At 37.3% G+C, this 72,089-nt stretch overlaps 1 protein-coding gene across 1 annotated transcript; it reads left to right on the forward strand.

Annotated features, from left to right (window-relative positions):
- The first annotated feature begins 12,406 nt into the window (after positions 1 to 12,406).
- Positions 12,407 to 51,031, forward strand: LOC149200143 (uncharacterized). The gene is made up of 4 exons (XM_089400865.1): positions 12,407 to 13,721; positions 14,228 to 15,477; positions 15,568 to 17,307; positions 50,918 to 51,031. The coding sequence occupies exons 1-4, from the start codon at positions 12,407 to 12,409 to the stop codon at positions 51,029 to 51,031; spliced, it is 4,419 nt and encodes a 1,472-aa protein (XP_089256991.1).
- Positions 51,032 to 72,089: the final 21,058 nt, after the last annotated feature.

Below are 72,089 nucleotides of genomic sequence, written 5' to 3' on the forward strand. Positions count from 1 at the left end.
TTGAAGAAAAGTTTGATGTCCATCTTGGGAAATCGGTGGAAGCCCTTATATAGCGAGGATTGAGAAGGATCCTTAACCCCTTGATGTTAATGAGAGAGGGTTTTTCTTCATGTTTGATCGACATAACCCTCAGTGTACATTTGATGATGATAGCCAAGAGAAGGAGGTATGTGATGAAGCTCAGCGCCCTAGTTTGAAGGAGGGGTTAACTTCCCCACCTGAAGACAGGGGAATGTGGTTTTTCCCAAAGTATGATGATACCATGCCTTGCTTTTTCAATGATGATCATGATGACAATGTAGTTGAGTCACCCTTAGGCCCTCCTTTTATTGTTACCCATTGGAATAATCTTGAGAATGATAAGCATATGGCTGTGAGCCCTTTCCAATTTGACTCTTGCATTAAGCAATCTTGTTATTACGATTCTCCATATTAGTTTTTATAGCACGAGACAGGTGTTTCAGTATTGACTTTCCTTAGGGAGGCTAAGAAACAATAGAAAATGTTATGAAACCAACTCACAAAAAGATGGAAAAGAGAGATCCACGCCTTAGAATTCAGCCTCTTCGAGGGAGCAACCTCCTTTACATTACATAAATGAACAATTCTTGGATGATACAAATGAAAATACCTCCTTTCTATATATAGGAGTCTAAGTGGTCCCAATACAATCAAAGCCTACATAACAATAATATTGTAGGGCACAACAATAACAATGGTGGGCTTCTATGTGGCATAATAGTAACAATATGGGCACTACATGGGTACATCAATATAATAAGTGGGTTATACTAATAACAATAAGGGGTTACACTAGTAGTATAGGGGCCTAACATGCCCCTCTGCTTCAAAAAGCGTTGTCCTCAACGCTTGAGTAGTTCTTGATGCTTCTATATAAAATTCTTGTCCTCCCATGTGGAATATTCAGCGGGTAAGTTCTTCCACTTGATGAGATACTCTGAAATTGATCGATTTCGTAGCTGTCGGGTTCTTGTTTCTGTGACTGCTCCAGGTTCCAATGTGATTTTTCCTTCCTCTTCAATTTCTGGCAATATTGCTTGAATTGGGATCTTTTGCAACTTTTCAATAAGTGGCCATACTTCTTCGTTCTTCTTCCATTCATCCGTTGCTTCGTTTATCCAATTTGGTTGGATAATATAAATAGCACAAAACAATGCTTCCACATCCTCATCCTTGAAGCATCTTCCCATTCGGTAAGGTCGCCATTTTTTAAGTGCATGTAGTATTGCCAACATTTCCTTCTCATAAATAGCTTGCTTGAGATGTAGCAGTAGAAATACCCAATCACTCACATCAAAACATTTTTCACTACGACGTTGATCTACCTGTTGTTTCATTTGATTTGCACCGAAGTGGCGTTATCCTTTAAAAGTTGGAGAACTTGTTGTTGATGCTCGATATGATCTTTCTCTACTTGAACCTTTTTCTTCTTGATATGTCCTTCTATCTTTTGAGGAGTGGTAATTTCTTCCATTCCTTTACAAGATATGGTCGGATTCATTTCTTGATGCTCGATGTGATCTTTCACTTCTTGAACATTTTTCTTCTTGATGTGTCCTTCTATCTTGATAGTTTGAGGAGTGGTAATTTCATCCATTGAATTACAAGATATGGTTGGATTCATTTCTTCTTTCTCGATGTGATCTTTCACTTCTTGCACCTTTTTCTTCTTGATATGTCCTTCTATCTTGAGAGTTTGAGGAGTGGTAATTCTTTCCAATGCTTTACAAGATATGGTCTGATTCATTTCTTCTTTCTCTCAGGTGGTGTCCTGACATATATCCTCTTCTTTTGATGTTTCTTGATCCTTTTCTTCCTCCTCTCCATATTCTATGTAAAATAATTTCTTCTCAGCACACCTATGACCTTTAGTGCATTTGCTATCACAATTGTAACAAAGCCCTTTTTCTCTTTTTTCTTCCAATTGTTGTGGTGTAACCCTTGTAGGTTGTGGAAGGCTGGGAGAAACAACACTTCCATCTTTATAGTTGTGAGGGGTATGCTTCCTGGCTTCCATAATTTTGCTTTCCATTATGTCACAAAGCCCTTTTACTCTTTCCAATTGTTGTGGTGTTTCTCTAAAGAAGGTGTTGCTCTTTATATCCTCATAATGTGCTACCATTTCCTCCGTGAAAATTGACCACGTAACAAGTTTTTTACGAGAACAAAGCCCTTTGTACCATAAAAATTGATCTGGTTCTAAATATGAAGATGCAATACATACCTTTTGTAACAGTTGTACACCATGTATATCAAAATATTGCTCCATCTGAAGTATCCAATTTACCGGATCCTTGCCATCAAACTTCCTCATCTTGCTTTTTCTTGATTTTAGGAGCTCTACCTTGAAAGGACTGTAACTCTGTAGTTTCGAATATTTAAGTTCTGAACTTGTGACTTGTAGTAGCCCTCTGTGTCCTCTTTCCAATGCCACAAGTTTGATCCAAATTGGATTCTCCAAGAAAAAGTTATGCACAATCTCCCGCAGTGACCTGATTATAGACTAGTTCCGTAGAGCGAACTTGTACGAAGTGCCACGTGTCACTGTTTCAACCTTTGACTCTGAAAAATATACAAACAGAAACTACAGTCCGTCCTCTTTCTGTAACTTCTTTTGAAATTTCAATCTGATGCTCAGAAAGAAATTTATGACGATTTTCCCGAGGTCACCTGTTTTGAGTGTAATTCAGGAGTCTGCAAAAAGACTAACTTCTGCAGATCATATCTCCGAAAATATCACGCGAAAAGATCTGAAATTCGGACCCAAGGTTCAGCGCCAATTCTTCTCAAATGGGTTTTTTTGCGACTTCTGAAACGTCACATAAACAAAGTTATAGCGAACATGCCACGATGACTTGTTTGGAGCAGCGAAACCCTAGAATCCAAAGCTCTGATACCAAATGTTATGAAACCAACTCACAAAAAGATAGAAAAGAGAGATCCACGCCTTAGAATTTAGCCTCTTCGAGGGGGCAACCTCCTTTACATTACATAAATGAACAATTCTTGGACGATACAAATGAAAATACCTCCTTTCTATATATAGGAGTCTAAGTGGTCCCAATACAATCAAAGCCTACATAACAATAATATTGTAGGGCACAACAATAACAATTGTGGGCTTCTGTGTGGCATAATAGTAACAATATGGGCACTACATGCTACATCAATATAATAAGTGGGTTATACTAATAACAATAAGGGGTTACACTAGTAGTATAGGGGCCTAACAAGAACCCAAAAAGCGTTTCAAGAGAAAACACCTATGGATGGCTCAATTAAGTTAATTAGTCAATAATTAAATATTTCCTAAGTATAACTTAGGAAAAGTTATTAATTAACAAGAATTAATTTAGAAAGGTGAGATTTCTCTAGAAACTCATGTGGATCAAGTCAGTGATGATCTTAGTCATTGATGAGAATTTAATCATGGCTATTGGTGAACCAAAGAGAGATTATAAGAGGAGGTCGATGGGGTTAGAAGACACACTTGAGAGATCGATTTCCTTGGTAGATTGAGTTATCCAGCAGCAGCAATTGAGCAGGGAAGAGGAGTTCAAGCTAGAGGGGATGCAGAGTTAGTGAGGTGTAGAGACAGTGATTCTGCGGGAAATTTCAGTTCCGAAGAGGCACTAGCAAGTGACAAAAGTATTCCACGGAGAAGTTGCACAAGGGCTTCACAATAACTTTAGTGAGAAATTTGATTCAACTAAGAGGAGTCTTAATTCAGCTTCCAGAGCTCTAGACAGTCACTTCCAGCAACAGAAACAGGTAGGAAAGACTGATCAGAGGATGAATAGAGACACACATGCAAGGGCTAGCACAGGGATTGCCTAAGGGTTTGGATGGACAGTTTTCATGAGGTAGCGAGTGTTGGGATTGCTTGTGGAGAGAGAAATTTTTCTCTCTAGTATTTTTATCAGATATTTGTTGACTTGATAGGCAACTAGGCATCCATAGATTGTACTCAAATTATTTCATTGTTGCATAATTATAAAACCCTCATCTATTGTACTAGTTTTCTTGCATTGGGTTTTTCCAGAGACATTTTTTCAAAAATAATTGTGTCCAAATTTTGTCTGTGTGCTCTATGTTTCTCAGTTCCAACATTTTTATTTTCTGCAACATTTTGTGGTGAAAATTGTAGTTGTGATTTTATCCATGGGTTTTCATAGTGAATAAACTGCACTTAATTTTTAATTAGCTAGAAGGATAATTTCGAGTTGCTACAATAGATTAGAAATTTCACATGGTATTAGAGCAAATTTGACAAATAAAAAACAGAGAGGAGAACTTTCACAGTTCAAAGGGAGTTTGAGCGAATTTCCTCTGGGTCTACACAAAGGCTGGCCAAGCAGTTTGAATTGCTAGACAGGGTTCAATTTGTTTAGAAGCAGTTCCAACAGGAAATGGTGTAGCTGGGAAGCATTTCTGGTGAGCAGAACAAATAATTTGTTGAGCAGATCTAGGCGCAGTAATTTTGTAGTAGTGATTGCAGAAGCAGAATCAACGCCAAGAGGAAGAGAAATAACACATAGAGAGATTTTTCTCAGAGGGTTTCTAGATTCAGTTTTATGGAGGAAATCCTTGATTTCTAGTTGCAAGGGGCATTAGCAGCTAACAAAACTGCACATTCCAAGAGTGAGTGTGTGTATCTGAGCAAGTAGCTGATTAGGAAATGAGGAGATTCCTGTGTATTTTCCGAGTTGTGAGTTTTGCAAAAAATGGCCTCAACAGGACTTTGAGATCAAGATAGGCTAGATGGAGCCTCAAATTGTTGTATCTAGAAAGCTAGGATGACTTTCTTGCTAGATGAAATGGTCTGAAGCAGAGAGAGTTGTAGCCCTACCCACAGAGCCGTAACAACTAGAGAATTACAATAAGGAGATGGCCAAGGCAAAGCGGTTTATCCTTGATGGCATTCGAGGTCATAAAGTCTCACACTTAGTGGCCAAGAATACGCCCAAATAAATGTGGGATGCTCTCACATCACTCTACCAGAATCCTTTTGAGAATCAAAAGATGTTCCTGAAGGAGAAGCTGAGAACCACTAAGATGCAGAAGGGAGGAGTTACTCCCTACCTCACAAGTATTCAGGATGTCCAGAATGAGCTTGTCGTAGTTGGAGCTATCATCGGTTTCATCGAGGAATGGGCTACTTTCGTCCAAGATATCACTCGACGAGATCAACTAACAAGTTGGGATAGATTGTGGGTAGATTTCACACAGGAGGAGATGAGACTTTTTGTAGTCAAGACTAGTCTCAGTGGTAGCAACAAAGGATCAAAGAGTGTGAAGGAGGAGGAGAATGTAGCCCTTGCATCGAAGGGAAAGCAAAAGAAAGTTCCTATTCTGGGGCAAGGCTCAGAGGGAGGAGAGAAGAAAAATTATCTCTCAAAGATCAAGTGCTTCAAATGTGTTGAATTTGGTCACTATAGTACCTAGTGCCCAAAAACAAAGAAAGACAAGAAGGAGAAGCATAAGAAGGCAACATGAATTCTCATTTATTTTTTCAAAATTTGAATATTTATGTATTTATTGGTTGATCAGCTTTTTGATCCCTAAAATTTGGGGGTGTTGCTTCCACATATCCCCCATATGCGTCTTCTTGTTCATGTGCCCCCTATCATGGAAACTTGGCAGAAAATTGGGGTTTACCCTTGGAGGTTTGAGATAAGGGTATTTTAATAAAACGGTAGGGTAGCTTTGGTGGAGAAGAAGAGTAAATAATGCATCGTCTTGGAGGATTGTTGGAGTGATTATTGCATGTGGAGCTCCTTGGTTGAGATCGGATTTTCATTGTTTTCCCTAGCTAGGGTCTTGGAGCACTAGTGGCTTATACTAGCATTGAGAGAAGGCTATGGAGCCTTTATCTTAAACATATTAATGAAGCTTCCAACTATCTGAAACTTGTGCAATTTCCATATTTGATTTTCAGCCATATACATTCTTCGTGTATCTTTATTAACAACTATATATGTCTTGATGATTTGACATAAGTAAAAGGACAATTTGTTGAATGATTTGACATAATCATTGAATAACTTAAGGGGTTTTTTGTTGTTGTAATATCTATTGTTTTACCACTGTTATAACTACTGCCAAAGTGAATTTTCAGATATGCTTTATGTGTGATAATTTTCTCTAGAGGAATGAAACTTATCTAGACAGTATGGTATCTTCTCTCCTTGAATTACCTAGAAAATTGTGTTTTTTGAGAATGAAATATTGTGTATTCTAAGGCTGAAAATTAGATGTGAGAAACCTTTAGTCAAAGAGATGAACTTTTATGTTCTGTGCTAAAACTCCAATTTGGAAAATTTCTATAGTAGATGGATTGGTAAGTTCAATTTGAGGCTCAAGCTATGTGAGGAGGTTGAAACTAATAAGACTTAATTAGTCCTTGAGTTTGTATTAAAGTTAGTTAGACTATGTATTTTAATTGTATTTTACACATTACACTTTATTATTCTCTTATCTCATTGTTAAATGTGATTACTCACCTTTTATTGTATTTTATTAAAAACTTTGTCAAACTTCATCACTCTCTTATAATGTTGTACTCCCATATTGAGATAATACAAATGAGTGTACAACAAAGTGTACAATGCAATAATATCCTTTCTACTTGCATGCTTATTCTCTCTCTTGGGATTTTTCTCTTGTATGTGAATATCCAATAGTTGTCACGTGCCCATATCAAACACCCAAGGAGATAGCTTGGGTACATCCTTGGACAGGGTATATTAATGGCCTTTGAGGGTGTAGGTGGATTGGAAAACTAGGTTTGATGTCCAAGCTATGTGACTAGTTATCAAATCAATCAACTCCAAAAACCAGAACCAAACAAATGCTAGAAAATAAATAAATATATATTGAACTACAAAAACAGTCAATCAAAAACTACATAAAATATTCAAATTTTAAAACAAGAAATATTTTCATAACATCCATGTGAATCCAAACCATTATACTTTGCATATAATTTATATATGCAAAGTTTCTAGTGTAGCTATGCATACAACCAAAACAACATTGAGTGCAATCCATTTATGAACAAAATACATCAACAAAAAAGTTCTAAATGGCCTCTAAAGTCCAAAAATAAGCATAGTAAGCATAGACACTAGACTATACAATCTAATCATACCAGAGATGCCTCAAAATGACTAAAATCAAAAATTAGGATTCTAACTTGATTCCCCTAGCCTTAAAGGTACTCATCCAACTCTCCAAATCAATCCTTCACTCAAGCTCCTCAAATCAACCCAACAAATTCTTCAAATCAACCCTTCAATCATCTCTCCAAATCAACCCAAGAAACTCAACTCAAAAATTCCAAATTGCTCAAATGAATTGTGTGAGTGAAATGGAAAGTGGGGAGCTCTTCAAGATAGCATTGAAGGGGGTATAGGTTTAGGTTTAATGTTTCACCTTTTTATTTAATTGATTTTACAAAAAAATGAGTTGAAGTGGTTCCCATCATTGTTTGTACAAAACCAGTTGGTTTTGGCATGCTCAATATGAAATCAGTTGGTTTGGTACAAAACCAACCATCACCATTTTGAACCTTCAACCAAATTGATATAACCTTAGAATTGGTCCAACCTACCAATTTTGACAAAATCAACCCAATTATGATAAGATTGGTCCCTAGAATGGTATCAAAAGTTAATAACATAAGTTAGGTGTCTCCTCAAGAGTTTTAGTACCCAAGAGCGTAAGGTGGGTGGGTCCATGCAAAGGGGTCTCAAGTGCCAAATTTGGTAAATCGGGGCCAATATGTTCATTGGGCTAGGGAAGTTGGAGAGATTTTAATAATAATTACCAAGGTTCAAACCGAGTGGGCTTGTTTTCCCATGATAACACCATGGTTTTCTAAACCAACAAAGTATTAGAAACTAGTTTCAAGTTTTTGGTGATTTTGATCCATAATGATTTTGACAAAATAGATAACCCTTAATGATGACTCCTAGCTAAAAGTAGTGAATATCACAGAGTGATTTTGACAAAATATATAACCCTTATTGATGACTCTTAGTTAAAAGTAGTGAATATGTCTGAAATAAATTTAGGTAAAAGTAGTGAATATGTCTGAAATAAATCTTGCATGGAGTGAGAAAAAAGCTCACAGCTAAAAGTAGTGGATATGTATGAAGTAGATCTTAGATGGAGTGAGAAAAGCTCACCCTAATATAACAAGTAGTGGATATGTATGAAGTAACAAGTAGTGGATATGTATGAAGTAGATCTTAGATGGAGTGAGAAAAGCTCACCCTAATATAACTTAGAAACTTATGTTACTTTGATGCAACAAAAAAAACAAACTATTTAACATAAAATTTTGGCAATGTAAAGATGTGGAGTAGCATGTCATGTGCATTGTTAAGAGGGGATCTGTAAATCCCATGCACCTCCAAACAGAAACACAATGATATACTACAATAAATTCATACAACACCAACCAAACAGTCAGCATTACCATTAGCGATCTCCAATGGAAATATGTACGGAAAATATTGATGCGCTCAGGATATTCTCGCTTTTGTTTCAAATCGAGAAAGTGAACGCAAACACTTATGCTCAATTAACAAACCTATCCTTAGAAATCCATTATTTTTATGAAAAACACTTTCAAAAGATAAAACCACCGTTATGAACAAAAGGAACAGGAAATATACAAATATCATAAATGCCCATAAACTACAAAATAGTTTAAACCATTTTGTAAATCCACAGAAAATGCTCCTGCGTCCATCATATGTCAATACTCTAATAAACACTCATAGCACCTTAGATCCAGATGATGAGGATCTGGGAGTTTAAAATCTGGGAGTTTAAAATCGGTTACGGAGTAAACAACGACGAAGGAGCGGCTGGTTTGGGGATAGAAAACAAGATATATGAAGGAGCGGCTGGTTTGAGGGTAGAAAACAACGACGAAGGAGCGGCTGGTTTGATGGACGATTGATGGATCGCAACAACAGAAAATACAAACACGAGCTTTAGACTAACTTCGCTGCTGCGTCCATCATATGTCAATACTCAGATCCAGACGACGAGGATCTAAGCACAATACCTGAATATGATAGTAAGTGACGGAGTAAACAAGATATATGAAGTGTAGACGATTGATGGACCATTATACTTTGCATATACTTGTATATATGCAAAGTTTCTCCTGTATCTATGCACACAACCAAAACCAAAACATCATTAAGTGCAATTCATATATGAACAAAATACATCAACAAAAAAGTTCTAAATGCCTCTAAAGTCCAAAAATAAGCATAGTACTAATTAAGAATTGTAGTATAGAAACTAGACTATATAATCTAATCATACCAGAGATACCTCAAAATGACTAAATTCAAAAATAGGATTCTAACTTGATTACCCTAGCCTTAAAGGCACCCATCCAGCTTTCCAAATCAATCCTTCAATCAAGCTCCTCAAATCAGCCCAAGAAATTCTTCAAATCAACCCTTCAATCATCTCTCCAAATCAACCCAGAAAGTCAACTCAAAGATTCCAAATTGCTCAAATGAATTGATGAATTGTGTGAGTGAAATGGAAAGTGGGGAGCTCTTTAAGATAGCATTGAAGGAGGTATAGTTTTAGGTTTAATGTTTCACCTTTTTATTTAATTGATTTTACAAAAAACTGAGTTGAAGTGGTTCCCATCATTGGTTGTACAAAACCAGCTAGTTTTGGCATTTATGGCCAACTCAATATGAAATCAGTTGGTTTGCTACAAAACCAGCCATCACCATTTTGAACCTCAACCAGATCAATATAACCCTAGAACTGGTCCAACCTACCAATTTTGACAAAATAGATCCAATTAGGATAACATTGGTCCCTAAAATGCTATCAAAACCTAATAGCATAAGTCAGGTGTCTCTTCAAGGGTTTCAATACCCAAGAGTGTAGGGTGGGTGTGTCCATGCAAGGGGGTCTCATGTGCCAACCCAACTTTGGTACAATGAATAGGGCATGACCAAAAGAGTTGTCTTTACAAGCTACACTTAAGTAAAAATGAGTTTACCATCAATAAAAAAGAGTTTAGCCACCAATATGTCCACTGGGCTAGGGCAAGTTGGAGAGCTTTTAACCAAGTGGGCTTGTTTTCCCATAATAACACCATAGTTTTCTAGAACAACAATGTACTTCACCAGTTTTGGGTGATTTTGACAAAATAATATATAACCCTTAGTGAGGGCTAGTAGCTAAAGGTAGTCAATGTGTATGAAGTAGATCTTGCATGGAGTTCGGTAACGAGAAAAGAGAAAAGCTCACCCACGTATAACTTAAACACTTATATTCCTTTGATGCTAACTTTAAAAAACAAACTATGTTGCATAGAATTTTGGCAATGTAAAGATGTGGAGTAGCATATCATGTGCATTGTTAAGAGGAGATCTGTAACTCATAAATTCATACAACACCAACCAAACAGTATGTATTACCATTAGCGATCTCTAATAGAAGTCTGTACAAAAAAACATTGATGTCCAGGATATCCTCGCTTTTGTTTCAAATCGAGACAGCGAAAGCTAACACTTACACTCAATTAACAAACCTATCCTTAGAAATCCAGTATATTTATGAAAAAACACTTTCGAAAGATAAAACCACCGTTGTGAACAAAAGGAACGCGGAATATACAAATATCATAAATGCCCATAAACACTCATAGCACCTTAAATCCAGACGATGAGGATCTAACTTCTAAGGTGCTATGAGTGAACAACGACGAAGGAGCGGCTGTTTTGAAGGTAGAAAACAAGAACAAACAACGACGAAGGAGCGGCTGGTTTGAGAGTAGAAAACACCGACGATAGATGGACAGAAAATGCAAACAATCGCTTTGCAACAGAATCTTAGCGTTCTTTTCTCCGACTCGCCGCTGCGATGGTGAGGGCGGTGAATGGATGTGAATGAAGCGGTGAATGGATCAGCGGCTGGTTTGAGGATTGATGGACCAGAAGCTGACCTGCCTGTTATATGTAGCCGCTCGCCACAGTAATGTTAGCGTTCTTTTATCTGACTTCGCCGCTGCGATGGTGAGGGTGAATATTGCAGAATAACGCACAACAAATGAAGCAGTGAAACATATTTATAGATCGGGGAGTCCAAAGTTAGGTCCTCCACCACCACAACCACCTTTTAGATTTAATAAAAAAAAATCATTTGATTTCACTTTTATTATTTTATAGGTAAAAAAACCCTAAATTATTTCATAAGTCAAAGAAACCCTAAATATAAATAGATATATTTATATTATGTTTTTAAATTTAATAAAAAAATTATTTTATGTCGCTTTTATTTCATATTTGGAAAAAAAACACTTAAATATAAATAGATATCTTTATATTACTTTTTAAATTTAATAAGAATGTTGCATTGCAAAACATTAATAACATAAAAAAAATGTGGTATGAGAAAGATTTAACACGTAAAAGAAAATTAATATAGCCAAGATTAGAACGAACACTCATGAACTAACACTCATGAGCTCCATAGTGAAACGGGTCGTTGGGCAGTTCCTAAAACACCATGGATGGAAAGAATCTGCCATCTGTGTGAGAATATGAACATCGAGGATGAAAATCACTTCCTCTTAGAGTCCGTGGCGTACAACCACCTACATTCCATAATCTTTGTTGCAATACTGACCTTTTAAGATGTCAAAATTATAGTGAGCCCAGGAGGCTTCTCTCCAAGCTTTTTGAGCATAAGAATAAAATCTTAAATCAAATTAAATAATTAATTTTTTTTAAGTCCAATAGTGGATGTCCACCACCATCATCATATTATGTTTTTAAATTTAATAAAAAAAATTATTTGATTTCACTTTTACCTATTTGATAGGTCAAAAAAACCTAAATTATTTCATAAGTCAAAGAAACCCTAAATATAAATAGATATATTTATATTATGTTTTTAGATTTAATAAAAAAAATTATTTGATTTCACTTTTATTTCATACTTGAAATAAAAAACCTAAATATAAATAGATATATTTATATTACTTTTTAAATTTAATAAATTTTAAAAACTATTAATATTTAAACCACTTTCACAATCTGTGCATCATTTATGATAATGAAATATAAGGTTCACTAGAATATAATTTTCATTTATATATATATATATATATATATATATAACAATTTAATTTTAGAGGCTGCACGGATGGATCGCACGCGCAAAGGTTTGGGCTAGGGTTACCTTTCGCGCATCTACTGCAGACCATCGAACTAGGGCACGATAACCTCTTAGCCTAGCTCCCTACCGCTGCGGTCACGATCCTGGAACCTACAGCTGCAGCATTCCCGTTGTTATCCCTACAGTCTTTTTCGGTGCGGTCATCGTGTCAGACATGGATGTCTCGGAGCTGGAATCGGTGGACTATTCGGCGGATCCATCGCCGGATAAGGTTATATTTGGGCGGCCCTGTTTCGGACCCCGTTCGCAGTTCATGCCCTCCTCATCGTCATCGGTTCCTGGGCTCCCACCTTACCATACCTCCGATGCGCCCATTGTTTATCGCAACAACCCTTCAACTGCTGGAGCTTTTACATCTGAGTCGCTGCCCTTCGAGGTACCTCCTCTCTCGCCAGGTTCTTTACAGTTTCTGGCCTCTCATACCCCTCCATCGCCCTCTTTCGACCCACAGGCTCCGCCTCTTCTATCGGTACCTATCCCTCCGCCGATCGTAAACCCTGCATCTCACCCATCTGCATCTGGATTACGCCCTTCTGGTTGTTTTGAAACCCCTGCGGTCACTACCCGGCCTGCTCCGCCCCCACCCAGGGAAGGTATCACCAATCCTCTGGTTGATCACCCATCGGCCCCTCGATCCGGCAAAAAGAAGGTTCACTGTGTGAGAGCTACATCGAGGGATATATCCATTAAATTCGACGAATCGAAGCCGCTCGGGGAATATATGGACATCGCTAACACAGTTCTGGTAGGGCACGTCAGGGGCCGAACATACTCGAGACAGAGACTTATTCTATGGGTCAAGGAGATTTGGGGCGGAGTATTATTTGATCTACCTGAGGTTCACGTTCTTCCCAGAGGCTGGTTCTCACTCAAATTCTCCAAGGAAAGTCAGACCGATCTGGTACTGGGGCGTTACTGGCATATTGAAATGGCCCCGGTACTCCTTAAGCGCTGGAGCCCCCTTTTTGAACCAGAGCGGGAACAACTTGGTGCAGGGCCGATCTGGGTTCGCCTCCCGGGTCTTCCATTACCATTCTGGGCCGAAGAAGTGTTTATTCAGGTCGGCAATGCCCTCGGGACCTACTTGGACTTCGATCGCACATTTGTGGAATCAGGGAGCCGAACACTTGCTCGGATTTTGGTACATCTGGACACCCGGGAAGGGCTTGAGGAGCAAGTCACACTTCAATGGGGCAGATGCATCAGGGTTCAGCTCTTGGACTACGAAGGAGTCCCCTTCCGCTGCAGACGATGTCATAAAGTTGGACATCTCGCTAAAGATTGCCCTCTCAACAAGAAAGCGGAAGACACTCCGAAGCACACCCCGACCTCCTCCAGGATGGCATCTCCAAATACTTCTCGGCCACCTTCTGCTGGCCCATCCCCTTCGGCTCCAGCATCCATGGACGTGTCTGGACTCCGGCGTCCCTCGCCTCCTATCACTAGGGCACGCTCGGCGGCTGAAGCGGGTATGTTCTCTGATCCCCCATTCTCTCATGTTCATTCATCGGTTGATGTCATTGATTCTGCATCTCCTTCTTCTATGGTTCATTTCCCTCTCAGCTCTGCTCCCTCCACTTGCGCGGATCCTATCATATCCTCTTCCCCCCATAAGGATTGCTCCATCCCGCAACCGTCCTCCCCTCCTCACCCATATTTTCTTAGATCTCGAAACCCTACCAAGGAAACCCCTATTAAGCATTCCAGGCTGGGAATTGTTGTTTCTGAAGGGGGGGTATCGAGTACCAGAGGGAGAAAATCACACCTCTCTAAAGCCATTAAGATTGCTGGGGCAGAGGTGGTCTCTGGAAGGCAATCGACCATTGACGGGGTCCTTAGAGCAGGGCACACCCCGAGAGGTGTTCCCCCATGAAGAGTCTTTCATTTAATTGTAGAGGGCTGGCTAGTTCCTCCAAGAAACTAGCCTTGAAGCGGCTCATTGAATCTGAGCCCTGTGATATTATCATGTTACAAGAAACTCTCTGCACAGCTGATCAGTGTTCACATGTCCTGCTCTCCTTGGTACCTGGTTGGATTATCTCTGCAAATGATGCTGTTGGTCGATCCGGGGGGCTAGCCATTGGGATAAACCCCCGTACCATTAAACTGAATGCCAGTTGGGGGGGGGGGGCTGGATTTATTGGATTGGATATTTTCTCTGCCGACCTCGGCATGGATCTTAGAATTGTCAATATTTATGCTCCTTGCTCCCAGCGAGAAGCTTTCTGGCAGAACATCCTTCATCTCCCTCTACTGAATGAAGATCATGTCATTATCGGAGGTGACCTAAACTTCTCGCTGGGTTTCAGGGAATCCTGGGGCTCGGATGCTCAAATTGACCCCATTACCGACTTCATGCTCAACCTGCTAGAGCAATCTAACTTTATAGATATCCCTATGCAGCGTCCCCTTCCTACCTGGAGGAATAGAAGGGTTGGGGAAGCTGCCCTGGCTCGCAGACTTGACAGATTCCTACTTAAAGGGCCTCTCCTCCAGCGTGTGCATCTGTATCGTCAATGGGTTGGCTCGGGGGGGCAATCGGACCATAACCCTATTTATCTTGAGATTCAGGGACCTACCAAGAAACCCAAAGCTCCCTTCAAATTCAACCACACCTGGCTGAAGGATCCCTCATACATCAAGTTGGTTCAGGATTACTGGACAGCTCATCCTATCAATGACATTGAATCATATGCTAAGAGTTTCTGTAGGAACCTTGCAGAACTAAAGCATATTTCCATTCAGTGGGCCAAGGCAAAATTGGAGAGGGAAACAGCACAGCTCACTCAAATTGAGGCTGATATTTGCACCCTTACAGACGATCGGGGCTTGGGATTCATCTCCGTGGCTGACAAGAGCAGGCTAATTGAATTGGAAAGTCAAAAAGCCAGGATCCTCAAAGAGAGGGAGGAATCTATCCGATTAAGAAGCAGAGCATTATGGATACAAGCTGGGGACGACAACACAAAGTTTTTCCATAGCTATGCTAAGAGCAGGAAGGTATCTAATACAATCTGGAAGCTCCCCTCTCCGGATGGTGAGTTTGCAGACAATTTTCAAAAACTTGCACACCTGGGTACCACCCACATCAGGAATTTGTACAAGAGTCCCCGGGAAGTCAGCCTTCTGGACATCATCAATGTGGCAAATCACTTCCCAAGATTCGTGGAGGATGATGATGTGGCGGATCTCACCGGCCCTGTTACAGCTGAAGAACTTGAAGGGGTATTGAAGTGGTTCAAGAAAGACAAAAGCCCCGGCCCAGATGGATGGACCATTGAATTCTATCTTGCCTTTTATGAGGTCCTGGGGCAGGATCTGCTGAGGGTGGTGGAGGAGAGCCGCACTACTGGATCTATTTATCATGCTATCAACTCCACTTTCATTGCCCTCATCCCCAAATCTGATACTCCGGAATCCTTTGATGAATATCGTCCCATATCTCTGTGCAACTGCTTGTACAAGATCATCTCCAAGACCATTGCAAATCGACTCAGACCTATCCTCTCCAGGTCCATTGCTCCACAGCAATTTGCTTTCCTAGACTCTAGACAGATTCATGAGGCCATAGGGCTTGCTCAAGAGGCCCTACACTCCATCTGGTCCAAAAATCTGAAAGCCATCCTCCTCAAAATAGATCTCTCCAAAGCCTTCGATCGTGTCAGCTGGCTTTATCTTAAGATGATTCTAATTCATCTGGGGTTCCCACACTCCTATATCACCTGGATAATGGCTTGTATCACCTCCCCCTCGTTCAGTGTCCTCATCAATGGCTCGGCATCTACATTTTTTCACTCAGAAAGAGGTCTGCGACAGGGATGCCCTCTATCACCTCTCCTATTTCTCTTGGTCATGGAAGGTCTCAGTCGACTCATGGAAGCTGCAAAGAGGGATGGTGATATTGGTGGGCTTGGCATATCTGATTTGTGCTACCTTACACATCTACTATTTGTAGATGATGTACTTATTCTACTTGATGGCAGTGTCAGAGACTCCCGGAATTTCTTGAAAATCCTGCAAAGATTTTCTGCAGCTACAGGTATGCTGCCAAACCAGACGAAATCCACCATCACCTGTGCTCGCACTACTGTACAGGAGACCCGGACTGCCCTACAGGCTTTTCCTTATTCGGTGCACTCACTGGATAGAGGCCTTAAATACCTGGGATTCAATCTGAAGCCTACCTGCCAAAGGATTGCTGATTGGGTCTGGTTGGTTGCCAAACTGGAAAAGAGGCTTTTGGGTTGGAGCCACAGATACCTATCTAGGGCTGGCAGACTGGTGCTCATCAAATCCGTGCTAGAAGCTACTCCGGTCTTCTGGATGGCACTAGCTTGGATACCAAGGAACATCCTGGGGAGGATGCAGCAGCTTTGCAACCGCTACCTATGGAATGGGAGTCAGGAGAAACGAATATTTGCTTGGATTAGCTGGAAGAAAATCTCACTACCTAAGAAATGGGGAGGATGGGGTGTAAAAGACCTCCCAGATTTTGCCAAAGCATTAGCCGCCAAGATGGGATGGACCGTGCTCACTAGGCAAATTCTGTGGACACATGTTACTTATCACAAATACATTTGGCCGCGAAATATTATGGATTGGGCCCGACTTCCATCCTGGTCTTTGAAAGGAGGCTCCTCTGTTTGGAAGGCCTTGATTGATTCCCTTCCCCTCATTCGGGACAACTTGGCTTGGCGAATCAATGATGGTATGACAGGCAAGATTGGCATGGACCCTTGGAGTAATAGTGGGGGCAGACATATATTAAATCAGGAGATTATCAATTATCTACAAGACCGGGGGATTCGGAATTTTGCACAGATTGCCGATCCGCTTCACACAGATATCTTCTCTCAAGCGTGGAAATCTGCCCAATCTTTGAATCTCCCTATACATTGGCACCAGGAATGGGATCAATATATCATGGCATTATCTGAATCCCACATGCGCATCAAGCAAGGGCCCGATGAACTTATTTGGTGCCCAGCTGACCATGGTATATATGTCCCAAAGCACGGTTACAGGGCTCTTATTACACACAGATCTCCGGAACAGGTCCACCCATGGTGGCATACCATATGGAAGATAAAAGCCTCTCCCCGATCCAAACTATTTTTCTGGTGTGCGGTCCATGGTATCGTTCCCACGGGAGAACAGCTGACACGCAGAGCCATACACGGCCCCTCTTGGTGCACCTTTTGTAAATCTGCGTCTGAATTCTCAGATCACATATTCCTTCTCTGTCCGACCATCCAAAACATATGGAGGAATATTTGTCAGCAACTGGGAATTTCGGGACAATGGAGCGGTTCTGACTTACAGGACGCATGGAGTAGCTGGTCTCATACGCACCCGGAATCCAAACTAATCAATCTCCCTCCTGTGGCCACTTGGTATATATGGCTAGCTCGGAATAGGGCCATTTTTTAGGATAAACCAATTTCGGGATGCCGGATAGAAATCGCTATTATAGCAGCTTATCAGGAGTTACCAGACCCGACTCCTTCCAGACCCAGAGCCATTCAGCCCATGCCTGAGATTGACAGATCCATCCCTTGGGCATTTTTCGATGGAGCATCGAATCAAACCGGGTGTGGTGGAGGTTTTGTCCTTCACATTAACGATCAACATAGATATCTTGCTAAATTGGGTTTCGGAATTGGATCTAACAATTTTGCTGAGCTCTCTGCATTACATAATCTTCTTCACTTTGCTTTATCTCATCAGATCTCACAGATCAATATATTTGGGGACTCAATGGTGGTTGTAAATTGGATCAATAATGTGACTAATTGCCATGTACACACTCTCAGTAATTTATTACACAATACTCTCACTCTCAAAGCAGCATTTGATCATTTCACTTGTGTGCATATTTACAGAGAACACAATAGCGAGGCTGACAAACTATCCAAAGAGGCCTCGTCACTTCCCCGAGGCAATGGACAAATAGTGGAGCAGAACGGGTCAGATGAACATCAGTTTTACCACCGACCATATATAGATCAGAGGCATCAGAGGGACAACAGTCCCAACAGCTGACAGAGAATGGAGACTAATATGAAAAACTGCTGATATATTTATAAATAGAATCATTTTGTACTAGCAAATAGGCTGTAAAGCCAGAACAATGGAATGTAACTAGAAACTATTTTGTTTATGCCACTCAAAAACACCTGAAAAGGTGAATTTTGTATGAACAATGACAGTAATGCCACGGCATCTGCTTATGTAATTTTCAAATATTAATGAAAGTTACTGATTTTCCCAGGGGAAAAAACAATTTAATTTTAGAAATCAAATTAGTATAAATGAACATTTCTACGTAGTCATTATGAATGACTTGAGAAATATAATATTTTGAATTTTATTTAAAATTTTGGTCAATGATTTCAAAGGATTTCATTTTATATGGCTATCCAAATTTGAAACTCAGAGGAGAGACATTTAGAATTCAACATGTTAAGTGTTAATGTGATATAAGGTAGATATTATACTATCCCCCAAATGTTTTTGATGCCTTAGATACTACTATGTAGTGACTTCTTATACCATAAGGTTAGTTTAAAAAAAATAAAGATTAATTTTTGTGGTTGGGGGTGGCAGGAGAGGGGTACTTTATGGGCAAAGTGTTCACATACTCATGGGGTATAGGTCATATGGCAAATAATAAAGCACATATATATGGTCTCTACTAGAAACTTTTGTTAGCCACAAAACATAGAGTGGACACACTTTTGGTTATGGGAAATTGTCTCATCCAGTGAAAGGCTCTCTCCCAAGGAGTACCAGAAGATATCCTATCCAAATCCAAATTTAAAGCATATTTCCATATTCTAAGAGACTTCAATTGAGAAGCAAACAATTATGCTAAAAAGGGGTGTAAATTGAAGATAGGTGAATTAAAGATTAATGGCCAAATCAGGCTTGTTGTAATTCTTTAATCGCAACCCCTCTTTTTGTTTCTCAATATATATTTTCTTTAGGAACATCTTATATTCTTATGGGAAAGGAGAAAACAACTCGAAAATTTTAATTAATTAACTATGTAATGCTTAATGTTATTTGGTGCAAACCATGCGCAAAATTATATAATACATATACTCTTTCTAGTTTATATATATACAATGATGATACCTTACTTCTAAATTATAGGTTTTCACAGTTCATCATTCATAATTTATTTTCAAAAAAATTGACCACATTATTACTTCTTATTTTAAAATATTTATTATAATATAAATTTTCTTTATTCTTTAACTCCTGAGAATTATAGTAATTTTACATTTTCTAAGGTTTTTTAAATATAAAATAATTCTTTTAAATAAATCAATAATTTTATAAGGTGTAGTTTATATAAATTATAATTAATTTTATTTATTTATCTAAAATAATGATTTATATGACAATGATTAATGTTTTTTAAGATATATATGGTTTATTGAACATTAGAAAGATCAGAAATTAATAAGAATTAATTTTATTTTTCAAAAAAATTGTGAGAAATGTCTTCCTAGATCAGTATAGATTTGTTAATGTGAAAAATCAAAAAGGTTGGTAGTATGACCAATATTTTGAAAATAGAATCTAAATTGAGTATAAGATAGACAATTTAAGACAAAGTGCTTTTCATCTTCAACCATATTTCACAGTTGAGAAACTCTTTCATCCCAAAGCCTTTTGAGAATTAACCAATGCTAGATCTCACTATGTAGCTTATGAAACTTAGTTTTATCTTCATAGGTTCATTTTCTTTTTAATATTAGTCAAAGCTTTTATTTAGCCATTAAATAAAATAATGACTTATAGTGTTAAGATGACATATAATTTTATAGCCTCAAGGGATAGTTGAGTTGAGTTGGTCGAGTTCTTGTTGCTGAGTACCTCACTTATTCGGAGGCCTTGCTAGTTTAGCCAGTGAGTATATCGGATATCCCTTCGTTCAGGTACTTGCATTTTCCAGCCACTGAGTATCTATGAATCACCCTTTAAAAAATGATACATAATTTTATTTATTTTTATTTAATATATATTAGAAATTTATTTTAATTTTAGTATAAAATTTTAAATTTATTATAATTATTATAATTTTGAATTTATCACAATTATTTCAAAAAATATATTTAGAAATAATAAATTTAAAATTCAAATGAATTATAATTTTAAATTAATATTTATTATAAATGTAGTTTGAATTTAAATTTTCAATATAGAAATAATAAATTTAAAATTAAAATAAATTGAATTTTTAAATTAATATTGTCATAAATGTAGGAATATAATTATATGAATAGGTGTGTTTATTTTGGAATGGGGTTTTTAACAATTTAATTTAATTATTAATAATTATTAAGTAGATGGTAGGTATTTAACCTAGTAAAATATTTTTTTATGATAATCACAAAAGTCATAGCTCAAATATTGAGATTTATCTTCAAATTAATTAAGTCATTTTTACCATTTTAATTAAATTGATTAATTAAAACTAATGTCATATAAACATGTTATATTTGTTTGGCATGTGGTATTAGTAAATCATGGTATCGGCCCATGGTATGGTAGGAAATATTATTTATAAGTTAATAATCTCCATAGTTAAGAATATTGTTACATGTGTTTTTAAATGTATATAGTTTTAATTCATACCTTAAATTTTTAATAATAATAATAAGATCTAGCGTTTTTTAAAAGATGCAGAGACTTTTCCATTATCCTGGTCTTTGCCCATATTAATCATCGCCTCCACGCTCCACATAACCATTGGGTTTTCCTTAAGGCCAGTTTAGCATTATTAAGATCTGAAATCAGTAAGGTCAGACGAGACCTGAGTCTGCTCTCTCATAGTCTTCTGAGGTTGCACTTGGAACTTTTGAACTTGATTTCTGCCTCCCTTTGGGCCAGAATAGATGCATGTTCTGCATTGAAATCCATGCATTTGGAAGATATCAGGAGACAAAAACAAGCTTCGAAATTTCAGAAATTGGCTCAGAAATCTGCGGGGTTCATTAACTCTTTCAAATCCGTGGAAGGTATTTCCCATAGCCAACTTTCAGCTGATAAAAAATCAGCCCTCCAGTCTTGGTTATCTTCAGTCTCTTCCAGTTTTTCTAACTCCTCCTCCCCCGCTAGTGATTCAAGAGAACTCTGTGAAATCGCAAGCAGAAGCCAGCTCCTCTGGCCACCTCATTCCACTCCAGACTTCATCGATTTCTGGTTCTTTCGTTCAAGAAGCGCGTTCTTGCTTGGCTATGAACCCTGATCAATCTGGTCTCACCTCGTTGGACAGTTGAGAGGTTTGTATCGCACTGCACTCCTCAGATCCTTCACATGTTGTTCTGCTCCATTCCAATTAGCCTGCTCCAAGGGGTGATTTACGCTTTTCTTCATCTCGCAGAGGTATGCCAACAATTCTATCTATGTCAAGTGCGAGTGCAGCAACCCCAACGCCGTTTTTCACTGTAAGACACCAGATCTAAGCACATCTAGCAGCCTATCATCTCCCGCGTTCACCTGATCAGCGAGTCAACTAGCCAAAGCTGAATCGATCCGTTGTTCATGTCACAGGTGCAGCAAGCCCGATCTGTCGTGGCGGTGAGGGAAAAATTCTTTACCTCTGCAGTCATCATAATAATCATAGTTTCTTATGTTGTAATAATAATAATAATAATAATAATAATAATAATAATAATAATAATAATAATAATAATAATAATAATAATAGTAGTTGTTATTATTATTTATCCCTTAATTATAACAATAAAATTAATAATAATAGTGAGTTATCTATTATTAACAATTGTAATAATTTAAAATATATAAGTAAATTTGACAAAAGCAATAATGTTATGAATTATAATAATAATAATATTAATCTTCCCCCTCCCTCTCATAATAATAAAGTTGTCAATTTATCTAGTTTCTCCTTTCCCCCTTTTGTTTTTAAGCTTTTGGGTAAAGGTTTAAATTTTTCCCTAGCCCCTAAGAAGATCCCAGTTGCAACGTGGAATTCAGGATTAGAGGTTTACCTGATAATATTAAGGATACTATTAGACCGGATTATGTCGGGCATCCTTAGAAAGGCTAAGCCCCCTTAGAGAAACCTCAGCAATGAAGAATTCGTTGCCCTCTAATCCTTAAACCAAAACAAAGATATCGTTGTTCTGAAGGCCGACAAAGGAGGGGTTGTTGTCATCCTTGATAAAGATGATTACCGCAAGAAGATGTTAGATCATCTTTATAATAGTGGTAGCTATAAAAAGCTTCCCAAGAACCCTCTAAAGAAGATTTCTAGGACTGTGGCTCTTGCCATCAAATCCAGTAACTCAGTGAGTTCCCTGTGCCATAAACTCATTGAGAGCAGTCCCATTACTCCAAGGATCTATGGGCTTCCAAAGATTCACAAGGAGGGGGCTCCCCTAAGGCCCATTGTCAACACCATTGGTGGTCCTACCTACCTTCTAGCTAAATTCCTTGCCTTAAAGCTTAAACCCTTAGTTGGCCATACAGAGTCCTTCGTCAAAGACTTTGCATCCTTTGTTGAAGAGCTAAAGGACATAAAGCTTGACTCTGGGGACATTCTTGTTAGTTTTGATGTAGTCTCCCTTTACACTTGTATCCCTATAAAGGAGGCCTTGGAAGTGATCTATCGCCTAACGAATCCCGATACCGCTCGATTAGTTGAGATCTGTCTCACTTCCACTTTTTTCTATTTTGAGGGCGAGTTCTTTGAATAGACCCGTGGCGTTGCCATGGGCTCACCCCTATCCCCTATTGTTTCTCATCTTTTTATGGAAGATTTTGAATCCAAGGCTTTAGCCTCGGCCCGTTTCCTACCCAAGTTGTGGAAAATATATGTATATGACACTAATGTCATCTGGTCCCATCGCCAAGAGGATTTAGATCTCTTCTTCAATCATCTCAACTGTCAATCCTCTGCCATTAAGTTCACCATGGAGCCGGAAGTCGATGTTTGCCTCCCTTTCCTTGAGATTCTTATTTCAAAGAATATTGACGGTTCCCTCTCCCACCAAGTGTTTCAAAAGAAAACACATACGGAGCAATATCTTCATGCCAGTTCCCATCATTTCCCGGCTTAAAAGTTGGACGTTCTTAACACCCTCGCTACTCGTGCCCTAAGGAATTCTGATGATAAGAGCTTCGATAAAGAGAAATCCCATCTCCTTAATGTCTTTGTTGAGAACGGTTATAGTAGACACCTTGGTCAGAAGGCTTTCCTTAAAGCCTCCAAAAATTCGGTAATTAAAAAAGAACCTAAAGAACGAGTCCCAGGTGTCCATCTACCTTTTGTCCAAGGAACCACTGATAAGATTGCTCGGATTCTTAAGAAGCATAATTTTCCCTCAACCTTTAGACCCCTCAACACCATTCGTAAATCCCTCTGATCGGTGAAGGATCCTATCGACCCTAAGGACATGAAGGGTGTCTATATTATTCCTTGTTTTTGTAGGATCCCCTATATTGGTGAGATAGGACGCTCTATTAATCAAAGGATTAATGAGCACATAGCTAACCTAAAACATAGGAGAACCAAGTCTTCCGCACTAGCGGAGGATGCGGAGAAGACCAAGCATCATGTTTGTATTGAGGAGGCCAAGGTTATTGCTAAGGTTGCACGGTTCCATCACCAAAAATTTAGGGAAGAAATTGAGATTGAAAGAAGGCCAAGCAATCTCAATAGAGATGACGACTGGAAGATCAGTAGTTGTTGGATCCCTGCCCTCTCTTCCTAGTCGTGTCTTCCCCTTCTTCCCCTCCCTCTATTGTTGACTTATTCTAGATTTCTATGTTTCCCCTTGTTATCCCTTATCCTGCTTTATTTAGCCGTAATTCTTTAATCCTCTTGGGAAATCTCCCTTGGTTTATTTTATTTAAGTAATAGTCCTTTTCATGACTATCTTAAATAACAAGATGTTAGTCTTTCTAATATATTTATATTAATTAATTACACAAACCTTTAATAATAATACTATTATTATAACACTATTATATTAATATAATCAATCCTTACATGTACTAACATCCCTAGATCTATTAATATATGTTCCCATTGGATAACTTTACTAATAAATTGATATTAATTAGTTACCCTAACCATCAATAATAAGAATAATACTTTTATCATAACAAAAGTACAATAATAACTAATATTATTTTTAATATTAAATCCATACTGTTACTAATTATACATGATTGATATTATTATAAAATATTTCCCCTTTTCATGTCTAATCTGAATAATCTAGTACAAATAATATAACAAGAATTAATATTATTCTAATTATTATTAATATCCCTAGATCTATTAACACTTATCCCCATTTGATAAACTTTACTATTAAAAAAATTTAATTAGTTATACAAGCCATTAATAAGAAGATTAATATTGTAACGTTATTATAATAATAATATAATATTATTTATTCTATATTAATTCCCTTCTATTACTAATAGTTATTATTTGGTAAATATTCCCTAAATGTAGTCTGATTAACTTTTTACTTAAAATAACACATGATAAATATTATAATAATATTAATTTTAACATATTAATATAGTTAAACAATTTGAATAGTCAAATCTAGCCGTTTCTTGGTCAATTATAGCCATTTGTCCAATCTGACCTAATATAGCTGTTTCTTTAGTCAAACGTAGCTGTTGGAAGATCTGCTCTCCCTATTTAATATGTACCCATGATCTGACTCTTCAACTTGTTCGAAATGCTTCCACAAATGTATTTTCATGTGATTTACCTTGAAAAACTTTTTCCCATAAAATAATAATAATTTAAAATAAATTATAATTTAGATTTTTTTTTTTTTTTAAATATGAATAGCTCATTAGATACATATTATTATTGGCACTTAACGAATTAAAATGATTTTTGATCTAATGTTTATAAATTGATTTATATTTATATTTATATAGACAAATCATATTCTATATTTAATTACATTTAACATATTTTTAATATAATAAATATCTTTTTTATAAAAGTAATTAGTTATAATATAACGGTAAGATTTGACTAAATAACTAATATTTTAATATAAGTTTCCTTAATTCAATATAAATTGTTATATTGAATTAAGGAAACTTTATATTAAAATATTGTTTATTAATAATACTATTTATTTGTCAAATCTAATATATATATATATATATATATATATATATATATATATATATATATATATATATATATATATATAACTTGAAGATTTTGTTCACACTAATTGTGTAAACTCTGATAATATGATTTTTACCAAAACGTTTCTTACTTTTCATAATATAAATTACAAAAACCTAAATTCAATTTTCATTATAATTATTTTAAATATAACTAGTTTATTAAAAAATATTATTGTAATATATTATATTAAATAATAATAATTATTTATATTTAATATAAATATTTATTAAATAATATTAAATAATTTTAAAAAATAAAAAATGATAAACATTATAATATTAATATCTTTTATATGAATTGAATATTTGAATATTTAAAGGTCTCTCTCAACCCTAAGACAAGAGAGAAATAGCTCCTACCTTGTCAATCTATGATATATACTCACTTTACTTCAAAGTGTAACATAATATTCTATTCTATTCTAAACTTAAATATGTCAACTTAGAACATTTCAAGGTAAGGAAGATCATAACATTTTGAAGTAGACTAAATTCAATTGAGATATTGAATATATATCAATAAAAACTAAAAAAATAAAATTAAAATTAATGTAATGGAAATTAAAAATATAATTAAACAATACAAATTTAAAAAGATTTATATTTTCAAAAAAATAATAAATTTTAGAGTTTTCTAAATCAAGGTCACAAATTTGTTTTAAAAAGATTTATATTTTCAAAAAAATAATAAATTCTAGAGTTTTCTAAATCAAGGTCACAAATTTGTTTGGAAAGTTATTTTATTTTTTCATAAAATCTGATCATAGGAATGTTTGAATCTTTTTTCTCTCATCTAATTTGTAACCTATTTAAACTACTTTATTAAAATATTACCTAACAATTTCTCACAACAAACTCTATCCACTTTTATCCACAAACTCTGTCCACTTCTATCCCCCTGTGAAAGAGTCGTAAATGTGGTGATTGGATCAAGTTCCAATAGCATCCACGGGGTGGATAGAGCTCACCCTTTCTGTCTACATGGATATCGTCACAAGCTAGTTGTAAATAACAATATCAAAGCTAAAAGAAGAAGATAGATCCGACAAGAAAGTGGCTGAATCAAACTTTTTGTTAATGGAAAGACATAATTAAATATCGATTTGATGATGGTGATATGATTTTATGCTTAAAGTGGAGTTGACAATAGTTTTTTTAATTTCATTCTTTGAATTAGTTGTTAATATTACAATTCATAATAATTATGTGGTAAAAATATTTCACTTTTACTCTTGGAATTATATGTATAAAAGATGACCATAGTAAAACATTCCAATGCTCAAAAGGAAGAAGTATTCAATTGTTAATATAAAATATAGACAATAGTAAAATTTTCAAAAATACAACTTAAAGAATGAATATATATATATATATATATATATATATATATATATATATATATATATATATATATATATATATATATATATATATATATATATATATATATATATATATATATATATATATATAATTGTTTTTTCTTGGTTAAGAGCTCGTCTCCTACTTAAGGAAATTGACCACCAACTGCTAATTACATGTGAAGTGGTTTTCCTTGAAGAACAATGATGAGTCAACTTGCATTTGTTGAGAGAGAGGGGGTTGATCCATCTTAATCACAAATTTACCAAGCACTAAAAGGGATTAAATCTCTTGCCATGTAAACCCTTTTTCAAGTTTTTCATTCTAAAACGAGATTTCCATATCAAGAGATCACCTCCCTCTAAACATTTGGTAGATCCGTGGTTAAGATGGATCCATGCTAGTTTATGAGAGTTTCTCACATATCATGTTGTTCAAAAGTTCATTAAGGCAAAGCTCTTTCACTTAACTCTTCCACTCAATGTTTTTGAGCAGAATAGGTCTATCTTTTCTCGTTTGTCCAAAGAGGTGGGGGTTTTTTATTTCAAGACAACATTGCCATCTAGAGTTGACACCATAGCAAAAAAATTATTTTAAGTCAAACTAGCATTTGCTTTGACTCTTGGCTAGGAAGAGGGTTGGGGGTAGTTTTTTTTTTTATCTTTAAGGGCTTGGGGAATTTATAAAATTCTTCTTATTTGTTAGTGAAAGAGATTTTTTTACTTTTTGAATAGTTTTTATTGAAGTAGCCATACTGGTGGCAATCATTGTAACTAAAAGGAACTTGTTCATACTCCAACTACTTGTATAGATTTAGTTATCCATCCATCTAGGCTGTCTAAAGCCTAAAGGAGGCCTTCTTGTAGGTTTACCTCTACTCATATTTGAGCATAGGAGAGCATACTCCAACCTCGCTCACTTGTTTTCTAGAAATTTCCTTAGATTAGTATTAATTTCTTTGAAGATTTCATTGTCCTAGATATTTAGAGGTAGAGGGGAGAGCAAGACCCAACTTACACTTTGACCCCTAGAGATTATAATGACAGTTGTATAACTACACCGGTATCATAAGTTGGAAACTGATCTAATTAGGCTAGTCGTGGAAAGAATATAACACAACCCAACATTCTCTCACTTGTTGTTTTCTTTCCACAAGAGAGCTTAGTCATTTATCCAGCCCTGAAACGCCCATTGTTTCTCTACACTAAGAGAACTTCTCAAAGCTCCCATATTTTTTCAATGCATCTGCAATATTCTTCAAAGTGTCCACCTTTACCAGCGACACCTTTTTGTCTTCTATCATATCCCTCACAAAGTGATACTGAACATCAATGTGCTTTGTTTTTTAATGATAAGCAGGGTTCTTTGCCAAGAAATTGCACTTTGGTTGGCACAGTCTATCCTTATAGCTCCCTGTACTAGCCCCATTTAAACACAATCTCTGCAACCAAATTGCTTCCTTGCTTGCATGAGTGGCTTCCATGTATTCTGCCTCTGTAGTTGATAATGCCACTATAGATTGTTTCTTACTCATCCAGCTGACTGTGCCTCCAAATAGGTTAAACACATACCCACTTGCAGATCTTCTCTGATCCAGATCTCTAGCCCAGTCTGCATCAACAAAGCCACGGACATCCAAAACTCTGTTCAATCCTGGTCTTCCTTGGTAGCACAAACCATAATCACTAGTGCCATGAAAATACCTGAAAACCCACTTCACTGTTGTCCAATGCTCCTTTCCTGGTTTTGGCATAAACCTGCTCAATACTTCCACTGCATGTGCAATGTCTGGTCTAGTACAGACCATTGCATACATCAGGCTACCAACTGCACTTGCATATGGAACACGAGACATGTCATGTTCCTCTTCTTGTGTCTTGGGACATTGTTCAACAGATAACTTCACACCTACAGGAATAGGAACCTTCATCAGTTTACTATCTTGCATATTAAACCTTTGCAGTATTGTCTCGACATACTTCCTCTGGTTTAACCAGAGCTTCCTCTTTGCCCGACCTCTTTTAATTTCCATGCCCAAAATATAGTTTGCAGCACCAAGATCTTTCATGTTGAATTTGGAGGACAATTGGGTCTTCAAATTCTGGATAATTTCTTTGTCATTTCCAACCAACAATATATCATCCACATACAAGACCAGATAAATAACACGGTCACCAATTAATTTAAAATACACACATTGATCTGCTTTGCTTCTGGTGAAGCCAAGTCCCCATATAAATGTATCAAATTTATGATACCACATCCTTGGTGACTGTTTTAACCCAGACAGAGACTTCTTTAACTTGCATACCTATTCCTTCTTACCCTTCACCGCAAAACCTTCAGGTTGCTTCATGTAGATCTCCTCTTCCAAATCCCCGTGAAGAAATGATGCCTTCACATCCATCTGTTCTACCTCAAAATCAAAAGCAGGAGCAACAGATAAAAGTAATCTAATAGAAGCTACCTTGGCAACAGGAGAAAAAATATCACCAAAATCAATTCCCGACACCTAGGAACAACCTTTTGCTACCAAATGAGCTTTGTACTTCTCCACCTTTCCTTCTGCATTTTTCTTCTTCTTGAACACCCATTTGCTGCCAATGGGTTTCCTTCTAGCCGCAACACCACTAGATCCCAAGCTTCATTTTTGTGCAAAGATGCCATTTCATCAACCATGGCCTCTTTCCAGAGTTTTCCATCCTCTAAATCTACTACTTCCTTCACATTTTTGGGATCATCATCAGTAATAGATAAAACAATATTTGAACAAAAAGCAGATGAACTATACCTTTCTTGTTGCCTTCTTTCTTGAATTGATCTTCTCACACCCAGAGTTTTTGGCTCTTCATCTTCTGATATCTCCTCTGCTGTAGAGTCTGATTCTTCCTCCTTTAGCTCAAACTCTATCTTCTCAGGTTCCTTTGATGGGACTTCATGTTTAATAACATCTTTCACCTCTTTGAACACCACATCTTAGTTGTACACAACCTTCCTTGTTACTGGGTTCCAAAGCTTATAACCCTTTAAACCATCCTTGTACCCAATAAAGATGCACTTTTCAGATTTACTATCCAACTTGGTTTTTTTCTCCTTTGGAACATGTACATATGCATCACATCCAAATATCCTCAGATGTGAAAGAGAGGGTTTCTTACCAGTCCATACCTCTTGTGGAGTTTTATCCTCCAACACTGATGAAGGTGATCTATTGACCAGGTAACATGTTGTCTCCACTGCCTCTGCCCAGAATTCCTGTCCTAACCTAGCACCACTGAGCATGCTTCTTGCCCTTTCCATCAACGTCTTGTTCATTCTTTCTGCAACTCCATTTTTCTCAGGTGTGTATGGAGTATTCTTTTGTCGTGCTATACCACACTTCTTACAGAATTCTTCAAATTCCTTGTTGCAAAAATCTCCACCGTTATCTGACCTCAACACCTTTTTCTTCTTCTCTCTCTGGTTTTCCACCAGAGCCTTAAATTCTTTAAACCTGTCAAAGACTTAAGATTTCTCCTTAAGGAAATATATCCATGTATTCCTTGAGAAGTCATCTATAAATGATACATAGTACATAGACTTACCCAGTGATGGAACCTTCACAGGTTCAAACACATAACTGTGCAAAAGCTCTAATATTTGTTTCACCCTCTTACCACCAGAGCGGAAACTCACCCGATTTTGCTTCCCATATACACAATTTTCACAGAAATCAAAATCTAGAGAGCTATTAATCATACCTTCTACCATACCTTTACCATGAAGTATTTGAAGGCCCTTCACTCAAATATTTCCAAGCCTTTGATGCCACAACATGGTCTTCTCTCCAGATACCACTAGATTTTTTGCTTCACTTTCAGGAACCACAGAACTGTTGCACCCATCAACAACAGTGCTACCTTGCAACTTGTACAGAGTTCCAATTTGAACTCCACGCATCAATACCAGTGCTTCCTGAACCATCTTGCAGGAATCCTTCTCAAACATTGTTTTTACACCTGCATCATCCAGTTTGCTTAGAGAAATCAGATTTCTGGCCAATTCAAGAATATGCAAAACACCTAGAAGTGTTCTAACCCTTCCACCTTGCAACTTCAACTTTACTTTTCCACGACCAATGATTATAGCCTTCCTATCATCCCCTAAGAAGGCATCACCACCATCATATATCTCATACTCGTAGAACCACTCTCTATGGGGAGTGAAGTGAAAGAATACACCTAAGTCAATCAACCATGCCTCATGATCTACATGTGTACTTGAAGAAGCCAAGCACACATACCCACCTTCATCTGAAGTGGTTTTTGCCTCTACAGAAGGAGCATCACTAGATCCCTTTCCTTTGTCAGGAGCTTTAGATTTACAGTCCCTTTTGTAGTGCCCTTCCTTTCTGCATTTTCAGCAAACCACCTTTACAGGTTTTCCTGGAGATTTAGATCTCCCTCTAGATTTAGATCTCCCACTCGATGACTTATTTTTGTTTCTATTCTGGGACCGTCCTCGTACACACAAGGCATCACCATTCTGGCTCTTCATATTTTTCCGTCTCATCTCCTCCGTTAGTAAGGATGAGACTATTTCATCAAACTGCAAGGCAGTTGCATTTCTACCTATCGCAATAACCAAACTATCCCACGAATCTAGTAGAGAACACAACAAATTAATGCACTTATCTTCATCTGAATTTTTAATATCAACAGATAATAACTGACTTACCACAGTATTAAATGCATTCAGATGCTCTGTCACTGAGTCTCCATCTTTCATCCTCAGGTTATACAATTTTTTCTGTAGGAACAGTTTATTCGCTAGAGACTTAGATTGGTACAAAGTCCCTAACTTGTCCCACAAAGCCTTTTCCATAGCTTCCCCTAATACATTCAACAATACTGAATCTGAGACACATAATCACATTTTGCTCTTTGCCTTCTGATCCAACTTCTTCCATTCTTCATTAGACACTCCCGTTGGTTTAGTACCTGGATTTGCCACAATCCATTAATCTTTATCCACTAACGGATCCTCCATCTTGATTTTCCATAACTCAAAACTCTAACCATTAAATTTCTCGATCTCTATCTTTCCACTGCTCGCCATCTTCTTTCACCACCAGAATTGATCCTACAAATCTACTACTGGATAGAGTCTACCACAGGGCCGAGCGAAACCCCTCAAGAACAAAGGTGTCCCCTTGAAGCCAAAACATCTCTGATACCAAATGTAGGTTTTAACCCCATACAGAAATTACCTGCATATGAATTCTAAAACACAAAAAATAAACAATGTGAGAGCATAACACATAAAACACATATACATAGAGATTTCCCCTGGATCCCAAAACCAGGACTACCAGCTTGATTTTTCATTATGTTCCTTTCAATGTTACAATACATATTTATACATGTTGAAGCATCCAATACCATGGACTGAAAACCATCACGTCCAAAACCATGGATCGAAAACCATCGCATCCAAAACCATGTGTGAAAACCATGCACAAAACCATAAGTAGGTCCACCCAACCTAATATAGGGTTCAAAAAAAATTTCCTTGGGGCGCTGCCCCGGACCCCGTAGAGGGGGGCTAACCGCCCCTCTCAAACCCCCCTTGTGACTCCCCTACTGCACAGTCAGCATAACGAAGGGGGGGCTCTGCCCCCCTCTAACCCCACCGTAAACTACGTAGGCTAGTCATGGAAATAATATAACACAACCCAACATTTCTTAAGGCCTGTAACATAGAGGACATCTCTTAAATGAAAAGAATTACCTGAATCCCTCTAAAAACTAATAGTACCAACTCGTCTAGTTGCATACATGCCATCATCTTCTTGCTCGATCTAAAAATACATGTCCTTCTCCTTTAGGTGTTTGAAATACTTCTTGTTCTAAGTCATGTGGAAGGATGCTCCTGAATCAATAAATAACATGTTTTTTTCTATTGATCTTTCCATGCAAGCAATCAATGAGAAATCTTTCTAGAACTAGGCAAAAACGCATCTTCCTTTGCTAATGAAGCTACATGATCCTTTCTAGACTCCTTCTTCCAGTTGGGACACTTAATAGCATAGTGCCCAAACTCATGGTAATGGAAGCACTTGATCTTTCTTAGAAACTTCTTATTCTTCTCGCCCTTCGTACTAGACTCGACCTCTCATTGGCCCTTCTTTCCCTTGGCTTTACCTGCCAAGGCAAAGTTATACTCGTCCTCTATCTTTGTTGATCTACCATATTTGGTCCCTCTCTGGATTTCTTCTTGAATGCAATCACTCCATAACCTTTCCCAACTAGTAAAATTCTCTCTGTCACTAACTACATCTTGGAATTATACCAAGACTTATGAAGTCCTAGTAATGCAAGGCTCACAAGGTCACTTTCTAGTACAATCACACCCGCACCACCTAGCTCATCTCGAACTTGAGTGAACTTTGAAAGATATGTGGTGATGGCCTCATCTCTTCTCATCCAAATATTTCTTAGCTTCTCTTTGAGATCAAGCTTCTTGGCATCACTGGAACCCTGATACATATCTAAGAAGGCTTTAAACATCTCATGTGTTGTCTTATTCTCATGGATATGAAGAATAATATGGTCTTTGACCCCCTCTAGAATGATCCTCTTCACCTTGGTGTCATTCTTAGTATGTTGGGCCAATTATTGAGTAACTTGAGGTGGTGTTATCACTTTCTTGATAAACTCTCCCACCCCATTATCTTCCAACACTATTGTGATTCACTCCTTCCATGCACATAAATTTCTCAACAATAGATAAGCATTTGAATAAAAAGCAAAGATAAAGAACACAATCACACAAAAGACACAATTTTTTTTTTGGGAAACCCACTTCTTGTTGTAGAATTTTATCAATAGAGTTTTGAGCAATTAGATCAAATGCAAGGAAAATTGTTTCACTTTAAAAAGCACTTGTTCTCACTACTAAACTAGCTAGAAACACCTTGCAAAACCTTGACCTCTGCTCCTGCTTCCTTGCAGCCTTTCTAGGTTGATTTCCCTATGTTCATCTCTTCATATTTGCTAATGCAATCTTACCTATTTAGGACAAACCTCCTAAATCATAGCACAAGAATTCCCTATTTTGTAGAGTTAATCTCCACAAGAAAGTCACTCTATCCATTGTTGCGTATAAGATCCTCCTAGATACTCTCTCACGACAAGGCTCTCACACACACAAACTCGTGCATACAAGAATGAATAAATATGTGCATTCGTCCTTTTATAGATTCGATCCATGCTAAATTGGGCTAGTTCAAATTTAGAACTCGAGATTTGAGGGTGAGTTAAATGAGATTTTTACTCTCTCTCCTTCCAATCATCGCTGGAGTTGTTAACTCATGCTCTCTACAATCAACTTTGGAGATCTAACTCACTCTTCCTTAAATCAAGAATTAAAAGCCAACTGATTTTAACTGAACTCGATCTACCAGCTAATCTTATAGTAAAAATGATGAAAAATTCCACTTAATTGAAGCTCCAGCTCGACACATGAACTCATGATGATTATTCTGCTAAACTGGAAATTAACTCACCAAAACTGAAGTTTATCTCCTGATGACAACTCAAGGTCTTCACTAGCTAAGGCATAAGCCAAAAGACCTTCCTTGCTACATTTTAAACAAGGTATATAATGCAAACATTCCTTAATTCATCCAATATATCAAAATCAGATGGTATTAATTGTTTTTCTACATCTAATTGTTTCTCAACATGCAATCTTTTTGGAAAAGGAGTATCTTTAGATGATCAGGAGCTCAAAATTTGCAAAAAATCAAAGTTTTCAGAATGGTTTGGAACCTAAACGATCACGTAGATCTCGTCACCTTGATTATGGCGCAACTCGTTTCACGTGAAACAGACATTGTATGCTCCCAGAAATGTGATTTGTTCACTTTGTCAAACACGTAAAAAAATTGCAGGTGGCTGACACGGATGTTGACTAGGCATCCGTACTACCTAGGTGGCAAGGGGAATATTCCTGGAATATTCCTAGAATTTTCTCATAATATTTTGTTTCAATGGCTTCATTTTATTGTTCCACGTGTTTTTGTTCAGAACAATGAGGAGGTGACACGTGGCTAAGCCTGGCTGCCACGTGTCCTCCTAATGACATATTAAAATTGTTATGGCAGATAGGGTGAAATCTAGGCTCAACCCTGTGACCTCCCATTCAACAATGCAATGACTTACCAATGCACCCACAGTTTGTTACTTAACAGGTAAGGGAGGCATGTTTTTTTTAATGTTTATTTTCGCATAGTATGGGGGGCGGGCGGACTTAACCGCCCCCCATGTGAACACCATAACTACCATTGCTAACCGCTAAAAGTAATCGCCAAGCACTCCACCAGCGAAGACCACGAGCAGTCACTGTCACTAGATCCACATGTGAACACTCCTACACAAACCACTAACATTTTATGTAATCGTCGGAGGGAGGGGGCCAGCTCTCGAGGCTAGCCCCTGGGCACATGGCCCCCCATATGACCGATCTTTTGGTTTTTAGTCCTTGGCAGAAAAATTAATTGTCCTACAAATCCACCTGATTTTTTAAGAAAATGTCACTTAATTAGAACGCTTAGTGGGTGAAATTGTAGGATGATGTCAGATTTTGTGCAATTTGTAGAGCGAATAGTGGAGAAACTAGGAGAGGTCATAACTTCTCTAGTTTTCGACCAAATTGGGTGAAAAAAGAGGCTAGGTAGCCATTTCTAGACATTTTGGGCTCATTGGAGTAGGTCTTAGAATCAAAGGAGCACCTCTAGATATGACTTTTTTAGATTGAATTCTATGGGTTCCATGGTCAACCGGAGTGTTGGTTCCATTTATGGAGGAGCTTGAAGATGGAGATAAACTTGCAAGGGTTTTCCAGCCTCCATGTGCTATCTGCAATAGCTATTACATTAGTGTTGTAGATTTTATTCCTACTTTTCTCTATATGTGTTTTGGAGAATAGACTTGTTTATGTACTTCAAGTGGATTGTGGTATTGTTGATGCTCTTTGAATTTGGAGTATGGGGTCTTGGTGGAAGATGCATTTGTTTCCTGAAAGTTTACATGTTTGACTATAGGTTAACATATGTATGGAGTGATAACTCTTACAAAAGTTGTTTCTTTGAAGGAGAAACTAGCCATTCTATTTAAACACTTTATGTACTCTTCTTTTTCTAAACATTGAGCATAATTAGAAGGGGTCATGCCATTAGATCTGATTCAAGGAGATGTAGCCCAGGAGCGGTGAACTCCTTTAAAAATGGTTGGTGTATTAATGATTGATGCATGCTTCCATTCAGTGTTTTGATTTCATGTTTAAATTTTTTCATGAAATTAACCTTAAAAAAAGAACACATAAAAACTCATGTTTTTACTTGCTATTTTGAAGTACAACCTCAAGCACATTTTTGTATTATGATGAGGATCTTAATATAGAAATTTAATATTCCTCATTCATGTCGAGTTGGTATCAAAGCACTGGTTTTCTTTGTGCAAGGAGGAATTGATTGTTGTTTTCAAGTGAATTTCTTTTGAAGCTCAATTGAGGGGAAGGTTTTGGAAAGGAGAGCAAGATTGTTACAATCTCTACCACCAGTCCTACATTAAGTTGCAGTAAAAGCTTCAAGGAAAGCATGTCCCGAGGAGGAGAGCCTACAAGAATGTCAGAGGAAGTGAAGGATTTTAGAAAGGCTTTGTTAGACATGGCATAAATGGTGAAATTCCTCTATGAAGAGAGGAATACCAAATTGCAAGTTGAAATCTCTAGACCTCCAAGAGGAGAATGTTCTCTAAAGGAAAAAGGTAACAAGAATGGTGATAAACCACTTTTATATAACTCTTATGCAAGATGCTAGCGTATAAAGTCCCTCGGAGAATGTAGATGGACAAGTTTGTACCTTTTGTCCACATGATGTGGAAGATGAGGTTTATCAGCACCCAAATTCAAGGAGTTGAAAGAAGAGAGCCAAAGAGTTCAAGAGGACACATCCAGAATCAAAAGAGAGTTTGAAAAATCCTCTGTATGTCAACCAAAATATGAGGCAAATGGTAATAATTTACATGTTTCTTGTTTACATGAAACTGTTGATGTAAATTCATTTGCAGCCTTTGAAAAACATAGTAAAGGCATTTGATCCAAGCTCTTGACCAGGATGGGTTACAAGGGAGGAGGCCTTGGAGTAAACCATCAAGACTTTAAAAATCAAATTGAGGCCAAGGAGAGGCCTAAATATGAAGGGTTAGGCTATGTTTCAAAAGAAGAATGGTCTTCTAGCGACAACTCTTGGGTATCGTGTTCCTTTTTCCATAAAAGTAGACATGAGGAGGCAAGATGTTGGGATTTGCATCCAAAATTGGTACCCGCTTGGTTCCTCAAGAATAAGGAGGACTTGAAGTTCAAAACATCTCCAAAGAGAGATGAACAAGTTTAAGAAGAAACAAAGCTATGTTCTTCTTGCCATGCAAGTTCCTCACGCAAGAAGTGTAAGCCAAAGGACAACAAAAGGAGGTATAATCATTCGGTTAACTCAAATGCTTTTCATATTGGAAAATAAAATGTTGATGTGAATAACATGTTGAGGAATGTGTTTACATGCACCTTTTTCCTTTCATCTAAGATAAGTGTTATAAAAGGAAAGAAATCATCAAGAAGATGTTCATTTCTAATGGAATTGAGACCAAAAAGAGAAAATCTCATCCAAGGTTAAAGACATGTGAGCCAAGAGAAGCTCAAAAGAACTTTTGCACTCACTAAAATATCAGTGGGCATTGGGTCGAGAAGTGTTGGAAATTGTTTCCACATCTTCATCGTGGCAAGGGCAAGAAAATTATGCAAGCACCAAAAGAGGAAGTGACAAAAGAAAAAGTGGTGCAAGATGCAACCATCCCTGAAGCAGCTTCAGAAGAAGAAAAAGAACAAATCACTTATATGCAACAATGTTTTCTTTGGGCATTGTTATGCTACTTTGGCTTGTTGATAGTCAATTTGAATGGAAAAAATTGGGAGTCAAGTTTATTCCCTCTTGTAAAATGCATTTCTAATTGTAGTTTAAGAAAGAATTTTAGAACTGTTTTATGATTAGTTGCAGCACATTCAGTATATTACAAATGTGTTAAGAACTCAAGTTATACAAGTATTCACTATGTGAAACTTGTTTTATTTCATTTGTCAAAGTCTTTTTGGAATCTTATCCTTGATAAGGATTTTGCAGAAGAGCGCCATGGAATTCTTCTTGGGAAGGATGTTTCTATGGATGGCTATAGCAACATGGACAAGCCGAGAAGAACATTGAACTTGAATTCTTTCGTCAAGTTATATTTCAAGTTCAACTTGAGAAAGATCCAAGACAAGTACAAGTCAAGGCACTACAATCATCGATTGGATCGAGTTTGGAAAAGTGAAGGAAATGTACCTTCAAATGATGAACAATTGAAAGTGAACTTTTGGGGACCAAAAGTGGTGAAGAGTGATGAGGAACTCAAAATTTGCCAAAAAATAAAAGTTGTTAGAATGGTTTGAAACCTAAACGACTGCATAGATATCGCCATCCTGATTTCGATGCAACTCATTTCATGCGAAATGGACATCGTATGCTCCAATAAACGTGATTTGTTCACTTTGTCAAACAAGTAAAAAAATTGCAGGTGGCTGACAGGGATGTTGATTGGGCATCCATACTGCCTAGGTGGCAAGGGGAATATTCTTGGAATATTATTAGAATATTCTATTTCGTTGGCTTCATTTTATTGGTCCACGTGTTTTTGTTCGGGCCAATGAGGAGGTGACAAGTGGCTAAGCCTGAGGCCGCCACGTGTCATCCTAATGGCATATTAAAATTTTTATGGCAGATAGGGCGGAGGTCGGGCTCAACCCTGCGACCTCCCATTCAACAACGCAACAAATTGCCAATGCACCCACATGTTATTACTTAACAGGTAAGGGAGGCAAGTTTATTTTAATGTTTATTTCCACAAATTATGGGGATGGGCGGACTTAATCAACCCCCATGTGAACACCATAATCGTCGTTGATAACTACCACCGAAGAAGACCACTAGCAGTCACTGCCACAAGCTCCACATGTGAACACTCCTGCGCAAACCACCAGCATGTTATGTAACCGTTGGAGGGGGGGGGCTGCGCCAAGGGCTAGTCCTTGGGCACATGGCCTCCCATATGACTGATCTTTTGGTTTTTAGGCCTCGACAGAAAAATTAATGGTCCTACAAATCTGCCCAATTTTCAACGAAAATGTCGCTCAGGTAGAGTGCTTGGCAGGAAAAATTGTAGGATGATGTCGAATTTTTTGCAATTTGTAGAGAAACTATGAGAGGTCATAATTTCTCTAGTTTTCAACCAAATTGGGTGCAAAAAGAAGCTAGGTAGCCATTTTTGGACATTCTGGACTCATTGGAGCATGTCTCATAATCAAAGGAGCACCTATAGATAGGATTTTTGCAGATTGAAGTTTATGGGTGCCATGGTCAACCAAAGTGTTGATTCCATTTATGGAGGAGTTTGAAGATGGAGATGACCTTGCAGGGGTTTTCTAGCCTCCATGTGCTTTCTACAACAACTATTACATTAGTGTCGTAACTTTTATTCCTCTTTTCTCTATATGTGTTTTGGAGAAGAGAATTGTTTATGTACTTCAAGTGGATTGTGGTACTGTTGATGCTCTTTGAATTTGGAGTATGAGGTCTTGATGCAAGATGCCTTTTTTTCTGAAAATTTACATGTTTGATTGTAGTTTAACATGTGTATGGTGTGATTACTCTTGCAGAAGTTGTTTCTTTGAAGGAGAAACTAACCATTCTATTTCAGCACTTTTTGTACTCTTCTTTTTCTAAACATTGAGCATAATGAGAAGGGGTCATGCCATTAGAGCTAATCCAAGGAGATGTAGCCCAGGAGGGGTGAACTCCTTTAACAATGGTTGGTGTATTACTGATTCATGCATGCTTCTATTCAATGTTTTGATTTCATGTTTAAATTTTTTCATGAAATTAAATTAAAAAAAAACACACACACACATAAAGACTCATGTTTTTACTTGTTCTTTTGAAGTACAAACCTCAAGCACATTTTTGTATTCTGATGAGGATCTTAGCATAGAAATCTAATATTCCACATTCAGATCATTAGATGTAGAGAACTGATTTACTGTAGGGATAAAGGAAGTATGTTTTATTGTTGGATCATCTATTATTTTATTGGGAATTTCTTCCTAATTTTTCTCTTCAATGATAATAAGGGATTATTTATTAAGTACCCTTCTTGATATAAGATGAATGCCATTTAGATCTATAGGGTGTAATCATGTAAGTTTGAAATTTATGTAACTCACTATTATAAGTGGGTTGAGCTACTTTATTATTTGAATTATTTGGATTCTAAATGGCTTGTGTGAATAGTTGATTAGGTATGTGAGGAGTTTATGTAGAAGGAAAATGTAATTGTTGTGATTGTGGGTTTTGTGTTTGCAAAGGAAGTTGATTTGGTTAATATTTCTAAGGATGTGGATGATATTGAGGATGATATGGTGGATATTAAATATTTTGGGGATATGTTGTGGATATTGAGGAAAATTTGGCATACCTCCATAATAATTCCCTCACCATCCTTGTTGCCAAGGTTGGTTTTTGTTTTGTGGTGGCCATGGTTGCCAAGGTAAAGGGGTATTCAACCTTTGTTGTGTATATTTCTAATATAGATTAAATTTCTAAGTAGGATCTTGGATAATACTTGGTTTTCATGATTTCCATGGGCTTCTTGGTGTGACACAGCAAAGCTTCTCCGCAGTCTCATTTCCTCTATTGTCCCTTTGATACTGCCTTTAGTTATGGTAAGGATGGGAAATCATTTGTTGCAGATTTTCTACACATATAACACATATTTCAATGTTATCAAAAGGGTATTCAAGCAAAGGATGTTTTTTCTACATCTTGGACAAATGATTGACAAGGCTATATTTTTAACTTTTTGTGTACTATGGATTTTTAATGTATCTAATTGCACACTAATATTACCAAGAACATTAGTTTTAAAATTTTCAAATAAGTTACCCAATTCAACTCTACATACTCCACTAGTTGTTGATTTAGTTACCCTAGAGATGTTGGTATCTCTGGGTCCCTTACCATTTTTGGATCTTCCTATTGAAATATGTTTGCATAATTTACAAATAATTGCAAATTTTCTCCTTTTCCCATTAGATTCAAAATATCTATCCTCTCATCTCTAATGCCTCTCTATAAATGAGCTTTTAAAGTATCAACACTTAAACTATGTTTCTTAGCTCTTTTGACATTATAGGTAAATATTTCTACGTAATCCTCAAGAGATCCATCTTATTTTTTACTCATTTTAAAATTTTACTCATTAAGATCATGATCTATGCAATAGTCCTTATACTTTTCGAGAAAATTCGATGCATGTAACATCCCTAGTCAAAAATCCATGTAAAAATATATAAGACCAAGGTCATGGGACACATATTCCAAGCTGAATGGTGGGAAAAACATCCAAGTGGGGTGTCACTTCAGTTTATTAATGGCTAAGGAAATTGGCAAAGACAATGGAAAAGGATTTGGAAAGACATGAGACATTAATTGTCATTTTATTTATGAAAATAATGGAAATTAGGAGAAAAGGAAGGTGAAAGGACACATGTTGCATATGAGGAGGAAATTAAAGGAAAATAATGGAAAATTGAAGAAAATAGACGCCTCATTAATAAAAAGGCTTCTAAGGATCAGTTCACAAACTTTTTTGGTTCATTTTTGGAGCTCTCTCCTATTCTCTCTCTTTCATACTCTTGGAAACTTAGATTTTTCTTGGAGCACTCTTGGAGGAGTGTGGCATACTTGGGGCTTTGGAGAAAGAAGGAAAAGGAAGAGCAGGAAAGCGTAAGAGGACATCGGGATCAACAACTACAATGGGTTTTTCTTGCAGATACAGAGTTGCTTGTATGATTTCCTTGCTATTTTTGGCATGCATGACATATGCATGTGGTTTCTTGGTTATGATCTCTCATTGGCATGGAGGAATGCCTAAATTGATAGTGGATTGCTTAGCCTTGCCATTTACTGGATAGCCATGGTGTTGTGGGTTTATTTCCTTTTTTCTCTGGTTGGTTCTCATGTTCCTTTGGTTGTGGGTTGAGTTACTAGTTCCTAGAAGCGTTGTTTGGACAAACACTCTAGAAGCCCTGTAAAAAATTAGGTTGAGTTATTAGTCCTGGAAACCTTGGTTGGACAAACACTCTGGAAGCCCTGTAAAAAATTAGGTTGAGTTACTAGTCCTTGAAGCCTTGGTTGGAAAAATTCTCTGAAAGCCCTTGGTGGGTTGAGTTACTAGTCTTGGAAGCCCTGGTTGGACAAACGCTCTTGAAGCCCGACGACAACTGTGGGTTGAGTTACTAGTTCTGGAAGCCCTGGTTGGAACAAAGTCTCTAGAGCTCCAGACAGCTTGAGCAGAGATCAATCTGGTGATGGCTAGTGATGTAAGACCGTGAGGTGGAATCACTAGTTAAGGGTTGAGGTGGTTGGCCTATGGAAGCCCTACTTTGGCTTTGTTGGATTTGTTCCATGAGATCCCACATTTATGCTTAGAATATGGAACGAGGGTGACTGGCTGAAAGAGAGGTTTGGTTCAGCATATTCTATGGTGAGGTGGTTCACAGAAGTTCCAGATTTGGTTGCATTTTGCATATGTTAATAAGAGATTCCTTCCTCTTGTATTTGATGGGTAAATAGACTTGTTTATATGTGGCTTTGATGGCTATTATATCCTTGTTATTTATGTTGATTATATGTTGGTTATGAGCATGTTTTGTGACAATGATGATGTACGTCTCTCATCATGTTTTGATTTGTAAATGAATGAACAATGGATATGTGACCTACTGGATGATAATGTAGCTAGTGTGATAAGGCATCAATGTTTCTTAGCAATTCTCAGATAAATATGAGACCCCTACGCTCAGATATGTTGTTATGACATGTAGAATGCATATTCATGACATGTTTCACAAAATGCATGCCATGGCTAGTAGGGGTCCAGTCAAGTCTTTGTTCAAGCATTTAGAATTGTATCATTGATACTTTTTATTTCTGGAAGTTTCAAGAAGTTTTGGTAGTGGACTGAGTCCTAGCCCTAAAAACGTGGCACATATTCTAGGGTCACAAGCTTTGAACTAGATGAAAAAGACCCCATTTTCCTGCATGCCCTTGCTGTGAGAGAAACTATAGGGCCCCAGTTGCACACCTGCCCATGTCATGGGAGAAATTGAGGCTATAGGGAAGTGAAGTGTCAATTTATCTCAGGGGTTGATCCCTTGGAAGGGTTGGTTGGCTCCTGTAGGTTCGGTGACATGTGAAAAAGGTTAAATTGGTTGTGTTGTGTCAATTACACTTCCTTAATTGTACATGGGGAGTTGAATGATATCGCAGTAGCCTCTAGTTGCATCTTTACCCCAGTGGACCAATTAACTTGGGTTAATGTCGGAGGAGGGTGTTACAGAGTGGTATCATAGCATGTTCAACACTTGGACTGGATGGGCAGATTCTATTTGTCATGCATGCATGTAGGTTATATATGTGTTTGTTATGTCTGCATGGTAGTGGTCATTGTTATAGTTGTGTTCACGTGCAGGAGTTGATGTTGTTGTTAATAGGATGTGGTCGGCATGAGTATATATCGGTTGTATATGCATTTTTTATGCATGCATTGTCATGGTTATAGTTATGCATGTATAGGAGGTAAGAGACGCATTGTGATTGTCATTGTTGTGGTCATGTGTCATCATGATGCTATTGGTTGTTATGATGCTAATGTGTTGACTGAGATGAAGCAAGAGATGCAAATCAACAAAGTGAGATTGCAGCACTATACTTCAGGTTAAGAATAGATCGTCATATAGGTTTGTATGTTTGACATGCAGGTATGTGGTTAATGGTTGTTATAAGAATTATGATCACTTATATACGTGTTTTTCATTTTATTGTAGTTGTGGTTACATGTATGATAAATGCTAGTTGATTAGTGTAGTCATATGCACATGTGTTGGATAGCCATGAATGATAGAAACTTCTTGTTATATGCATTGTTGTTGTTGTTTTATGTTAATTAAATTGATGCTTATGTTATATGTTGTTGTTGCGTATGTTATATGTTAACTTGTTGATGTTATATGTTAGTTAACTTGATGATTGGTTTGGTTTCTGTAGATGGTTATGTTTTTGACATTTAGGTATGAGATGATATACTTGTGATGTTTGTCATATTAATCTGGACTGATTTGTGCGGATGTGATAGGCTCCCTTGAGACACATTGAGCTATGAGTTTTATTATGTCATCAATTTGGTTTATCTAGCATGGTATGCTCACAAGTTAATTGAATGCTTGATTAATTGCATGATATAAGTATGTGTCTATAATATTGCACTTTTTCTCCTTCTGATGAATATATAATGTAGAAGTTATTTTAACCATTTGCATTAAACTAAAACTTCCTTGGCCACCATACTTGGCTACTCCACTTGGTTACTCAGATGGGATACTCAGGCCGGGAAGGAATGATTTTGTTTTAATATGGTTGTACTAACACTTTATTGCTAAGACAGTTGATATGTACTTGAGTGCAAGTGAGTGCTAGCTGTAGTATTATGATTTATTACTATGATTTGATTGTTGATTATGCCATGGTTAATAGTCTTGGAAAAGGTTGATTTAAATTATTAGATATAATGTCTTGATCTTTGGAACATGTGGTTGACGTGTGTGAGCAATTGCAAGGAAACATGCTTGGCATTAGTGTGACAAGGTAATAGTTCATTTGTTTATATAACTAACAGTTGAGTGAGGTGACAGTGCATAGTTAGACTCAATTGCAGCAAGGAAAATGTAAAAGAAAGGAATTGGGTGAAAATTCCTTTGGGCTATGTTTGGAAACCACAATTTAAAGCAAATGAATCCTTTGAATACAGGAAGTCTTCTTAACCCTAATCTTGTCCGATTATGTGGATATATGTTATATTCATGGACATGTATTTGACATATATAACAATTGGCTTCCAGTTATAGATGGATTTGTCAAGGAATTGGAGTTCCTTGAGAAGTGTACATGTTCAGTTACAAGGCAACGTGCTTGGCACAACAAGGTAAGGTAACCAGTGTATTTTTATGTTTATTTATGCACTAACAATTATGTGTTTATGGTAGTATGATGCAAGGGATTTCATGGCAAAGAGATTGCCATGAAATCTCGAAGAATACTCACGTTGAGCTTTCGCTTGGAAGCATTGGGAACCCATGGGGATTGAGTCATGGTTTTTGTTGCTAGTATTGTGCTTTCAATGTTTTGGTGATTTGCTTATGCTCGATTTTTTTTTTTTTTTTTTGTTTTTAATGTCTGGTGCATGACCATGCCACTTTGTTTGTGGTGTCGTATTGCTATTGGTTTTTCATGGTTTTCTTCTTGGTTGCTTTTTGTTCTTGCCTTTTATGTTTTGAGGGTCTTGGGAATTGGTTGGGAAAGAGGAAAGTTGATGGAGCTCAGGGAGAGCTGTGTGAAGTCCAACAAGTTATGTAAGACCCAAATGAAGCTTGGTATGGGTATAAGGGAAACTAAAGGCAAGAGAATGACAACTAGCTGGATTGGTTGGGTCCATTGGTGTAAATGGGCAGTGGAAGGAAAGTCACGAGAAAGGTCACACATTGCATGTGAGGAGGAAATTGAAGGAAAACAATGGAAATGAAGAAAATAGAGGCTTCATTAATAAAAAGGCTTATGAGGATCAGTTGACAGACTTTTTTCAGTTCATTTTTGGAGCTATCTCTCATACTCTTGGACACTTAGAGTTTCCTTGGAGCACTCTTGGAGGAGTGTGGCATAATTGAAGTTTTGGAGCAAGAAGGCAAAGGAAGAGCAGGAAAGCGCAAGAGGACACCGAGATCAACAACTACAATGATTTTTGCCTGTAGGTAACGAGTTTCATGTATGATTTCCTTGCTAGTTGTTGCATGCATGGCATATGCATGTGGTTTCTTGGTTATGATATGTCATTGTAATGGAGGAATGCCTTGATTTCTAGTGGATTACTTAACCTTGCCATTTCCTTAATAGCCATGGTGTTGTGGGTTTCTTTCCTTTCTTTTTTGTTTGGTTCTCATGTTCCTTTGGTTGTGGGTTGAGTTACTAGCTCTTGGAAGACTTGGTTGGACAAATTCTCTAGAAGCCCTGTAACAACTTAGCTTGAGTTACTAGTCCTAGAAGCCTTGGTTGGACAGACATTCTAGAAGCCCTTGGTGGTTTGAGTTACTAGTCTTGGAAAGCCTAGTTGGACAAACACTTTGGAAGCTCGATGACAACTATGGGTTGAGTTACTAGTTCTGGACGCCCTACATCGAGCAAAAGCTCTGGAGCCCTAGACAGCCTGAGTAGAGACCAATCTGGTGATGGTTAGTGATGTATGATCGTGAGGTGGAATCATTGTTGAGGATTGAGGTGGGCCTCTGGAAGCCCTGATTCGGTTTTGTTGTATGTGTTTCATGAGATCCCACATTCATGCTTGGAATATGGTTTAGGGTGATTGGCTAAAAGAGAGGTCTGGTTCAACCCAATCTATGGTCAAGTGGTTCATGGAAGTCCCAGGCTTGGTTGCATTTTGTATATTTTAATAAGAGATTCCTCCCTCTTGTATTTTATGGGTAAATATACTTGTTTATATGTTGATTTTATGGTTGTCATATCCTTGTTATTTATTTTGATTATATGTTGGTTATGAGCATGTTTTATGACATGATGATGTATGCCTCTAGTCATGTTTTGATTTGTAAATGAATGAACAATTAATATGTGACCTAGTAAATGATAATGCAACTAGTGTGATAATGCATTAATGTTTCTTAGCGATTCTCAGATAAGTATGAGACCCCTACACTCAGATATGTTGTTATGACATGTAGAATGCATATTTGTGACATGTCTGACAAAATTCTTGCCGTGGTTAGTATAGGTCCAGTCAAGTAATTTTTCAAGTATTTGTAGTTGTATCATTGTTTCGATGTTACTTTTCATTTTTGGAAGTTCTGGGCAGTGGCATGAGTCCTGGCCCTGAAAAAATGGAACATATTTTGGGGTCGCAAGCTCTGAACTAGCTGAAAAAGACCCCAGTCACTTGCACGCCCTTGTTGTGAGAGAAAATGTAGGGTCCCAATCGCATGCATTCCCATGTCATGGGAGTGAATGAGGCTCTAAGGCAGTGAAGTTTCAAGTTGTGTCAGGGGTTGATCACCTAAAAAGGTTGGTTGGCTCTTGTACGTCCTGTGACATGTGCAAAAGGTCGAATTGGTTATGTTGTGTCGGTTCCACTTCCTTAACTGTACATGGAGAGTTGAATCAGATTGTAGTAGCATATCATCGCATGTTCACCCCAACGAACTGGTTAACTTGGGTAAATGTGGGATGGTGTTACAATGCATCTCATCCCAATTTCTAACAGAGTTTTCACCTAATCCCATAAACCATCATAAAGCACAATCTTTAAGAGTAGCAAGAAATAACTTTAATTTTCCATAGCTTCGACACTACCTCAAATTTAGAGAGAAAAGATTTAGGATCTTCAGTTCTTAACCCATGAAAATTAGTTAGCACAGAGGGTGAAATATTTTACATGCTCACATTAGTTGTTGGATCCTAAATGGGGAAGCCAAATTCTTCTTCTTCTTCTTCTTCTTCTTCTTGATGTACTTTTATTCTTCCATTTCTTCTAGCTCCTTTCCTAGTTCTAGATTTTGTGCCAGTTCCAACTCATGTTTCTCCTGTCCCTTCTCCTATTTTCATCTATTGATGATTCAAATGTATGAGAATATGGTGGTCCTTCAACTGGATTTTCTATAACTTGTTTCTCTTCAAATGAACTCTACCCTGTTATAGTCTCTTCAATTGGTATCTCCAATTGATTTCCACGAAGTACCTTTCATGTTGGATGTGTGATGTGGATGACATTGTGGATGTTACCATACCACGTGTTGAACTAGTTGTAGTGGTAGGTGGATGAAGCGTTGAAGTGTTGAACTAGTTGTAGTGGTAGGTGGATGAAGCGTTGAAGTGATTCTACCTCTAACAAATATACCTCTATATTCTTTTTTCCTATTCATGCATCCTATTTTTCATGCTCTATTTATGTAGCTAATTTTATACCTAAATTAGAAACCAAATTCTAGGTACACTTCCCCAACATTGGTACCAAAAATGTCAGTGAATTCTATTCCTTGAGAATTATGTTACATTTAAATCATCAATCATAGTTGGTAAACTTGTTAAGTTTAATACACAATATATGTAGGGTTAGGTTTCTAACTATTCTATTCAAATTTTACGTGAAAGCAAAGTCTAATCTATGAAAAGTAATTGCAATTTAATTCAACATAGTCATGGTCCTAAACATTTTCAAACAATTGCCATGTAAAATTTTTCCATGAGACAATCACAAATTCAAGTGGTCATATAACTTATAATTTTAATTCTACAATTGAAGATGAACAAATCTTTATTCAATCAAATGATTTGTATGAGTAACCTACACTACATTGACACACCACACCAAGGTGTAAGTAATGTAAATGAAAGTTGTATATTAACAAGAAATTCAAGAAATGGGAATTGAGTGCAATAAACAAGAACTTAAAACATTAACTAAGCAATGGAAATTAAAACTCACTACAATGAGCAAAAAATTAAAATACTAATGGGCAGTAACTCTATTGGTGATCACCTTGTTATGAAGTATGATGTAAACCACGAGATTCAAAGTTCAAATCCCTCGTGGGTCAAGACAACAAAAAACAGAAAAATAAAAATATTAACTAAGCATAAAAACTAACTACAATTACACAAAACTAAAAAGGAAAAGAGCAATGCCTTGCCTCACACATGGGGCCCTTACCAACTTGGTTGTGCACTGTTACGAAAATCGTATAAACCTTGGAATTTCTACAACATTACACTATCAAATCATTCATAAACTAATAACAACACTTGCACAAGGAATTACTAACCCAGCAATAGAGTTTATATTAAAAATATTAGATTGTTTCCCACAAAAAAGACCTATCTCCTATCATTTAAATGATGAACATTTATACAACTTCAAATAGCAATCATTGAGATCTTTAATGTGGGATTTTAGGACAGTTAACTAGAATTTGAATCTTGTGGATCCATAAATTAAAGTTGTCTAATTATTATGAGAAATTGATGGTTACACACATGAATTTCTCATATGTAATCTTGAGATCTTTTGGTTTGGTTCTCATGGATTTAATCCACAACCTCTATCGAGAACTTTGTTCCAAATTGTGTGTTCTACCACCATTGTGACTTACTGTACCACCGCCTCACTATACCTTTGACTTCTCTCTCGTGCTAACGTGGAAAGCGTCGAGTATGATAGGTGGAGGAGCTGGGGATCACCATTTGCCACATCTTCCAACTTATGCTTTCATTATATCATTCATGCAACTATGTATACCTATGAGTCAGCTACAAAATCAAAGACTACCTACAAAATGATTTTATTTTTGTAGCTACAACATTTAAATTGTTTTCTCAAAAGAATATATGAAATTATAAAAAAATGGGCACTTTTATCTTGAATTTCTCTAATCTGTAACTCTTTGTAACTCAAGACGTGATTTTATACTGGACTGTGAGATGATGAATATGGTAGACTTCTAGACATGATAAGCAAAACAAATGGTGAAAATATGACAAAATGAGTTCATAAGATGACAAAATGAATTCATTTTTGAGACCCAACAAAAAATTATAGCTAGATGGATGTATGACCATTTATTAAATCTTTTGTCAAAATAAATATTCACACTTTTTGTATCAAAAACCTATATATATTTTTAAGATTGGTGAATGCATGAGCATGTCTTTAATATTTGTGGATATACTCTCCAAAATTTAGGGGATGTTGTAGAGGTCTATGGTATCCCTGATATTAGGATTTTACTCCCATATATATATATATATATATATATATATATATATATATATATATATATATATATATATATATATATATATATATATATATATATATATATATATATATATATATATATATATATATATATATATATATATATATGCATGTTATTGCTTATAGATTTCAAAATTTGGGATTAATTTTACATAATAAAACATCTTTCTATGTAAATTTAATCCTAACTTTTGAAATTTATAAGCAATAAATACATTAATATCCATGATGTAATTGATCCCACACACACCTATATATATATATATATATATGGGAACTCCAATGATACTCCAAAGTTCAAATAGTATGAAGATGCATCCCTCATGGAGTTGCCATCACGTTTCAAAGAGTTAATGATATTAGAAGCTATATGTATTAGGGAACTCCAATGATATTCCAAAGTTCAAATAGTATGAAGATGCATCCCTCATGGGTTTGCCATCACGTTTCAGAGATTTAATGATATTAAAAGCTAAAGTTATGGCTCCATGGATTCAGTGGATACATAGTTGTCCACTTTGAACATGAGGACATTGAAACCTTCCACACCGTTAGCCGTTAGAACTATGTAGATGATGTAGAGATCATCAATAAAAAAAGAACTTAGGAGAATATGAAATTTCAAATTTCTTGACAAACCCAACAATGAAATTTTAAATGGGTTATATCCAGTGCATACGGTTTATCCAATAGCGTATTTTGACGGAGCAGCTCAAAATGGAATCTACGGATGTGGCGTACATATCATCATGGAAGATAATATGCAATATCAAATTTGCTGGAATGGTGGTAGGGGCTCCAATATAAAAGCAGAGGCTATGGCTCTGGCTGGCCTTCTTTCTATAAGTCTTTTTCTAAATATTCAATCACTTCAAATTTATGGAGATTCCAAAGTCATTATTGACCATGTCTCTGAGAAGCAACAGATCAAAAAATAGCATCTTGATGGTTGGTTGAATAGAATCATGGATATGTGGAGGAAGATGGAGGACTATTCTATTTGTCATATTTACAGATCTCAAAATGTCCAGGCAGATATCCTATCTAAGAAGGGTCTTCTCACACAACCAGGCATTTGGAATATGGAGGTAATTTTTGAAGCAGAGAGATTTCCTATTCAGGAATTCTCTCTCCCTGGTACATAGCACTTTTTTCATTCAAAAGCCCAGGTATGTTTATCCTATTTTCTATACTTTTGTATTTTGTATATGCCACTTTTTTGTCTTGCAATTTGAAAACCAAACCTATATCTTCTTGAATTTTGATGTTGTGGCATATTCTCCTGGATTAATCTGATCCAACTGGATTATGAAATTCAGTTCATATGTATCAGTTACAAGATGTATCATCACATCATAATGCAAAATCTATTTTCACCCCAATTAAACTAAATTGGTGTCATGGAAATTAAAATTTCATATCAGCATTCCATTGCTGTATTATTAACGACAGCATACCATTTACACAACAAATTGAATTTTTGATGAGAAACCTTTACCTCTGGGATCTCATGTTTCAAATTCTCAGGTATGTCAGGAAAAAGGCGTGCCAACAATTCCTTTTGCCGCCATCCATAGAAAATGTGCTGGCCTTGGATACACTTTCTGCTTCTTGTCTTTCTAGATTTTGCCCATCTGCAATATGACTCTGTATTGAAGAACTTCCCGTAATAGTGTGCTAATATATCCCCCATTTCTTTAGTTTCCACAAATATTTTCACTGCTTTAATATTTTTCCCAAAAATATCAAGCCCAAGTATGAATAAATCTTCCTCACTTTTACTCCAGGATGCACTCGGGCTGCCAGGCACTATCATGTAACCTTTTGAGCTTGCGTCTTCCCCCATATTATGTATTCCTTTCTGCTGAACTTGGCAATTGGAATCAATTGGAATCAATGCAGTGCTTGTCCAAAAAACCAACTTTTATCTTCTTGACCATCTTGCAACCAAACTTGCCCCTTTTTCTTCGATGCCCATCACAATAGGAAGAAGTATCAAGCACAGTATCAGCTGCCACAGTAGATTCTGTCAGGGTGTCCTCTGGTCTTGAGAAATCTGTCTTCAAACCTGTAATATTCATCTGGTCTTCTCTGAGTCGGCCACTGTTACTGATCACATGGGTACATTGATCATTTTCCAGTTTAGATAAATCAACCTGATACAATTCACAATCCTTTTTTATGGCTCCAACTGGGAAAGGCTGCTTTGAAGGGAACTCATTATCTGAGAGTCTTCCATTTCCAAAAGGTGAAAAAAAACTTATCTGCATTACTGGCACATGTAATCCCTCCACAAACAGTAGCTCAAATTCATCAGCCTTGTCATCCTTATAGTCCCTACTGTAATTTATTCCTAGTTGATCACAGCCTACTTGCAGCTTAAATGGTGATACTTTGACTTGATAATTATCTCCAATCCGGGGGGTAATATGTGGACTATCAGAATCATCACTGAAGTAAGTAGACGCTGTTGACAGTAATGGATTTCCACATATTTCATGAATTGGCTCACTCCCATCATTGATTTCATGAAGAGATGACTGCATTTCCTGTATTATGAAAGCCAGTCTCTTCATCTAATGACAATATAGAGATTTGAGCAGACAAACTGTTTTTTTAGGAGCCTAGCATTATCAAGTTTGAGGCCATAAACAGTAGTAGCGACACACTAAAGTACTTGAAATGGGAAATTGTTGGATAACAGAATAGACAAACTTAGATTCAACACATCAAACAGTGGTTTCCTTTTCCTTTAGTCCTAGCCAAATCTGAAAGCATAATAATTGAGTTCAGAGTTAATCTACGTTTGTTTCATCATTAACACAAGATAAGCTTATTATGGTACAAATGTAAGGATCAAATCAGAAATTCCTTTAATTGATTGATTACACAGCTCATAAATCTTGGATAGACTGAGGAAATTCAATACCAAACTCTGCTGTAAAAGAAGAAATCCATCTTGACTAGCAACCATTATTTCAATCTTGCAGATGACTTGGAGCTAAGAGATTGAGGGTTCTGTTGAAAATTGAGATACATAGGCAGAGGTTTCAGTATTAGGGTTGGGTCCTCGGAATATAAACCCATGTGATGATCCATATGACTCCATAATAATGTAATGTCCTAGGGTAATTTTAGCCATTATGATTCTATGTTTAACCAATGATGATCCCTAAGCCTCCATGATCCTTTCGTATGCAACAAAGCCTCCAATTAACCTGATGGAATCATCTTCTCCCTTTCTACTTGACACAAAGAAAGGCCCAAAGAAGCTTCTCTCTTATTGCATAAATAGCAATCAAAGGCACCCAACAAGAGGAATAATAAACATTGGTCACCACTAGCACATTGGTACAACTCTAAAACCACATTTCTAAGTATAAAGGCTTTGTTACCCACCAAAATTGGGTGATCCCTAGGAAACGTTTTTCTCCTATTCATCTCTTCTAGCCAGCAGCCAGCAGCCCCTAAGACCCACTTTGTAGTTGATTTCATGTGCCATTCATATCTCTGCCACCTACATCAATCATGTGTCTCCATGCTCATTTGTCAAAAGCACATATTGGAAGGTGGGTTTCTAATCAAAAGGTAATTTATTGATTTTGCAATTTGGTGCTTATGCTTTTTTGTATTTTGGCTTGGATTATGGAGTAACTTGGAAGAAAGAAGGGTCTTGGCCATAGTCTTGTTCCCTCACCTTAAATGGGGGGTTAATTTTCAATCCTAGTCTAGTGGGACGTCCCCTAATGGCCCATGGCTTTAGGAAAGGGCATTGGGAAACCATGATTGAGATAGCACAACCCATCTATCCCTATTCCGTACTTACCACTTTCCATCTTACATTATAATCCCTTATTCCACCTCCCTTCTTTGGGTCAACTAACCATTGGTTCTCTGGATTTGGCGCCCACACATCTTTATACCTGGGTAGCCCTTGGAAATGCACCTTGGGAGGTTGATGTATTTAAAAGAAACAAAAAATTCATATAATGCAGCAAGAAAAACAAAAGAAAAAACAAATTCAAAATATGTCTAGGACTTACAAATTAGCACGTGGGCAGAAGCCAAGCATGAGCTCTACCTCTATCATATGGCCGTCACTCGGTTCCTGGGCCAATATTGCCCTATCTCATAGAAGACAAAGAACCCTTGCATGCCCCAACCCCCGATGGGTGATGAACTGATTCATCATAAAGGGGGTAATAAATGCTATATATCATACAAAGTAAGCTCTCATTCCTCAAGCTACAAGAAGTAATGTAAAGAAAATTCAAGAAAAAGTAGAAGGCAATATAAAGGGGTGGAAAAACAAAGGCCGAGGTAACTCATGCATCCATGATTGCTCCCTCCTCACGTCTATACACCCTAGATGAGGTATTCCATCATAGCCAATCCCTTTGACCATAGAACTTGGCCATGGAGTTCTTTCCCCTCCGTTCCATTATTATTCACATGGTACCTATCGATTGAATGGTAGACCAAGGACAAGTCATTTCCCTTTGGAGGTTGGGAACACCTGATAGGGTTTTCTGTTAACCACTAATGAGTCCTACCTTGGGACGTAACAACATTACGTGATTGCCGATAGTTTTATTATTTGAGGGGCTTGTAGGCTATAATAGCCATTAGTAGGACTTGTAAATATTAAAGATCATTTCATTTGATCTCTAATCATCATCACAATTGGAATTTATCTAGTGAATTCACACTTGTTCTCTTCTGGAGGATTTGGATCTATTGGATGTATTTTGACATTTGGAGCTTATTCTTGGATATTTCTTGTAGCCATTCTTTGGATAATGGAAGGAATTCTTGCATGTTGTCTTGTAAGTGCACTTTATTGTTGAATATCTATTTTTCTATGTCTAATGTATGGAATTATTGATTCTAGGTCATGGTAAATTATGTCCTAATTTTTTTAAAATTAATTGAATTGCTATCTAGATGAATATTTCATACATTACTCATGTATAACATGTGATGAATAGTCCTAGTGGTGAAGTCATTGTAGATTTCCCATAAAAATCCATTTTTCATTGAGTGGGTAAATGCTTGAAATTTGCTTGCTAGGGCATCAAATTCTGGCCTCCTTAAAAACAAGTTTAGCTAGCCTAAATCATCCTAGACTCCATTCTACTGAGGAACAAGGCACTTCTCCAACTTATTGGTGATCAATCTCATATTTTATCTAGCTTTTCTCTCTATTAAATTCAGTCCTTTCAAGGCTAGAGAAGAGAACTAGAGTTTGGTACAAATTTCTAAGGAGGAAGGGTTTTGGTGGTTGGAGACCCTAAACATCAAGAGGGTAGGGTTTTCCACAAAATCTATCTATTTGGTGGGCATCCACTCCAATTTCATCCATAAATTCTCTTGCCCTAGATGTTTTCCCTAAGAGGGAAACCCTAGTTTTTCTTCCCTCAACTTAACAACTTTCTTGAAAGTTTCATGAACCTTGGTTCACCAAATATACATTACAAGAAACCCTTTCTCCTTTCCTTGACCTTGAGTTACTCCAACACTCGTCTAATCTATCAAACCCTAGTCTTGTATCCTTATTTCTAGGACTCTTCATATAAAATGAATTGCTTCCTTTTGAAGCCTTGAGCTTAAATTGTGTCTTTCTTGAAGACCTCCTAGTGAGATCACTTCATGCATTCACCCTAGAATACCTTTCATAAGTGATCTCTTTCCTATGGATACTCTTCCCATCGGTGAAATTTCATAAAGAGTAGGGGGTTTTGGCTATGGTGATAGTGGGCCACTATCCCATTGTTGCTAATAGGTCTAGTTTATACCTTGTAGAGTTTCCCTCTGAAAGGCCTACTAGATATTGCAGCAACATTTTTGGTATCGTTTTTGAGGTAACAAAGCGTGTGTTTCATCCCTAATGACAATAAAGAGCCTCATTTGGCGACTCCATTGGAAGAATGAAGCCCTTGTTCCTCATTGGACCTCAAATCAAATGTTTGTAGGTTGGAGCAAGCATCCTTCAAGGCATCCTATATTCCCCTTGGTGACTCCTGCATAAATTGATATGAGTAAGCTAATAGAATGTCTATGCTTCATAAGATAATCCCCACCTTGGACATCACTAGCACCCCTGGGTACCTGAATTATGTGGATGTATGCACAGTTTTAGGGAGCCCAAGTTTGACGGTGATCCATCCTCTACAATTAATCACGTCAAAACATTTACCCAATATATTTAGAAGCAAAGGTGGTTCATCAAGATACTCTCAGATATATATATATATATATATATATATATATATATATATATATATATATATATATATATAGATATTAAAGGGTAATGACTCATAGTTGCATGATAATTGCAAGCCTAAGAGAATTTCATTTATTGAAGTACTTGTCAATAAATTTCTTTGCCATGAGGCCCTGAATTCAAAACCTATTGAGGATACCCTTCAAATTGAAAATCGATGCCATAAAGAGGAAGAGTCCTTTCTAGATCATCAAGATGAAATCATTGATGAAGATGTTGAGGGTGATGTTGAAAGGGAGCATGGTAAGGATTTTGATGAAAGGGGCTCCTTAGAAAGTGAAGTTACAAAGACTAGCATGGATCATAGCCATCCGCAAGTTGATGTTGCCCTCATGGACCACATAAGGGAAAGCTCGAGGTATCCTTGTGATAAAGGGGTGGTACCTGATATTCCTTATGATGACTAAGATGATGACGAGGTTTTAAATCCTGAAAATCTCCAAATACTTCAAGAGAATGTGAAAGAATGCAAGGAGTGTTGTAGGCATCTAGTCGAGGAATGCACAGATATGACCTCCCTATTGAATTTATGTAGTGAGCAAGGAAATGAGCTCAATGAAATGCAACACAACTATGAAGATAATCCTACAGGCATCCTTCTCCTAGAGCTCGCTTACAAGAACTAAGTAGTTAACATCTTTTGTGAAGTTGTACAAGAAAGACATTGCAATCCACAACATAACCACCGACAATGTTACCCCATTCCCAAAGAAATCCTAGAGCTAGATGTGCCAAAGGAGGATTGGAATTTGGGGTCACCCTAAGAAGTCACAAAGTGAATCTATGGAAGAGTTTTGGGTTGTTGGTTGGGGAATCAACTATGATGGTAAAAAAGAAGAGAGTTCTATGGAAACCTCGAGAGACGATGACCACATCGATCAACATGAGTTATCTCCACTTGCACCAAATCCTGAGTTTTATCTTAATGAGTGGAAGAGCCTCTTATTTATGTTTCAAAGTGATGTTCAGCATGCCACAATTGTTGAAGAAAAGTTTGATGTCCATCTTGAGAAATCGGTGGAAGCCCTTATATAGCGAGGATTGAGAAGGATCCTTAACCCCTTGATGTTAATGAGAGAGGGTTTTTCTTCATGTTTGATCGACATAACCCTCAGTGTACATTTGATGATGATAGCCAAGAGCAGGAGGTATGTGATGAAGCTCAGTGCCCTAGTTTGAAGGAGGGGTTAACTTCCCCACCTAAAGACACGAGAATGTGGTTTTTCCCAAAGTATGATGATACCATGCCTTGCTTTTTCAATGATGGTCATGATGACAATGTAGTTGAGTCACCCTTAGGCCCTCCTTTTATTGTTACCCATTGGAATAATCTTGAGAATGATAAGCATATGGCTGTGAGCCCTTTCCAATTTGACTCTTGCATTAAGCAATCTTGTTATTACGATCCTCCATATTAGTTTTTATAGCACGAGACAGGTGTTTCGGTCTTGACTTTCCTTAGGGAGGCTAAGAAACAATAGAACTCCAGAACCCAAAAAACGTTTCAAGAGAAAACACCTATGGATGGCTCAATTAAGTTAATTAGTCAATAATTAAATATTTCCTAAGTATAACTTAGGAAAAGTGATTAATTAACAAGAATTAATTTAGAAAGGTGAGATTTCTCTAGAACCTCATGTGGATCAAGTCAGTGATGATCTTAGTCATTGATGAGAATTTAATCATGGCTATTGGTGAACCAAAGAGAGATTATAAGAGGAGGTCGATGGGGTTAGAAGACACACTTGAGAGATCGATTTCCTTGGTAGATTGAGTTATCCAGCAGCAGCAATTGAGCAGGGAAGAGGAGTTCAAGCCAGAGGGGATGCAAAGTTAGTGAGGGGTAGAGACAGTGATTCTGCGGGAAATTCCAGTTCCGAAGAGGCACTAGCAAGTGACAAAAGTATTCCACAGTGAAGTTGCACAAGGGCTGCACAATAACTTTAGTGAGCAATTTGATTCAACTAAGAGGAGTCTTGATTCAGCTTCCAAAGGCTGGAAAATTTTTCCAGAGGTCTAGACAGTCACTTCCAGCAATAGAAACAAGTAGGAAAGATTGATTAGAGGATGAATAGAGCCACACATGCGAGGGCTAGCACAGGGATTGCCTAAGGGTTTGGATGGACAATTTTCATGAGGTAGCCAGTGTTGGGATTGCGGGCATCAATAGATTGTACTCATATTATTTCATTGTTGCATAAATATAAAAGCCTCATCTATTGTACCATTTTCTTGCATTGGGTTTTTCCAGGGACATTTTCCCAAAAATAATTGTGTCCAATTTTTGTCTGTGTGCTCTATGTTTCTCAGTTCCAACATTTTTATTTTCTGCAACATTTTGTGGTGAAAATTGTAGTTTTGATTTTATCCATGGGTTTTCATAGTGAATAAACTACACTTTATTTTTAATTAGTTAGAAGGATAATTTCCAGTTGCTACAATAGATTAGAAATTTCACATGGTATCAGAGCAAATTTGACAAATCAAAAACAGAGAGGAGAACTTTCGCAGTTCAGAGGGAGTTTGAGCGAATTTCCTCTGGGTCTACACAAAGGCTGGCCAGGCAGTTTGAATTGCTAGACAGGGTTCAATTTGTTTAGAAGCAGTTCCAACAGGAAATGGTGTAGCTGGGAAGCATTTCTGGTGAGCAGAACAAATAATTTGTTGAGCAGATCTAGGCGCAGTAATTTTGTAGCAGTGATTGCAGAAGCAGAATCAACGCCGAGAGGAAGATAAATAACACATAGAGAGATTTTTCTCAGAGGGTTTCTAGATTCAGTTTTATGGAGGAAATCCTTGATTTCTAGTTGCAAGGGGCAGTAGCAGCTAACAAAACTGCACATTCCAAGAGTGAGTGTGTGTATCTAAGCAAGTAGCCGATTAGGAAACGAGAAGATTCCTGTGTATTTTCCCAGTTGTGAGTTTTGCAAAAAATGGCCTCAGCAGGACTTCGAGATCAAGATAGGCTAGATGGAGCCTCAAATTGTTGTATCTAGAAAGCTAGGATGACTTTCTTGCTAGATGAAATGGTCTGAAGATGTATGCAGAGAGAGTTGTAGCCCTACCCACAGAGCCGTAACAACTAGAGAATTACAATAAGGAGATGGCCAAGGCAAAGCGGTTTATCCTTGATGGCATTCGAGGTCATAAAGTCTCACACTTAGTGGCCAAGAATACGCCCAAATAAATGTGGGATGCTCTCACATCACTCTACCAGAATCCTTCTGAGAATCAAAAGATGTTCCTGAAGGAGAAGCTAAGAACCACTAAGATGCAGAAGGGAGGAGTTACTCCCTACCTCACAAGTATTCAGGATGTCCGGAATGAGCTTGTCATAATTGGATCTATCATCAGTTTCATCGAGGAATGGGCTACTTTCGTCCAAGGTATCACTCGACGAGATCAACTACCAAGTTGGGATAGATTGTGGGTAGATTTCACATAGGAGGAGATGAGACTTTTTGTAGTCAAGAGTAGTTTCAGTGGTAGCAACAAAGGATCAAAGAGTGTGAAGGAGGAGGAGAATGTAGCCCTTGCATTGAAGGGAAAGGAAAAGAAAGGTCCTATTTGGGGACAAAGCTCACAGGGAGGAGAGAAGAAAAATTATCTGTCAAAGATCAAGTGCTTCAAATGTGTTGAATTTGGTCACTACAGTACCTAGTGTCCAAAAAGAAAGAAGGACAAGAAGGAGAAGCATGAGAAGGCAACAGCTTCGGAAAAGATCGACAATTTGTCTTCCAGGTTGGAGGATGAATTCACACTGTATGCAGCCATACCTCAAAAAGAGAAGTGGGGTGACATTGAACTTTAGTCACCATAATTGCAAAAGTTTTGGGCAGGGTCCAAGGAGGATAGCATATGACAGGTGTTTCCTCATGGATCAATACCCTTGCTACAAAGGCCTGCAATATTCAGTAGCAGGTAGATCAATATCAAATGGCGGAGTGATTTCTTGAGGGACAGTTGTAGTACTAGTTGCAGTTTGACGTTGAGGGGTGCAAAGCAGTTGCAGCGCAGACATTCTTAGTGGACAGTGCAGAGACTGGTAGCAGTTAGATTCTAAGGAGATAGTTGAATTTCATAAGACAGTTGATTTAGAGTTTATTTTTCAGCTGCAATAGTTGCAACAACAACAACAGTTTGAGATCAGTTGCAGTGCAATGTAGAGTTGGCAACAGTACAGGGTGTATAGTGCAGTGTCAGCAACAACGTAGATGCAGGTTGGATCAACTCAGAGTAGCAGATGAATCAGAGTTGCGTAGAAGCTTGGTGGGTAGTGGCAGGTTATCATAGTTGTCCGAGATTAGCAACATGTATAGGAGTTCCTGAGGGGTAGTTGCAGTACTAGTTGCAGTTTGACGTTGAGGGGCACAAAGTAGTTGCAGCACAGACATTCTTAGTGGACAGTGCAGAGACTAGTAGCAGTTAGATTCTAAGGAGATAGTGGAAATTCATAAGACGCGGTTGATTTAGAGTTTATTTTTTAGTTGCAGTAGTTGTAGTAGCAACAACAGTTTGAGATCAGTTGCAGTGCAGTGTAGAGTTGGCAACAGTACGGGGTGTACAATGCAGTGTTAGCAGCAACGTAGATGCAGCTTGGTTCAACTCAGAGTAGCAGATGAATCAGAGTTGCACAGTAGCTTGGTGGGTAGTGGCAGGTTATCATAGTTGTCCGAGATCAACAATGTGTATAGGAGGATGTTATGAGATAGTTAACATAGTTGTTTGAGATCAACAATGTGTATAGGAGGATGTTATGAGATAGTAGAACACCTTCCTCGCTAAGAATGAGTGTTAATTTTTATAGCATCAAACAGGTGTTCTAGTCTCAACTTTGGCCAAAGAGGCTAAGAAACACTAGAACTCCAGAACCCAAAAAACGTTTCAAGAGAAAATACATAGAGATTGCTCAATTAAGTTAATTAGTCAATAATTAAATATTTCCTAAGTTTAACTTAGGAAAAGTGATTAATTAACAAGAATTAATTGAGAAAGGTGATATTTCTCTAAAAACTCACATGGATTGACTCAGTGATGATCTTATCCATTGATGAGGAATTAATCATGGTCGTTGGTGAGCCAACAAGAGATTATAAGAGGAGGTCAATGGGGTTGGAGCAAGATACACTTGAGAGATCGATTTCCTTGGTAGATCAAGTTATCCACCAACAACAATTGAGCAGGGAAGAGGAGTTCAAGCCAAAGGGGAAGGAGAGTCAGTGAGGGGCAGAGACAGTGATTCTGGAGGATATTCCACAGAGAGGCAACAACAAGTGACAAAAGTATTCCAAAGTGAAGTTGCATAGTAGCCTCAGTGAGCAGTTCGATTCAGTCAAGAGGAAGGTTGATTTAGCTTCCAGAGGCCAAGAAAATTTTCCAGAGGTTTGGAGAGTCACTTCAAGCTGCAGAGACAAGTAGGATAGCTTGATTAGAGGCTGAACAGAACGACACGTGCAAGGGGCGACGCAGGGTCTGTGCAGAGGGACTACACAAGGGTTTGGACAGTCTAAGGTATCTAGTGCCAGGATTGCTTGTGGAGAGAGAATTTTCTCTCTAGTATTTTTGTTAGATATTTGTTGATTGGATAGCCAATTGGGCATCCATAAATTGTACTCAGATTATTTCACTGTTGCATAATAATAAAACCCTCATATGTTGCACAGATTTTCTTGCATTGGGATTTTCCAAGGACATTTGTCTAAAAATAATTGTGTCAAATTTTTGTGTGCACTCTATATTTCTTAGTTCCAACATTTTTCTTTTCGCAATGTTTTATGATGAAAATTGCAGTAGTGATTTTATTCGTTGTTTGTCGTATCAAATAAACTGCACTCAATATTTAATTAATTAGAAGAATAATTTCCAGTTGCTGCAATAGAGTAGAAATTTCACACACCATCTCCTTCACCCTGCCATAGAGAAGTACATGTGCTACAATGGAAAGTGTTAGGGTAATGGTTTCCTCCCTCTTATCTCCCTTTTGTATCGTTCAACTTCAAGATAAAAACATTACACATTCTATATCACTATATTAGGTGTGTTTGTAGATAGTCTTTAGTAGGGGCCACATTTGCAATTTTCTTTAAGTAGTGGACCTTTTATAGGATCCTCTCCATCGTCACATTTGTAGAGTAAACAACCAAGTTAGATATGTAGTTGTGCATATCAAGCAATTGCTTGATACCTCTTAATATTCCTTTAGAACCACTTTCTAAGATTACCCACATGACTTTGTTGCCCAAACAATTAAAGGTACCAGTCTCCCTTTTATCCACCACTCCCCAACTATCTAAATCAATTTTCCCATTTTGTTTATGACACCAAGCTTTCTCATGCTCCCACTACATACTACATATGCATTAATCTTAGTAAACCATAGGGAAACCCACCTTGGTTAGGATTCCATTTACCCTTTCCTAAAGTGCAAAGGAGAGTTGGCGAGTTGATAGTGGCCAACCTCCTATGTCCACATTGCTAGTATCCTATCTTTGGGACTTTAAGTTAAAGGTACTAGTTTGTATGGTAAAAGGATTAACAATCTTGCAATTGCAAAGCACAAGAGCACAAACTTGGTGTAGAGTTATATAGTCCTAACTTCATCATTATATGATGCACACCAAGGTGTCACAAAATAGTCTCCATGACCAAGATGAAAAAAACATCGAAGCCAAGGGCTTACAACATGGCTAGAATGAATGGCCACTCCAATTGGTTGTTGATTTCTGTTAGCATCAGATGTGCACTAAGCCTCAAAATTTGTAGGGAGTCTAGGACACATATATTTCAGAATACCCAGAAATTGTTTTGGGAATTCCATCCAAAGACAGTTTTATTAAAATAATTAATTATTTTTAATGTCTGCCTAAGTCTAAACTTAGGAAATTAAAATAATTAAAGGGTATTAATTAAACTAGGGGTTAAACTTCTAGAAGACGAGGATCAAGTTGAAATGATTTGAGCCATTGATTAGAATCTAATCTGGGCCATTGATTGATCAACGAGAGGATTATAAGAGGCTTGATGGGCATTTTCAATTATATTTAAAGATGTATATACCTGTCCTTGAAAAAAAAAATGAGAAAAATATTGGGGTCATATGGAGGGGCCCTACACACATGAATGCTCATTTATTTTTTCAAAATTTGAATATTTATCTAAGTTGCATGAAACGGGGAAACGGAAACGAGTTTCCGAAACGGGAAGCGAAATGAAACGGGACCTCCCCAAATTTTGGAAACGGGGAAACGCGAATATATATAATATATATATAATATCTCTCTCTCTCTCTCTCTCTCTATATATATATATATATATATATATATATATATATATATATATATATATATATATATATATCTATATATATATATATATATATTAAAAATATTTAAACATTATTATTATATATATGTGCAATCATAAAGCATGAATGATACATTTACATTATATGATTATAATTTATTACGTTTAAACATTAAGATTAAATTTACATCACATCTACTCATGATTCATGAATGATCACATAATGAAAATAAAAATATAGGAAAATCCAAAATCAGCCTTTATTTATATTAGTATATGAGGCTGCAAGTACAATAAAGACTATAAGGTTGCAAGAACTATAGAGAGAAGTCACAAAAGACTAATCCTCATCATAACAATCCTCATCAAAAATAGAAGCAGCACAATGCTCAACAGTGGATGGTAGTGCTGAAGAAGATGATGCACCAATTCCACTATCAGATTCGGCCTCAATATTCAGGGCAGTAAGAGAGAGATCCAAATCAGGATTTTCTGCATCCACATCCCATTCTTTAGAAGGACCACTGTTGTATTCTAGACCCCTATGAGATGCAAGGCGAAGGTTGGAGTGCACATAAATAAGATCCTCTGCTTTCTGTGAGCCCAACCTATTGCGCTTCAGAGAATGAATAAAACCATAAGTGCTCCAATTCCTTTTTGCTGATGAAGAGCTTGCCACTTGTGAAAGAATACGAATGGCAAGGTTTTGCAAATGTACACCATTTACTCCATGACAAATCCACCACCTAACTAGATTCATGGTGCTTCTCTCCTCCAAAGCTGATATATCTGCATAATCATCTATTCCTACAACAAAACTGGAAAATTCCTCCTTTACCTCCCTATGTAGATGAGAAGAAAACATTCTCATAAGGGCTTTTTTCACCCCAGTAGCCACCTCTCTATCCTTATGGGGTGCCTTCCTCTTCCCATTGCTTTTAGCAATAAGCTCCTCATCATAAAATTTGGGGTTCAAAGCATGTGCTAAAGTGTGCAATGGTGTATTGAAATTGTTCCACCTATCAACAACTGCCAGGCTCCAAGAGAAACGACTTGCTGAATAGTGTGATGAGAGAATGAGACAAACTGGTCTTTTATAACTTTAGAATAGGTTTCTAGAACATCTCAGAAACCTAAAAAAAAATTAAAAACAATATTTTTTTTTTTTTTAAAACAACACATAAATTTGGGGAAACGTGGCTCGTACGAAACGCGTTTCTGGCCATACTGCCACGTTTCCGTTTCGGGAAACGTGGCATTACTGCCGGAAACGTGTTTCCAGGCTGTACGCTACGCGTTTCCGGGTTTCGTTTCGTTTCCCGGGAGGAAACAACCCCTAGGGCCACGTTTCGTTTCGTTTCCCGGGAGGAAACAACCCCTAGGGCCACGTTTCATGCAACTTAGATATTTATGTATTTATTGGTTGATTAGTTTTTTGATCGAGTTTTTCTCTAGTTCCTAGTTTTGCAGTCAATTGGTTCGATGACTAGTCCAATTCTGATAACATTGGTTCACTGTTCATTTTTAGTTTTAACTTTTGAGTCTTGACTCTAGATACTGTTGACTTTAGATTGAGTATTTGACTCGTCACTTTTTACTATTCTGAGTTTGAGTAATTTCAATTTACTATTCTAGTCTTTAAAATTTAGTATCTACTATTAAATCGTTTATGATGTATGAATCATTGTATTTCATAATTTATTGAATTTTAATTTTAATCATGTTTATAAAAGCCCCAACGTCCCCACATCCCCCCTGAATTTCCCTAAAATTTGGGGGTGTTGCTTCCACATATCCCCCATATGCGTCTTCTTGTTCATGTGCCCCCTATCATGGAAACTTGGTGGAACATTGGGGTTTACCCTTGGAGGTTTGAGATAAGGGTATTTTAATAAAACCGTAGGGTAGCTTTGGTGGAGAAGAAGAGTAAAGAATGCATTGTCTTGGAGGATTGTTGGAGTGATTATTGCATGTGGAGCTCCTTGGTTGAGATCGGATTTTCATTGTTTTCCCTAGCTAGGGTCTTGGAGCACTAGTGGCTTATGCTAGCATTGAGAGAAGGCTATGGAGCCTTTATCTTAAACATATTAATGAAGCTTCCAAATATCTGAAACTTGTGCAATTTCCATATTTGATTTTCAGCCATATGCGTTCTTAGTGTATCTTTATTAACAACTATATATGTCTTGATGATTTGACATAAGTAAAAGGACAATTTGTTGAATGATTTGACATCATCATTGAATAAATTAAGGGGTTTTTTGTTGTTGTAATATCTATTGTTCTACCACTGTTATAACTACTGCCAAAGTGAATTTTCAGATATGCTTTATGTGTGATAATTTTCTCTAGAGGAATGAAACTTATCTAGACAGTATGGTATCTTCTCTCCTTGGATTACCTAGAAAATTGTGTTTTTTGAGAATGAAATATTGTGTATTTTCCATTGTTTTATATTCTATTTCATGACTTCCCTAAGGCTGAAAATTAGATGTGAGAAACCTTTAGTCAAAGAGATGAACTTTTATGTTCTGTGCTAAAACTCCAATTTGGAAAATTTCTAAAGTAGATGGATTGGTAAGTTCAATTTGAGGCTCAAGCTATGTGAGGTCGTTGAAACTAATAAGACTTAATTAGTCCTTGAGTTTGTATTAAGGTTAGTTAGACTATGTATTTTAATTGTATTTTACACATTACACTTTATTATTCTCTTATCTCATTGTTAAATGTGATTACTCACCTTTTATTGTATTTTATTAGAAACTTTGTCAAACTTCATCACTCTCTTATAATGTTGTACTCCCATATTGAGATAATGCAAATGAGTGTACAACAAAGTGTACAATGCAATAATATCCTTTCTACTTGCATGCTTATTCTCTCTCTTGGGATTTTTCTCTTGTATGTGAATATCCAATAGTTGTCATGTGCCCATATCAAACACCCAAGGATATAGCTTGGGTACATCCTTGGATAGGGTATATTAATGGCCTTTGAGGGTGTATGTGGATTGGAAAACTAGGTTTGATGTCCAAGCTATGTGACTAGTTATCAAATCAATCAACTCCAAAAACCAGAACCAAACAAATGCTAGGAAATAAATAAATATATATTCAACTACAAAAACAGTCAATCAAAAACTACATAAAATATTCAAATTTTAAAACAAGAAATATTTTCATAACATCCATGTGAATCCAAACCATTATACTTTGCATATAATTTATATATGCAAAGTTTCTAGTGTAGCTATGCATACAACCAAAACAACATTGAGTGCAATCCATTTATGAACAAAATACATCAACAAAAAAGTTCTAAATGGCTTGTAAAGTCCAAAAATAAGCATAGTACTAATTAATAACTGTAGCATAGACACTAGACTATACAATCTAATCATACCAGAGATGCCTCAAAATGACTAAATTCAAAAATTAGGATTCTAACTTTATTCCCCTAGCCTTAAAGGTACTCATCCAACTCTCCAAATCAATCCTTCAATCAAGCTCCTCAAATCAGCCCAACAAATTCTTCAAATCAACCCTTCAATCATCTCTCCAAATCAACCCAAGAAACCCAACTCAAAAATTCCAAATTTCTCAAATGAATTGTGTGAGTGAAATGGAAAGTGGGGAGGTCTTTAAGAAAGCATTGAAGGGGGTATAGGTTTAAGTTTAATGTTTCACCTTTTTATTTAATTGATTTTACAAAAAAATGAGTTGAAGTGGTTCCCATCATTGTTTGTACAAAACCAGTTGGTTTTGGCATGCTCAATATGAAATCAGTTGGTTTGGTACAAAACCAACCATCACCATTTTGAACCTTCAACCAAATTGATATAACCCTAGAATTGGTCCAACCTACCAATTTTGACAAAATCAACCCAATTATGATAAGATTGGTCCCTAGAATGGTATCAAAACTTAATAACATAAGTTAGGTGTCTCCTCAAGAGTTTCAGTACCCAAGAGTGTAAGGTGGGTGGGTCCATGCAAGGGGGTCTCAAGTGCCAAATTTGGTACAATGAATAGGTTATGACCAAAAGAGTAAATCTTGCATGGCTTTTTATCCCCTTTCCAATCAATCAAAAGGTGTTTAGCCACCAATATGTTCATTGGGCTAGGGAAGTTGGAGAGATTTTAATAATAATTACCAAGGTTCAAACCGAGTGGGCTTGTTTTCCCATGATAACACCATGGTTTTCTAAACCAACAAAGTATTGGAAACTAGTTTCAAGTTTTTGGTGATTTTGATCCGATAGTGATTTTGACAAAATAGATAACCCTTAATGATGACTCCTAGCTAAAAGTAGTGAATATCAGAGAGTGATTTTGACAAATATATAATCCTTATTGATGACTCCTAGGTAAAAGTAGTGAATATGTCTGAAGTAGATCTTGCATGGAGTGAGAAAAAAGCTCACCCGCTAAAAGTAGTGGATATGTATGAAGTAGATCTTGAATGAAGTGAAAAAATCTCACCCTGATATAACTTAGACACTTATGTTACTTTGATGCAACAAAAAAACAAACTATTTAACATAAAATTTTGGCAATGTAAAGATGTGGAGTAACATGTGATGTGCATTGTTAAGAGAGGATCTGTAACTCCCAGAAACACAATGATATACTACAATAAATTCATACAACACCAACCAAACAGTCAGCATTACCATTAGCGGTCTCCAATGGAAACCTGTACGGAAAATATTGATGTGCTCAGGATATCCTCGCTTTTGTTTCAAATTGAGACAGCGAACGCAAACACTTATACTCAATTAACAACGACGAAAAAACACTTATACTCAATTAACAAACCTATCCTTAGAAATACTCAATTAACAAACCTATCCTTAGAAATCCAGAATATGCAAGGAGCGGCTGGTTTGAAGGTAGAAAACAAGAACAAACACCGACGAAGGAGCGGCGACGAGGTAGAAAACTTTCCGACTCGCCGCTGCGTCTGGCCAAAGCGATGGTGACGGCAGTGAATGGATGTGAATGAAGCGGTGAATGGATCAGCGGCTGGTTTGGTGATTGATTGATGGACCAGAAGCTCGCCACAGTAATAATCAATCATTACATGTACTAACATCCCTAGATTTATTAATATATGTACTAACATGTAGAAACTATTTTAACTGCAACAAATCATGATTCCATCTCAATTTCCTCCGCCGGATTCCGTCACCGGAATCTCAAAAAGTCGCATTATAGACAACTCCCTTTCCTAATGACGTAGTCTTTAACGCGACTTTTTGAAAGCCTTTCCGGTGATTTTTTCCGGTGAAAATCCGGCAGTGATTTATTGGAATCCAAGTTTGATAGCTAATTTTTGCACAATGAAACCGTCCCAGGGGTTTTTCAGGGTGCTGAATCCGAATATGCAGTTAAAAAACTATTTTAACTGCAACAAATCATGATTCCATCTCAATTTCTTCCACCGGATTCCGTCACCGGAATCTCAAAAAGTCGCATTATAGACAACTCCCTTTCCTAATGACGTAGTCTTTAACGCGACTTTTTGAAAGCCTTTCCGGCGATTTTTTCCGGTGAAAATCCGGCAGTGATTTATTGGAATCCAAGTTTGATAGCTAATTTTTGCACAATGAAACCGTCCCAGGGGTTTTTCAGGGTGCTGAATCCGAATATGCAGTTAAAAAACTATTTTAACTGCAACAAATCATGATTCCATCTCAATTTCTTCCGCCGGATTCCGTCACCGGAATCTCAAAAAGTCGCATTATAGACAACTCCCTTTCCTAATGACGTAGTCTTTAACGCGACTTTTTGAAAGCCTTTCCGGCGATTTTTTCCGGTGAAAATCCGGCAGTGATTTATTGGAATCCAAGTTTGATAGCTAATTTTTGCACAATGAAACCGTCCCAGGGGTTTTTCAGGGTGCTGAATCCGAATATGCAGTTAAAAAACTATTTTAACTGCAACAAATCATGATTCCATCTCAATTTCTTCCGCCGGATTCCGTCACCGGAATCTCAAAAAGTCGCATTATAGACAACTCCCTTTCCTAATGACGTAGTCTTTAACGCGACTTTTTGAAAGCCTTTCCGGCGATTTTTTCCGGTGAAAATCCGACAGTGATTTATTGGAATCCAAGTTTGATAGCTAATTTTTGCACAATGAAACCGTCCCAGGGGTTTTTCAGGGTGCTGAATCCGAATATGCAGCTAAAAAACTATTTTAACTGCAACAAATCATGATTCCATCTCAATTTCTTCCGCCGGATTCCGTCACCGGAATCTCAAAAAGTCGCATTATAGACAACTCCCTTTCCTAATGACGTAGTCTTTAACGCGACTTTTTGAAAGCCTTTCCGGCGATTTTTTCCGGTGAAAATCCGGCAATGATTTATTGGAATCCAAGTTTGATAGCTAATTTTTGCACAATGAAACCGTCCCAGGGGTTTTTCAGGGTGCTGAATCCGAATATGCAGTTAAAAAACTATTTTAACTGCAACAAATCATGATTCCATCTCAATTTCTTCCGCCGGATTCCGTCACCGGAATCTCAAAAAGTCGCATTATAGACAACTCCCTTTCCTAATGACGTAGTCTTTAACGCGACTTTTTGAAAGCCTTTCCGGCGATTTTTTCTGGTGAAAATCCGGCAGTGATTTATTGGAATCCAAGTTTGATAGCTAATTTTTGCACAATGAAACCGTCCCAGGGGTTTTTCAGGGTGCTGAATCCGAATATGCAGTTAAAAAACTATTTTAACTGCAACAAATCATGATTCCATCTCAATTTCTTCCGCCGGATTCCGTCACCGGAATCTCAAAAAGTCGCATTATAGACAACTCCCTTTCCTAATGACGTAGTCTTTAACGCGACTTTTTGAAAGCCTTTCCGGCGATTTTTTCCGGTGAAAATCCGGCAGTGATTTATTGGAATCCAAGTTTGATAGCTAATTTTTGCACAATGAAACCGTCCCAGGGGTTTTTCAGGGTGCTGAATCCGAATATGCAGTTAAAAAACTATTTTAACTGCAACAAATCATGATTCCATCTCAATTTCTTCCGCCGGATTCCGTCACCGGAATCTCAAAAAGTCGCATTATAGACAACTCCCTTTCCTAATGACGTAGTCTTTAACGCGACTTTTTGAAAGCCTTTCCGGCGATTTTTTCCGGTGAAAATCCGGCAGTGATTTATTGGAATCCAAGTTTGATAGCTAATTTTTGCACAATGAAACCGTCCCAGGGGTTTTTCAGGGTGCTGAATCCGAATATGCAGTTAAAAAACTATTTTAACTGCAACAAATCATGATTCCATCTCAATTTCTTCCGCCGGATTCCGTCACCGGAATCTCAAAAAGTCGCATTATAGACAACTCCCTTTTCCTAATGACGTAGTCTTTAACGCGACTTTTTGAAAGCCTTTCCGGCGATTTTTTCCGGTGAAAATCCGGCAGTGATTTATTGGAATCCAAGTTTGATAGCTAATTTTTGCACAATGAAACCGTCCCAGGGGTTTTTCAGGGTGCTGAATCCGAATATGTAGTTAAAAAACTATTTTAACTGCAACAAATCATGATTCCATCTCAATTTCTTCCGCCGGATTCCGTCACCGGAATCTCAAAAAGTTGCATTATAGACAACTCCCTTTCCTAATGACGTAGTCTTTAACGCGACTTTTTGAAAGCCTTTCCGGCGATTTTTTCCGGTGAAAATCCGGCAGTGATTTATTGGAATCCAAGTTTGATAGCTAATTTTTGCACAATGAAACCGTCCCAGGGGTTTTTCAGGGTGCTGAATCCAAATATGCAGTTAAAAAACTATTTTAACTGCAACAAATCATGATTCCATCTCAATTTCTTCCGCCGGATTCCGTCACCGGAATCTCAAAAAGTCGCATTATAGACAACTCCCTTTCCTAATGACGTAGTCTTTAACGCGACTTTTTGAAAGCCTTTCCGGCGATTTTTTCCGGTGAAAATCCGGCAGTGATTTATTGGAATCCAAGTTTGATAGCTAATTTTTGCACAATGAAACCGTCCCAGGGGTTTTTCAGGGTGCTGAATCCGAATATGCAGTTAAAAAACTATTTTAACTGCAACAAATCATGATTCCATCTCAATTTCTTCCGCCGGATTCCGTCACCGGAATCTCAAAAAGTCGCATTATAGACAACTCCCTTTCCTAATGACGTAGTCTTTAACGCGACTTTTTGAAAGCCTTTCCGGCGATTTTTTCCGGTGAAAATCCGGCAGTGATTTATTGGAATCCAAGTTTGATAGCTAATTTTTGCACAATGAAACCGTCCCAGGGGTTTTTCAGGGTGCTGAATCCGAATATGCAGTTAAAAAACTATTTTAACTGCAACAAATCATGATTCCATCTCAATTTCTTCCGCCGGATTCCGTCACCGGAATCTCAAAAAGTCGCATTATAGACAACTCCCTTTCCTAATGACGTAGTCTTTAACGCGACTTTTTGAAAGCCTTTCCGGCGATTTTTTCCGGTGAAAATCCGGCAGTGATTTATTGGAATCCAAGTTTGATAGCTAATTTTTGCACAATGAAACCGTCCCAGGGGTTTTTCAGGGTGCTGAATCCGAATATGCAGTTAAAAAACTATTTTAACTGCAACAAATCATGA

Source organism: Pinus tabuliformis, chromosome 2_1, assembly GCF_031772625.1.
Source record: "Pinus tabuliformis cultivar Carrire ecotype Pingquan chromosome 2_1, CPIR1, whole genome shotgun sequence".
NCBI lineage: Eukaryota > Viridiplantae > Streptophyta > Pinopsida > Pinales > Pinaceae > Pinus > Pinus tabuliformis.

Bases quoted from the DNA above. Each gene is read 5' to 3' on its own strand.
- LOC149200143 (XM_089400865.1), top strand. From the start codon at position 12,407: ATGGATGTCTCGGAGCTGGAATCGGTGGACTATTCGGCGGATCCATCG. The intron at 13,722-14,227 runs GTATGTTCTCTG...TCATGTTACAAG, and splicing joins ACGCTCGGCGGCTGAAGCGG to AAACTCTCTGCACAGCTGAT. The intron at 15,478-15,567 runs GTATTGAAGTGG...GTCCTGGGGCAG, and splicing joins CAGCTGAAGAACTTGAAGGG to GATCTGCTGAGGGTGGTGGA.